The 61,747-nt window shown below is 30.8% G+C and overlaps 3 protein-coding genes and 3 long non-coding RNA genes across 19 annotated transcripts; 3 read left to right on the top strand and 3 right to left on the bottom strand.

The window, feature by feature from the left end:
• Nucleotides 1–6,592: 6,592 nt before the first annotated feature.
• LOC149987820 (uncharacterized) lies at nucleotides 6,593–11,121 on the bottom strand. Of its 7 annotated transcripts, XR_016506286.1 has the most exons (4): nucleotides 9,496–11,117; nucleotides 9,065–9,226; nucleotides 8,271–8,919; nucleotides 6,607–7,999 (listed from the first exon to the last, which is right to left on the bottom strand). It is a non-coding gene; the product is annotated as an uncharacterized LOC149987820 (long non-coding RNA). The 7 variants fall into 7 exon arrangements; XR_016506284.1 differs by having other exon boundaries at nucleotides 6,593–7,999; nucleotides 8,271–8,872; nucleotides 9,065–11,111; XR_016506283.1 differs by having other exon boundaries at nucleotides 6,598–7,999; nucleotides 9,065–11,106.
• A 2,608-nt stretch (nucleotides 11,122–13,729) lies between these two features.
• Nucleotides 13,730–15,557, top strand: LOC112291074 (uncharacterized). Of its 2 annotated transcripts, none has more exons than XR_012218904.2 (2): nucleotides 13,730–13,813; nucleotides 14,511–15,557. It is a non-coding gene; the product is annotated as an uncharacterized LOC112291074 (long non-coding RNA). The 2 variants fall into 2 exon arrangements; XR_002972336.3 differs by lacking the exon at nucleotides 13,730–13,813 and adding an exon at nucleotides 13,882–13,960.
• Nucleotides 15,558–16,592: 1,035 nt separating this feature from the next.
• Nucleotides 16,593–17,646, top strand: LOC112291003 (small ribosomal subunit protein uS14z/uS14y/uS14x). The gene is made up of 3 exons (XM_024537918.3): nucleotides 16,593–16,718; nucleotides 17,264–17,363; nucleotides 17,522–17,646. Exons 1-3 carry the CDS (start codon nucleotides 16,657–16,659, stop codon nucleotides 17,528–17,530), a joined length of 171 nt encoding a protein of 56 aa, XP_024393686.1. The 5' UTR covers nucleotides 16,593–16,656; the 3' UTR covers nucleotides 17,531–17,646.
• A 20,807-nt stretch (nucleotides 17,647–38,453) lies between these two features.
• Nucleotides 38,454–40,527, top strand: LOC112290929 (uncharacterized). 3 transcript variants are annotated; one of them, XM_090255736.1, is made up of 4 exons: nucleotides 38,454–38,582; nucleotides 38,863–39,080; nucleotides 39,264–39,377; nucleotides 39,776–40,527. In XM_090255736.1, exons 2-4 carry the CDS (start codon nucleotides 38,996–38,998, stop codon nucleotides 40,432–40,434), a joined length of 858 nt encoding a protein of 285 aa, XP_090111862.1. In that variant the 5' UTR covers nucleotides 38,454–38,582; nucleotides 38,863–38,995; the 3' UTR covers nucleotides 40,435–40,527. The 3 variants fall into 3 exon arrangements, with proteins under 3 accessions (XP_090111862.1, XP_024393539.1, XP_024393538.1); XM_024537771.3 differs by lacking the exon at nucleotides 38,863–39,080 and having other exon boundaries at nucleotides 38,454–38,549; XM_024537770.3 differs by lacking the exon at nucleotides 38,863–39,080.
• Nucleotides 40,528–42,323: 1,796 nt separating this feature from the next.
• LOC112291091 (uncharacterized) lies at nucleotides 42,324–46,859 on the bottom strand. 4 transcript variants are annotated; one of them, XR_002972340.3, is made up of 10 exons: nucleotides 46,625–46,859; nucleotides 45,800–45,916; nucleotides 45,376–45,518; nucleotides 44,921–45,123; nucleotides 44,519–44,794; nucleotides 44,301–44,359; nucleotides 43,977–44,178; nucleotides 43,496–43,788; nucleotides 43,247–43,352; nucleotides 42,324–43,080 (listed from the first exon to the last, which is right to left on the bottom strand). XR_002972340.3 is itself a non-coding variant. In XM_024538073.3 (10 exons), the coding sequence occupies exons 1-10, from the start codon at nucleotides 46,749–46,751 to the stop codon at nucleotides 42,797–42,799; spliced, it is 1,806 nt and encodes a 601-aa protein (XP_024393841.1). In that variant the 5' UTR covers nucleotides 46,752–46,849; the 3' UTR covers nucleotides 42,324–42,796. The 4 variants fall into 4 exon arrangements, 2 of the variants coding, with proteins under 2 accessions (XP_024393841.1, XP_024393844.1); XR_016506279.1 differs by having other exon boundaries at nucleotides 43,977–44,082; nucleotides 46,625–46,855; XM_024538073.3 differs by having other exon boundaries at nucleotides 43,500–43,788; nucleotides 46,625–46,849.
• Nucleotides 46,860–53,485: 6,626 nt separating this feature from the next.
• Nucleotides 53,486–55,073, bottom strand: LOC112291198 (uncharacterized). 2 transcript variants are annotated; one of them, XR_012218845.2, is made up of 4 exons: nucleotides 54,839–55,073; nucleotides 54,186–54,356; nucleotides 53,986–54,030; nucleotides 53,486–53,806 (listed from the first exon to the last, which is right to left on the bottom strand). It is a non-coding gene; the product is annotated as an uncharacterized LOC112291198 (long non-coding RNA). The 2 variants fall into 2 exon arrangements; XR_002972371.3 differs by lacking the exon at nucleotides 54,186–54,356 and having other exon boundaries at nucleotides 54,839–55,054.
• Between the last annotated feature and the right edge of the window lie 6,674 nt (nucleotides 55,074–61,747).

Here is a 61,747-nt window from a genome sequence, read left to right as displayed (position 1 = left end):
AATCTTCAAGATACATAATTTAAATTATAATACAATGTTTTTAATATTATTATTTTTATTTTTTATTATTAATGTAATTATTAGTTTCTGGATTATTCTATCAATGGTGTGCCATAGAATAGTAACAATGATATTAGGATGCATCCAAGACCTAATGACTTTCTTTGATACAATACTTCTTTGCAACATAACCAAGTTTACAATTACCATAGATTCAATGAACCAATGCTTACTCTTTTATTCATGTGAGTACAAAACATTACATTGTTTTACTTAATCAAAATACTTCTAAAAAGCAACAAACAAGCTCATTGTATTTACAATATTAATTGCTAAATATTTGAATTCAAAAGAAAAAAAGTCAATATGTATTCCTTCATTGGTTTCAATAATACATAAAAAGTTTCATAATCACTACTTCTATCATAAATTCACAATAGTGCTACAATTAGTTACGTCTTTACCATATCTTCTTATTGTATCTTCATTCTTCTATATTGCAACTTTTGCTAAAGATTGTTGATCTCATCTTTTGCACTGATATTTTTATCTTCATTGCAAGCTTACATTATGTCCCTAGATGTGTTGCAATATTCTTCCTTCTTACTTTCAAATATGTCTATCAATCAAAGAACAAGGTTTTTGAAACTTGGTGAATATTTTATTGAATATTGAAGGAACAATTGTCTTTTATACAATTTAGTGATGGTTTTGGCTACAATACAGTGTAAGTGAAATTTTTTGTCTTTGGTTTTTGTTGCATGTTTATACATATCAAAAATTATTTTTTCCATCACTTGGTTGCATACTAGACATTCCATCTCTGCCTTTGGAACTTCATACAAATAAGCGTAGTCCAGATTGGTTTAAAAGTATGCTAGAACCATATTGTTTGCAACTACTTGATCTGTAATCCCACTTTCCTTGTCACAGTAGTTGTCTTGAAATTCTTTATTTAATATCAGCAACTCCTTTTTGTGGTTGCTGATTTGATATGGCCAATGAAATCAAACTCCAATGCATAAACGGTTCAAGCAATAGAAATAAATGCAATGGAACCTTTCTTTGATATGCAAAATTTGTAGTAGACATTTGACATGCATGACAATGCTTGATGTATTGGTGTATGTCATTGTGTAGAATTGGCCACCAATATCTTGCTAAAAAGATTTTTCTGGATGATTGTTTATGGTCTTTGGTGCCCTCCTATCATATCCTTGTGTAGTTTGTCAATAAAATCTTGTTGTTGTTCTTGAGGAATACAAAGTTATACCACGTCATTTATACCATGTTTGAGAAGACATTGATTTATATAAGTATATAGTAAGGCTTGGCAAATGAAGTTAATATGGTCCATATTAATGAATTTTTTGGATGTCTATTTCATTGTAAGGTACATCATATACAAAGAACATCAATCATTATTAGTTGTTATAGGTTGGGCAATGGCTCTTTGAATATATAGATCATTGAAGATGTTATTAGTCCTTGTCAGTTCAGTGGTGGTTATATGCTAGAATAAATAGTCAGCAACTATATGGTGTTTGTGTAGAGTATGGATCATTTTAAAGTCATATTCCAAAAGAATCATAATCCACTATGCAACATAGCTAATGATTACCAACTAATTCACTAATAATAATAAATTGTTGTAATCCATAATGAATTGGAATTTATTGCCTAATAAATAATGATAAAATTTATTTAACCACATATATTATAATAAGTTTTTTTTGCTCAGTAATCAAATAATTATATTTTATATGATTCCAAAATCAATTTGTACATGCTATTGATTGATTGACCTTGCTAATGGAATTTTAGACAAACACAACTTCTATTGCAATATAAGATGCATTTCTATGAACTTGAAACCTTAAAGACCAATTGGAAGCTAATAGTATTGATACATTGGTATATGCCTTTTTTATTGCTTCAAAAGCTTATTGTACCACTGTGGTCCAATGAATGAGCTAGTGATAGTCAATACAATTTAGAGCACTAATGGATGCAATGATATGTGCAAAATATTTCATTTCAATTAAATTGAGCCATGCCAAAAAATTGTTATAACTTTTTTTAATGTTGTAGTGGCCGCATATTGAAGATTTTTTTGTTTTTGAGAGGATCAAATAACTTTCTTTGTTTACAAACAATATAACCCAATATAATTCCTGAAAAAAATAAAAACATACATTTATCCACATTGAGGCTAACATTGTAAGTATGACATGCTTGGAAAATATTTTGTAAGTAGTGGATGTCAAGTTATCCACTACTTAAAATTATTATATTTGCAACAAATGGAAAGACTAGTGTCTATAAAAAAAAAAATTGCAAATAATTTGATATAACTTATACAAATCAAGAAACATGCTTGTGTTATTGTATTAATGTATAGAAATTTTAGTATTATCATAAAGTACAAATATAATTTAAAATAACATTTTCAAATATTTTTTTAACAATAAATATTGTGTTTGTACACATACATACATACATATATGCATGTATAAATACAAATATGATTTTTATTCTTATATTTTTTAATTATTTTTTAATTTAATTAATAAATATTTATTTTTATTAAAGTATTAATTTTGATTGATTACAAGTATTATAAATTAACAAATAGATTGATGTATAAAACTTTTTTTAAAACCACCTCACTCTAGATAAATAGTTACTTAATTTTTCTCTAATTAAATAAATAATTAAAAAAACAAATCATTTATTATTTTATTTATAAAAAAATTAAATAAATACAATGATTAAATTTGAAAGATTTAAATTTAATGTTTAAAATAATGTATATTATGCTTCTTTAATATATTGATTGTATATTAGTTAATATCTAATAAGCATGTGAATGTTAAGTTTATTCATGCAAAAAAGTTTAATACACATTATTAAAATTTGTAATTATGTTATTCATATCTGTTATTACTTAACTGATAAAATAATTCATAATATTAAATTTAAATTATGAATTTAGTATTTTTATGTTAATTTTAACCATGTCAAGAACAAGAAATATTTTTCTATAATTTTAATAATCTTTAATATGTATTTGATTGAAAAATTTATTATGTATGTTCAAATAAGTGTTAAATATCATTGATGCTACTTTAGAAGATTTTAGTATCTATATAAATCTTAAATTAACTTGATTGATATTTTATAATTTTAATATCTAGAAGAATATTGAATATGTACTTGGCAGTATATTAATTTATTTTTGAAAAAAAAAAATTAAGTTAACATTAAATACTGATTGCAAACATTTCATTTTCTTAAAGAAAAATCCAATAAACAGTGCATGTCAATTACTTTAACTTTATAAAATAAAGCAATTACATATAGAATTTCTTCTTTTGTGTGAAAGTGATGTTCATTTTATATCACTTCAAATAGCTCTATAAATTTGCTCTACACCAAAACAATTAGTTGATTTTTGTAAAATCTTTCTAGATTAAATATAAAAAACTATCTTTCACTTATACTCTTACTAAAGCATTATATATATATATATATATATATATATTACATAATCTAAATTGAATATTTCTATTTATTTTAATCCTCATTTATCAATTATCTTTTATTAAATTTTTCATACACAAAAAAATATTACTAGGAATTGTATTAAATGGTAATACTTTATATTAAATTATGTCTTTATTATCATTCTTTATATATGTACTTATATTTATAAGTAAATATTTGAAATTCAAATTCAAATCATTTCTAATAGTAAAGAAATAAATTATATATATATATATATATATATGTATATTTAATAATTAGGTGTCTTTTTAAATTTTCTAATTTTTAAAAGATATTTTTGAATTATATTGATTTCATGTCTTTATTAAATATAAATTCTTATTAACATTTTCAAAAATTACTTTAATAATATTTATAATAGATTAATATATTATGAAAAACTCACTTTAACCTAATTAAATAACCAATGACAATATCAAAATTTAAAGATGGTATTAACTATAAGTATACAATATGTAAACAAATATTAGATTAGATTAACAGTGTTAAACTTTTCAGATATATATATATATATATATATATATAGATATATATTATATTGAATATATACTTTAACCCAATCTTTAATTTTGAGCTATATAGATATACATACATACATACATACATACATACATACATGCATATTTTTATCTTGTAAAACTTTTAAATAATAGATAAAACCATAGAATTTCTCTTGTTTGATTAAAACTAAAAAAAAATTGCTACATATTTACAAATCCTAATAACAAAATTGTGTATATATATATATATATATATATATATATATAATTCTTTTAATTACAAATTCCAAAAAAAATTGTATAATTTTGTAAAATAATTGGATCATTACTTTATTTGGCTTTAATATTAAGCATTATTTTTAATTGTATTTATCTTCGTTTGTATAACATTAGAATTATAAGTTGTTTTGGCTCTTTCATAATGTGTAAATTCATTGCTCAATACTCTCATATGCATCACATACCTAAATAAATAATGGCATAGAGGCTTTTGAATTTATGACTTACGACTTTCTTCTTTTTTTAAATTACCACAAACATAAAATTCTCACATGATAAGTTGTATACTAAACTCACAAGTTTTCTAGAATACAAGGGTTTATACCAAACAATCCAAAATCGTCTTAAAACTGAAATTGCACAAGATATCATTATTGAATATATAATAAATAAATGAAATTAAAAAATTAAATACCATATTATTCTATAATTATTTTTCAAATTATTGTAAAAAGTGTATAAAAATATATAATTTAAAATCATAATATCAAGTATGAAAAATTAGAAGCTTGTTTAAATAATTATATTCTTGGTAGATGTAAAAATAGATACAATTTTTCTAAAGTAGTGTTCATAATATTTGTCAACATTGGAAGGTTGATTCTCATTTGAAGGTCAAAATAATTTTGTTAAAAAATTTATTTTTAAGTGGACAATGTAAGTCGTTTTATAGAATTTAATACAATCATGGATCATTGCTAGTTTATCCAAGAACTAAATTGTAACAATATTTATGTTGTAATAGAAATATGTATATCCAGCACAATTACTAAAAACATCAAAATAAGCCATGTGTTATTCTAATTCACTGTGCTTGCATTCCATCAATGCTTGTTGATTTTAAATTCAAGAAGATCAACATTTAAGCAGATGCATTTATTACTACAATTTTTTGCATTTTTGTTATTTGGTACTTACATTGAATCTTGATATTAATTCAATTGATTATGGATGTGGATAAAAAAGATTCATTATATTTCAGAAAAACAAATGAATAAACAAGATTATGAGTTGTTTACATGTGTACATTTGTTTTAAATAATCTATGAGTTGAATTAATTTTTTATGAGTTAATAATGTTTTACTTCTATATCTAATTGGAATGTAAATAAAATAATAATTAAGAAGTTATTAAAAAAAATAGAAACTTGAACAATTTTTTTTAAGATAACTATTAATTAAAGATAACATGCACGATTATTATAGGATGTTAAACATTAGTTTTATAAAAGAATGTTAATTAAAATAAAAGGCAATATATTAGCAACTAAAATTATTATTGAAGTTATTGTGTTTATCATATTATAGATATCACATACACTTACATTTACTACTATATTTAAGGAATTGATAAAGCAACACTCTTTTGTTGTTAACACATCTTTTTGGATTTTTATAATTAGTTTAGTCTATCCTTTGTCTTTGCCTCCATTCTATATCTTTAATTCTCAATCTTCCTATCTAAGTTTCTTATTTCCAATCCCCCATTCTCAATCCTTGTCTCCCATTTCTTGTTTATGTTCTTATTTTATAAAAAATGATATAAAAAAATTTAAGAAATTTATGTTTCTTATTTAGAAAATCTATCTTCAACCATGAAGCCTTTATCTATGGATTTCATAAAATATGTCTATTTTTAAATATTAAAAATTTTAAAATTTCAACTAAAATATCTTAAATTCCTCAAGTACATAAATCACAATTAAGTAATCTAATAATATTTGATCCAAAACAATATCTATTTTCTTTTAATTACAATTAAAAGATTGCAATGTAATATCAATAATGTTTAAGTTAATACATATATATATATATATATATATATATATACATATATTATATTTAAAGCCATTGTTACTATTGACAATGAGAAAAAATAAGAACAAGAGTTAAACATTGAGAATAGAGATAAGAGAGTCAAGACTAAGGACATGAGTTAGAAATAACAATGGAGAGATTGAAATAAGGAGATAAGAGTTGAAAATGGAGTATTGAGAATAAAAAACATAAATGGAATGGTTGGAGATTAGAGACATAGAATTGAACTAGGGATAGAGACATGGGATGAAGATTTGAGATAGGAACAAGGAATAGACTAAATTAATTGTAATAACTAAAGAAGGTGAAGGAGAATGAATGCCATAGACATAATCAACACTAGTAATTATCTAAATAAGATAAATGAAAGAGACATAAGTAATAGTAGATTAATTATATATTATCTTGTAGATGCGGATTTAACTTTATATATGTCTTTAGGTTATTAGTAGAATAAAAACTTTGTTTAAAAGTTTGTTATGTGGCATACATATATGAAATTTGCATTGTAAGTTAGACATGTGTTTCACATGTTCAACATATGATGAATGCCTTATAAAATATTGCCACATAATTCTTAATTAGATAGTATGTATAGACTTAAGAGTCATGCCTTTTACACTCTTGTCAAGTCATTTCTTGATTCTAGTCTCATTTCAACAATTTATAACTTTCTTATCTTTGACAATAGTCATTACAATTTTTCCTTGAATATATATATATTATTTTTATTTTATTATATCATCTTTTTTTGAGATACATCTCACTTATTTAATGACATTCTTTAAGTTCTCATTCTTAACAAATTTTCATATATACTAGTACATCAACTTAAATAAATAGAATTAAGTATTAGTAAATAGAAGTAGTTTAAATTGTTGATATCGTAATGAGAAGTTTTTTAGAAATTTTGTAGACTTTACACATGTTGATAAGTAATTGGTAGGTTGACGATTTGGCCAACAAGTTCACCACATATAGTACATTTAGCCACTCATATTATTAATTGGCCATGTAGCTCAAATATCAAAAAATTGCCTTACAAATTAGACATGTGTCTCACAAGTTAGACACATGTAATATGGTATGCATGATATTGCCACATAGTTCTTTAGTAAATATTATATATTGATACAAAAGTGAGACTTTTCTTACTCTTATTAATATCTTTTTTCTATTTTATCTTGGTACAAGTCTTCCTAATCTTTTTGCATTTGGCAATACTTATTCTGATTTCAATTATACATCTTTCTTTTAATTGTCTAACTTCTTTCTGTTGGTGATATAAGAATGTATTGTCATTTTACAAATTTTGTTGTAATCCATATTCTTGACAATATTTGAACATGATATAATATAATTATATTTAATATAATTTAAAGTAATTCAATTCAATATGCATCATATATTTTATAAGATATCTTTTGAAAATAATTTAAAAATAAAATCATAGCAAAATCATTAAATCCAATCTCTTTGAAGTTGAAATAGAGTCTTAAGAAAGGATGCTAATGATAGAAACAAAACAATTACCAAAAAAAAAAAAAAAAAAATGACTTCAAACAATAAATTCAAGTATAAATAGTTTGTTAAAATAACTTTTGAATTTCAATACAGTTGTGTATAAATAAGTGATTTCTCAATTACAGTACCAATTGTAGGTTTATCAGCACAATTTTCCTAATAGAATAAACATATTAGTAAATACTAAAATCAGGAGAATGATATTTGTATAAGGGAAATGTTTGGAAGTTCTTTCAAGATCTTTTTGACTTTTTCCATAAATTTAAAATAAATTTCTCCAATATTGTGTAATACATTTGTCAACTCAAAATCTGTATAGATTTTAAAAAATCAAAAAACCAAAGAAATTGTGACTTTGACTAAAGTACAACTTTCTACCGGATATTATTATTACTTAAATTTTACTGTAATGTAAAAAATCATAAAAAGGTAGCAACAATAAAAATACAAAATACAAAACAAGGTTCACTCCTTTCGTGTGTTTGACGGATCAATATATAAGTGTGTGTGTGTATATATATATATATATATATATAAATATATAATATTACTCCAATACTTTAAGAGTTCATATAGACTTACTGATAGTATTGGATCAATGAAACAATTACTGTAAAAATTCTGTACTTGTACCATTTCCAATTATAAGTTGAAGATCACCCTCAAAATCTGCCAGCACACTTGATTTTGTACATGTTCTAACAAAGCAATTATACAAGTACTCTTGCATCATCAATTGTAAAACTCAATTATCATAGGTGGTGCTTCAAGAATTACAAGTGGGAATGCAGTATTTTCCTTGACTGCAATTCAGATTGAATAGGTGTAAAAAAAAATACATTAAATTTGTAGATAATCTACTGATGAGCAGCGAAGAAAAAATCAAACCGAGACATAAAAATTTATGCACGTGACTGTAATTTTCTGTGTGTATTGCTTTCATATGGTACATAGTTTATGATATATGTTGAAGGAAGTTTAACGAAAGCATTTGGTCAATTAATAAATGGACTGTGAGTGTGTTCATAAGAAAGAGAAAAATAAAACAGTAGCTTTCGCGTCTATTTGAAAAAAGAAGAGTGGTGGTTACAGTTTAAATATTCTGATCCTGAACAGCTCAAAAGTGTTGATGAATGGACCCTGTTATCGTTCCTCTTCTAGCTCTGGAATGTTTCGTTTATAATCTGCACACGTTGAAACAAACTTATACGGGCTTCACGCTGCAAAAAGCCTGGCAAACAATAAACATGAGATGGGAGTTACATACGAAAATGGGGATTTCTTGAAGAATCAGATCTACTCTTTCAAGACTAAAGAACCCATGACTGAACAAATAGGACTGGATTTAAGAGGTCAAATGATTTGGGTTCCTCTACCACATTGGTGATGTTGCACATTGCATTAGTAATAACAGCGCAAGATCCTGTAAATCGAACCCGCATGCTCATTCACTGAATGAATTGAAGGTGCTTAGATGATGAGGACAAGTGTTGATGCCGTATTTGCTGATCATTCCACATGAATTATCGCACACACGGCTGCATACAGAGATTAAAATCATGAGGTAGGTGGGAGACATGAAGCAAGTAGGTTAAGACCATTATCAAGAGAATCCCAAAATGCTGGTCTAATGTCCTGCCATGGGGCCCGTCGTCAGGCGACGATCAAGTGAGCAGTGCAATCAGGCACTTCGAACACAAAGGTTGTATACAAGATACTCGGCACATTGTATGGTAAGGGAGAAGTATTGTAAGAATGTCGTGAGAGCACTTTGGGATAAAGACTACCGAGAAAGTTTTGAACCCACGTTTTCTCAATTAACTTCATTCTGTGCCACTATGACTGGATTCGTCAAAGACAGAAACTTAGGGAATCATGGTTGAGGCGGGAAGCAAGCAAATAAGACTATCGAAATGGAGCTCAGATGATATTGTCAAGGTAGTAAGCAGGCAACTACGGATGGTCAGTGAAACGCTACACACACTAATAAGCGCACTAACAAACAACCCTCTAATACGAGGTTTCCTGAAGTGCGCAATCAGTGAGGTCACAAAAAGACTACTGAAGAACAGTTTTATCCTATCAGCAGAAAGCAAAGCTCTAAATCTCAACGAACGCATCCCAACGTGAACACTTCAATAATTAAGTACTACGCCCAGGGGAGGACGCGGAGTAAGAAGCGCAAGCAATCACAAGTTGTTCGTGCTCTGGAAAAGTCACCACGAATTAGTCTCGAATGCAGGCCACAAAACCAAACAAAAAAAAAAAAAAATCTATGTGACCTAGGATGAAACGTCGATGTAAGAGCCATCATTGTTTCCGCACACGATTTCCACGACTCAAAACTTAAAAAGAACAGACGCATGAAGACCTCATGCCATGCATCGAATGAAGAGGACCTCGCAAATGAAGCTGCCTCAGAAAGAGCTGTCGAGGCTATTGCAATGTCAAGCAGGGGAGCTTCCCTCAAATTTGGGTTAGGGCTTGGACTCACCATGTTGAACTCCAAGCCCTAATGATTCAAACCTCTGAATTTCTTACCATTTGGCCATGTTTAGTATACCTGACCTTCATATCCTTCATTTTGCTTCGTGGTAGGTTTGTTGTTTACATGAAATACCATTTGCATACTGTATCATGATTTTACCCACCAAAATTACATGCGCTGTAAATGATAAAGTTGTGTGTTTTATATCCCGAATTGTGTTTCAAAATAATCGCTTAAGCGAAGTAATTTGTGGTCTGAATTCTTCAACTTGAATATGATGTTTTTAATGAAGTGTAATCATGGCCAGTTAATTAAAAGCAAAGTAATAGAATGAATAATTTAGTTGGTTGTTAAATTTTTATTATGAAGAAAAAAATGTGTAGAAATGGATGCATTGTGTGATGCAAGAAGTCATTGTTGTTATCTGTGTGCTCATGAAGATGAATCACATGAGAAGTGCACAGCTTGCCATTATTTATATGCAGAAAATGTTATACGTGTAGAGTTGATTTGAAAACAAATCAATCAAAAATCAAAAAGAAAAATATTAACTGTTATTATAGTGTAAAAACAATTTCTCATGGGGCTAATTTTTGTAACATATTCATTGAAGAAAGCTCTTCATACAAAGAAATACAAAGTAAGTTGGAAAGATATTCATTAATGAAGTGATTACAAAACTATGAATTTTTGAGGCAAGTTGCACTGGAAGCAGGTCAAATGCTTTTGAGGGGAACACTCTGTCAAGTTATCTAAAAAAACTGATTCTTATTTTTACATGTGTTTCAGAATTATTGTATTGATCGCATGTGAATGACAAGCATGCCTTAATTCACAGATATAAAATGCAATTTGATTCACAAACTTACCATTTTATCTAAAAAAAGTTTACATTCAAGATAATATATGTGATGGATATAAAACTATATACTATAATTTAAAATGTCATATATATATATATATATATATCATAAGTTTTGATGTTAAAAAAACCATCTGTATTGTTTGGAAAAATACATCTCTATTCATGAAACTCGGTTTGTTTGTTTGTTTGTTTTTGTTCGTTTTTTTTTTTTTTTTTTTTTTTGTAAATATATGTATAAATCATTTATTGTGATTTCTTTCCTAATCTAAACACAGTTCTTTTTAAGATTGTATGTCCATTCAACAACTTTGAATGTGTAAATGGTATCAAGGTACTATTCAATTAGTAAATAGATACAGTATAGAACATGAAGTTTAGGATTGATGTAGAAGACTAAAGAAGTGCTAATTGAGATAGATCAATTCAAACATGTTAGTAATTAATATTTTTTGTTTGCCTGATATCATTTAATCCATGTAGACAATATTTCCATGTTCTCATTCTTTTCAATTATCAATTTTGAAATTCATAATACAAAAGTATAATGTTTACAGAAAACCATTTAACTTGTAATACATTTATTTTCTTTTTAATCAAATTATATTACCTTTAAATTTGAGTATAAGTTATTGCAATAAACTATCGATAAGAAATCTTCACTACCATATTTGATTCAGGATTTTAGTTTTAAAATACAACAAGCATAAAGAAGATTTTACATAATTGACAGATTCATATTGTGCTCATTGTTTACATCAGAAATAAAAACAATAATGTGGAAATTTGCCAAACAGATTACCACTTGAAAGTTTAAATATAAATTCCATATTTGTGCTTTGTGCACAATTTTATTTTGGAAATAAGTTTTAACCATGCATTACGAGGTCTGCTTAAGAGAAAGATAATAATTCTACTAGATTCAACAAACACAAATCATATTTTGAAGTAATAACAATAACCACTACCACCACAAAAAAATGACAAAACCAAAATAAAAAACATTGGGCCTGGAAATACTTATTGAGCAGAGGTCATCACAAAGAATACATTCATTTAAAATAAAATAATGCCTGATCTCCTCATGAAAATACACAAAAAAAAAATTGATATATTTTCATTCAACCACATATTAAACAATTGGGTCCACACACATGTATACATAAACACCCTCATTTTATCATAACACAAGAGTGATAGATAGCTTTCACATACTCATGAGAATATGCAATTCACCACCCCCTTCACAATCAACAATAAAGTGAAAAAATAAATAAATTAGTATGGGTCATATGAGAAGCACCTTTTGAGATAATTTTTGGGATGTAGGCCCCACTTGTGGGCTTTCTCCACCAATCTCAAATGGTGGTAATAGGGACGTGATTTTATGCGAGCATTTGGTTAGATTTGAAAATAATTTATATTCAATACTGCTACGCTTTTTATGCGAAATGAATTAGAATATGGGGTACTATAATGGTGAGCTATAATTGTAACATCATGAGAGGTGGGAGAGAATATGGAATGGGGTCCCTCTATTATTGCCTTGAAGAATTGATCCCCCCCCCCATTGCCGTTCTTTTCTATACCACCCCCATTGCCGTTCTTTTCTATACCACCCCCATATTCCTTGCGTTCCCCATTCCTCACGTTTCCATGCTTTTGGTTGTTCCCCAAGTTCCCCTTCTGTAAACTTCATGTGAACACATTTCTCTGCATTAATGTTTTTGTACACTTGCGGAAGGTAAATATTTGCTATGGAAATTCTATGGGAAGCAATATAAAATGAAGATCTTTCTTTGAAAAAAATGTTGCTAGTTACTGTCTTGTTGTTGCTGTTGTTGTTGTTGTTTTTTTTTTAATACTCTCAAACGTTGATATTGTATTTGTTTACTTCGAATAATCTAAAAAAAACATTTGGGAAGAGTGCATTGTTTCATCATTTCTTAGTTGTATATATAGATATGTCTTGCACTGGCAATTGTGAACACAATTTACATTGATAAAGGATTAATATATATATGTATAGATGTATGTAAATGAAAGTTTTCAAATTTTATTTACTGAACATTTGAGTAGATTCATTTACTTATTCTTAGTGGGTTGTATGTCCTACAGTGCTCCTCTTTAACATTTTAGAGTTGATACAATCTAATTAATTAGGATAGAAACCAGTGGCTGCAAATTCAGGTGTTTTAAATGTGGTTTTAGATTTTATTTTATTTTATCTTCTTTTTAAAAATACGAGTTTGTTGTAGAAAATGTGTTTTGTGAAGAGTTGAGTAATAATGTGGATTAACAAAAATGTAAAGATTGATCTAGTTCAACACATGAAATAACAAGAGATTTAAGCTTCCTCAGTACTAGCAAACATATACCAAAACCATCGCATTCCAAATCTCAACATCTGCATAAAGAATAAAAAGATACTCATAACACACGAACAACGAATACCAACAAAGAGGGAGTAGTTGAAGTTCCATGAGATGGGTATCCCTAAGTATGAGCACACGGGCATGGGTGCGGTGACGGAGTCACGGCGATGGATGACCGTGATGTGCAGACAGGGGAGGGTGGGCTGCTCCGCCCTGCCCTGCCCGCGGAGGTTTTTCTGGGCTGCCCAATCCCTGCCCGCTCCCTGATTGCTGCTGCCCGGGTTCGTGGGCTCTGAGGGCCAGGTTGTTGGAATCCACAAGCCCTCTCGTCCGCATGGCGACTCTCTCGTTTGTGTCTCGGCTCCTTTTTGTCCGTGTCCTCCGCGCTGCAAGCAAGCAAGTAAGCACTGCCCTCTTGCGATCTGTTTATAAGCTCTCTCTCCCCTGCTCACGTTGTTGCGCACCTTCCTCTTTAGCTGCGATCTGTTTCGCTCTCGCTTCTTGCATGCCACCTCGTCCGCGAAGGATCTCGTTTCCACGCTACCAGGTACGTTCCTTGCTGTGACCAGGGGGTGGCGATCTGCCGCGTGTGCGAGGTTTCCGCTTGTGCAGGATTTCGAGTAGTCTGGGCGAGATCATTGTAATTTGGCGTTGCGTCCTCGGGTAAATCGATATGTGGCATATCGGAGAGCTTTTCTAAAAAGTTTTCGTGTTAGCTTTTGGAACTTGCTGCGGTTTTTGCTTGGGGCTTGTGATTTGCGTTTATTGGAGTGGTTACTCTGCGCATGTATTTATAGAGCAGATCTGTGATCGAAATTCTTTCCCTCTTTCTCGACTTGTGTAGAAATGTACACGCTCTGGTGCGGTTTCTCTCTTCGCTCCAATTCTTTCGCTCTTCGGGTGTAGATCAATGAAAATGCCACACTGCTTTAGAAACTATCTGCATTGCAGTGATGTTTCTTCGTTAGTTTCCAGCAGATATGAGGGGGTTTGAAAGCAATGGAGAATTTGTGCGAATGTTTTATTGAAGCGCTTCGAACTTTTCGTTCCATTTAATAAGTCTTGTATGTACATTGTGCTCTTTTTTTCGTTGGCAGATTGAGCTCGCTGTCTTCACCCGCTGTTGATTTGTGCACGGTTCCGTCCGCTTGAGGTCCATTCTCGTGCATACATTCTACGAATATGACTACGTATGAAAGACAGGATTCGAACGGTTGGGCAGATCAATGGGATAAGAACTTCGATGAGGATGCCAAGGGTAGCCAGGGCAGGCGAAAGAGTAGCAAGATGGCGAAGGTGAAGGCCGCAGCAACTAATAGTGTAGAAAGGACAAAGAGCGCAGCTTCCGTGAGCGCTCAAAAAGTGATGTTGGGCACTTCAACTAGTCTACGTTGGATCAAGGACAAAGTTCAGCGGAAGAAGTAATTTCTGTAATATACTTAAAATGTGGTTGTCGTGTTAGAGTCACTTTGTTTCGAGCACCAATCTTTCGGGCATTAGAGATGGTGAAAGTGCACGGATCTTCGTATGTATCTCTGCATTTCTCATCTATCCTCTGCTCCTCACCTCGATTCCCGGGGGAACGGAGGCTAATTGATACAGTTTCTGCGGTGTGATCGCTCCTCCAGTGCTTACACTGCCATCGTCGAGGAATAGAGTGAAGAGCTTCTGCGTCAGTTTGCAAGGGCAGGGGACAAACGGCAACTTCTACGCAGATCTAGCAAACAATATGGGTAGCTGGTTTTCGGGGTGGAACAGATTGATTGGCACTGACTAGCAGATTGTTTTTCATCGCTCCTTGCAATTTAAGTGCATGATCGGCCTACGAGTCATTCCTTTCTTAAATATAGATACGAACTTCACTGCTGCAGTGCTGGTTCTCATCAGCTAATCTGCAGCATGTTTTTAACATGCTACATTTCTCTGCTTCGAAGGCCGATTTTTGTGGCACTGGTTGGTTTTCAAACTCTGTAATGTAGATTATTTTTTCCATACATTTTCATTGAAGCTTCTATTAAACTATGCTTCTTCAAGCTGAGTGTGTGGATCTCCAGTGTACGTAAATCGTATCTTTCTTCCTTTAAGTTTACTTTTGTTGTTATTGCAATATTTTTGTAAATATAAATAAAATTCAAATTTTTAAATGAGTACCCACTTCAATGATGAGTCTCATGGTAATGCCGTAGTTTACAACATACGTCCAAGTGTGCACATGCAGGACATACATTAGAATTAACTCCCGACCAATACCTACAATTTATTATTTGACATTGAATGTAATTAATCTAATTGTAATGTATCACTTACATGTTTCTGTTCTGTTGGGTGCAAAATTTTATACGTGTTCAAAATTAATAAAGTTTGTAATTTTGTTATTTAGTGGTACTTATTAGTGTTATCTTCCTACCATTTAATACTTGTAGTCATCCAGTAACTTTACACAATGACTTTAATGTAATAGTGACTATTTCAGAAATAAAATTGCCATTGAACTTTAACAGTAATCATCACTAAAAATGTAAGCCTTTGGTTTTAGTCCATTTTGTTTTGTATTCCTTTGGAATTTCTTTCAGACATTTCATAAGTATACAACATGTGACATCATGTAGAGTTTTTGGGAAGGGGCACATTGGTTATATTTATTCAAGAATTGTCTATGATACAAAAAGGGCTAGAATGACTCTAAATGATTGGTTGGAACTCTTGACTTTTTTTATAAAGACATGCGATAAGATGACATTCCTTGACCTGTAAAGACACAAACTAACTCTTTATTTCATTTCATTTCAAGATATGAAATAATTTATGAAAACATATGTTCATTTCCTTGTAGATTAGACAAAATGAAAGTACATATTATTTCTTATAAGATTATTTCAAACCATTTCACAACCTTCTGAATAAAACCAGAATGAAGCGGTCTTTCTAAAATCAGACCGTGATAAGGAATGAGATTAATTTGTAAGTGTATTAGTGCTAAATAGTGTGATAGACGGAATCGAGAACCGACACAGGTGCGCAAGTTGCATGTACCCGCCTATGCTCTGGGTACAGACCAGGAGACACAGGGTAACACACCAGGTCAGGGCATCAAATTCTTAGCCCTAACATCCAGGTCGCACGCTGGGACGAGTCTTTTAAGAAGCGGAACCCCGCCCCATCCCTTTCTCTTTCGCCTTTGATATTCACTCGCGACCTGCTTTGCCTTCGCCTCGCCGTTTGCTACCGCCTTGTCTGCCCAGCATGGGTCACGAGGCTGTCTGGAATTCTCACCCTAAGGGCTACGGTCCAGGCTCCCGCACCTGGTATTACTCATCCTCACTCGCCTTCACTCGCCTTTTCTTTTTATTGCGGTTCGTTTCTTTGGCCGTTGGGGTCCAGTCTTGAATGGCATGGGCTAGGGTTTTGTGTTGTGACATATTCTGAGGGAGAAATGGATTGGATCTTGATAGTTGGCTCGCGGGCATGTGATGTTTTCGTTTCGTTGTGGTGGTCTACTGCTACTAGTCCTTACCGCTGCCTTACTCTGTTGTAAAGCTCAATTTAGGTATTTTGGTTGGTCCGATGTTCAAGGATGCTGGAATGTCTATTAGTATGTCCATAGCTTGACTTAGGAAACTTTGCGGGTATGGGCAAGATGGAGTGATGTGTGTGGCTTTCGCTGTCGTGGATTTTTTTCTCGATGTTAGTCTGAATTTGTCTTCAACGCACCGGATGGTTTGTCGATGTTTAACATAAATGAGTGGGATGTTCGAGTTGTATTCTTCTTATTTGGAGAGTATTTTTTCTTTCGATTGTCACTACAATAGTTTCTGAAACGAATAAGTTTATTTATTTATTTGTCGAGCAGTCGGGTTTGCGGAAACTCATGCGGAATGATCCGAAAGTACGGCATCAACACTTGCCGTCAGTGCTTTCGCATCTACTCCAAGGATATTGGCTTTGTGAAGGTATTATTTCAACTAGCTATCTATGGCAATCAGTTACTGTTATAAGTATCGTACGTAGCATGACAGTCATTTTTTTTGCGCTGTTTTCCTTTTCTTCTTTTCTGTTGCGATTTGTTCACTTTGTTGACTGAAGCTCTCGTTTTCTTTCTGTGATTCAGTACCGCTAAATGGACGACGGAGGTTTTTTTTCGAGGGTTATTACTAGTGTTTCGGAGGTCTCTGTGTGCCTGTAAAACTCTTTACATAAAGCAGTTTGCGGTTTTGTGGCCTTAACTATTTTGAAGTACTGTGTACGTTGTGCTTGTGCGGTGGAATTTTAGTATTCAAACTTTTTTTTGTGTAGGTATGTAATGATTCTTGCTGTACACTGATATTGGTAACGAACAGGTTTTATTGGTACTCCATCATGTTTAATTGCTGGATCTATCAACTAGTCGAAACTTGCATCTTGTAATTTGATAACTTTTTTTAAGTTTGTAATTTTGATAGCTTTTTTTTAAAAAAGTATTTTTTCTTTTGATCACCATTGCTGCCTCTCTGCGTGTTCCAACTGAGTCCTGCAAGAGCGGAGGTTTGTCAGTTTCACGTGCGTCCTGGTACGTTGGATCCATGTTAGCTGTACCATCTCTCGTTCTGAACTTTTTTTAGATATTCTCGTTCATTTGCGTCAATTGCTTTGTAATCTGGGATCAACTTGGAAAAATGTGAGCAAACCGAGAGGAGTTTTTTTGGCATTAGTCAGATACTTAATTCCTCGGTCGGCACACTTCCGCAACAGTCTGTTATCAACAGTAAGCTGCTTCTAAATTCTGATTTCTAAATTCTCACGATAACGTAAGACTCTGTATGATGCATGATTCTAAAGACGACTGGGTCGAGACAGTTCGTCAATTCAGACTGAAAGCAAGCGATCGATATAATTGCATGATGATTCAAGAAGTGAGTTTCACTACAAAAACATCTCCCTCAAATCTTTTATCGTGTCACAAGTACGAAATGTGTACGCTTTCGAGCTCAACTGCGTGTTGTAGAGGTGAGTGACAATTCACTGCGTTTGAGTGCTGATGCGTTTTGAAATTTATTATAGAAACACAATCCAATATACTCTCTAATCTGTTGTTCATCTGTATAAAAACGACGTATGCGATGAACTATCAAGACATGCCCCAGACATTTCATTCATCGTATACATTTTGTACGCATTAACAGACACTGTTGCAACATCAATTGCCACATGTCATTGCCATGTTAATACATGGAAGTGAAGACAATTTTCTTGGAAACGAATTATAGAAGTAGCTTAGAGACCATACTCGTATATTTCAGCAACAAGTCAATGAGAACCTTGTTTGTTACCTCAGAGAATCCATGCATGGCTTCAAATAATCACAAAGTGCAAATAACAACAATTTGACACATTTTTTTTATTATTATGAATGAAGATTCTCTATAAGAAAGGATATTAATTGTTTATGTGTGTAATAATCAGAGATCTAGTTTGTAATTTTCCATCTTTGAAAAATCTACTGTTTCGGCATACATCATAGAGCAGATGGATTGTACAGAGACTAAATTTTAGAACTATGAGACAATTTATTTAGAAAGATAAATATTGTTTTGAAATTGAATTTATGCTAATGACTCTGTCACAACTATTTTGGAGTAGCACATTGAAAAGATGCTAAAACACTTCCATATAGAAGTGTAAAAATCTTTTGGAACTCTACTCAAAGATTTGAAAGTCGTGAAACTTTTAGAAAAACAATTTGTTAAAGGTGAAGACAAAATATAAGGTGTTTTTATAAAAATAGTGATAAAAGTACTTATGTATGCAATAGTACCTATATAATTTGAACTTGTATTTGCAATAATTATTATGAATCCATGTTTTTAAAAGGTTGGTTCTATGTATTGGACAACAATGTCAAGAATCATGAAGTACTTAAAACTTGTTGGACTTTAATTCTATATAAGTAATAATGATATTAATTTCTGTTTTTTAGATACCATTTTTTTTATGAAGATTAGGCTGCAAATACAAATTATTAAAGATCTAGTGTTAGGTGTAATATCTTTGTTCAAATAGATTGAACATCTTAGAATTGTAAGAAATAACCTACAATTGTTTTAATGTGTTATAGAAATAAAACATGTGATAAAAAAAATCATCGTACAATGAAATTAATTTTGCTTAGTCAATATTTTAAAAACATTAGATTTATATGATTGAAGGCAATTTAAATAATGAATAAAAATTATAAATGTCTTATATTTACAAAGATTTAAAAGCAATATTATGTCAAAAACATAATCTATACTATTAATTATTTAAATAAGATAAGCTATGTAGAAGTAAGTAAAAATGAGTAAATTTGATAAAATCTTGTAGAGAAGCTTTATAGACATGGATTTGACTTTATACATATCTATTAGTGATTGGTAGATTGAAAACTTGGCCAACAAGTTGGCCACATGGTGCATATATTGTTAACTTGCTTTGTAAGTTAGACAAAGTTTTATAAGAGCTTTGTAATAGTTACACACTTGTTTTGTATTTTGATTTAATGTTAGTAATAGTTTACTAGTATTTAGTGTAGAGAAATTCTTTATTGTTGATTTATTGAACATCACTAAATGGTTAGCTCTATTTATTAATACACATGCAAAGAAATAACTATTAAAAAAGTATTCTAGAATATTTATATTTGATTGATTTTTGAGAATGTTTAAATTATTTTTTGTTTTGTTTTGTTTTGTTTTTTGTTTTTTATTTTTCTATAACGTTTTCTCTGGCTTGAAGTGTAATACATTAATTTAAAAAATATAAAATAATATGTTGTCTCATTGATTCTAGAAGGGTCTCTTTAGCCACAAAGTTTATTTGGCATCTATTCCAAATGTGAGCCCATCATCGAATATGCTTAATTGTTTACACATTAATTAAAAAAAATTCATCAAGTCAAAAAAATATGTAGGGTATGTGTTTTTATTTTATTTTATTTTATTTACTTTATCTTCTTCTGGACTCAATTTTTAGCCTATTACTCATTATTTTATTTATTTTCTTTCTTAGATTATGCAATAGGTAGTGGGTTGGATTGAAACAACATTGAACATCTGCTCATGTGTGTCATGTGTTTCATAAAAACATACATCTTTTTTTTTTTTTTTTTTTAAAGAAATTTGAAAAAGTAAAGAACTCTGACATTAGAAGTAGTATCTCATTGTGAAAAGAAAAGAAAAAATAGATTATGTGGGTTTGTATGCCTAGATGTGAATATGAAGCATTAAATCTTATTAATTTATTTTTGAGGGTACAATATTAAATGTATGTATTTTATATCAAATAACATTGACCATGACTTTGATACTACTAAAAAATTAGATAAGTTTTCAAATTGACAATGGTCAAAGTAAAGGAGATATGAGGTAGTCGAAGTCAAAAACAACTTATTATATTTTAAGAATAATTTAAGCATAAGATTTTGAAATTGCTTCAAGTAACTTTATTATTAAAAATATTTTTCTAGAACATTATGTAAAGGCAAAGATTAAAATATTTGATATCATTAATGAAATTATAAGAAAAAAAGAGAATATTTGGAAAATTGGCATAAGATTTGGCATAAGATTCTTACAAAATCTGACATAAGATTTGGCAATATTCACTTTTTACTTTCAATTTGCATTTCAACAATTTTTTTCTAGTGATAATATCCACCACTTTAATATTGGGTAGTATGACTTCAAATTCATGTAATGTGCTGATCATGATATGGAGTTTGAAAAATATTTGATTTAAACAATTGTTATTATTATTGTATGAATATATATATATATATATATATATATATATAAGTTTTTTGAAAAGTAAGCCAACTTATTAACTACAATACAAAAAATGATTATTGCTACTACAACTACTACTCTAATGAAGAATACAATAGAAGATTATTGAAAGAATCCTTTTTAAAGAATAAAAGAGCAAGCCATATATTTTCTCCTTAGAAAATATGTCATTGTAGATTTTTGAGTATAAAAAGGGACAATTGTACTAAAATAGGCTTCCTCCCATAAAAACAAAATATCTTTTAAAATCTTTCATTGTTAACTATAAATGGATTTTCAACTGCACCAAGAGAATTTAAATTTGCTGCAATTGAATTAGACCACATAGCTTTTCTTAATAATCTTTTTTGCTCCCTTCTATGTCAAATCTGCATAGGTGTCTGTTGTGCACAAATCTTTTTGTAGGAGCTATCAAATATTGCCAACCCTGATAATTGAGTGTTTCTTTGATAAAGTTTGATTGTTTGAACATGTCGATGGTATAGTCAGCCTCTTAGAATCTGGTTGAAGTAGATAATAGAATTGGTGAGATATCTGAGAAGAATTTAGGATTTGAAATAATGTGGAATCGAGTCTCAATTTGAGCTTTGGCACAATTGATCTTGAAGTTGATCAAATAGCAACACTAGGATTGTCTTCGTTGTTGGATAAAAAGATGTACAGTTCATTGCATGTCTGATTGACACTTCTTATTAGTGATCTCAGAGCTTCCATTGTATGAGTTGATTTATGATTTTTTTATGTTTCTTTTGTAATTTCTTTCAAAATTCTTTTGAATTTGATTAGGATCTGTTTAGGATTATTAAGTTTTAGTTGAAACTTTATTAGACTTTTTAGGACCTTGTTGTTACAATTTTCTATTTATCTTCCACAATTAGGTGCTCGATGCATTTTCAAGAAAGAATTTATATAATATAATATTAGCATAGTCAATCATACTCAATTGTAGCACATTATGTCTAAATAAATTGAAGACAAAGATCTAATTATGGCATGCTATGAATTTCTATTTATAAGCCAAATTTTGATAAAATATTTTAGAATTGTGATTCTTTCTTACTTAATCCATTTGATTGCTAGTCCTATATTGTGATCAATTTTGTGCATTACTTAGGTACATTCAATCAAAAAATCTACTCTATATGCACTAAATTTTTTACCATGCCTTCCATGCAATAATACAACTTATAATGCAATATCTTCTGTAATTAATTAATTGATCACCACTTATTACCAATAGCCAAATTAACAACAAGGTAACAATAGAAGTGAGAATTTATAAGCTCATTAGAGGTTTATAGGACAATTACTAAGAAAAATTATATTTCTATATTTAATACATTTTTTTTCTTAATTCTTGGATTTTCTATACTAATTCATTTAAATTCATGCTTTTTGACTTTATAAGTGTATCTTTTTGTATTAAGACCAAAAATGTATTAATATGATGGATTATAATTTTCTATGTATTTTCATGGTTTTTAAGATGGATGTCTAAATAATAAGTCATTAAAAGATCTATTAATAGAAATTATACTAGTTATAATAACTACAGTCTATTAAAGGATTTTTCACTGAAATGTTTTTTTTTTTTTTTTTTTTTTTTTTTATAAAAAATAAAGTCATGAATTAGCATTTAGTTTTATTTAAGAGTCATAATTTTAGAAATTATTCTAAATAAATATTTTATTTTACAATTAAAAAAATAATAAAAAATAGAATCTTGTAAAAAAAGATTATATTTTAAATATCAATTATCTTTATATCTATGGCAATATGTATTTTCAAGAAATTAATAGTAGTTTGAAGATGCTAGTTATTATTGATTATTTGTAGAAATTACTAATAAAAAATATCATATATTGTGGACATTTGTTAAGTAGAATTAAAGCATCGATCATACAAAAGATGTTTTAGAGGTCCTATAGATGTTTATTTATCTTCATCAAGTTCTTGTCCTTGATAAATGGTGATGCTCACGTTTCAAATGAAAAGTCATCATATTTGCTTGTTTTTTTTGTAACATAGGCCATTGAATAAAATGAAAAAGAGTCTAGAGTTTTTTACACCTAAATTTTATATTAATATGGCCGAGGTAGATGACATCACCAAAAAAAATTAGTATTACATTACAAGTAGACAAGATAGTGCAAATGCCCAGAAGATAGTAATTAACAAAGGCCCTCTATTTTCTAAGAAATTTTTTACTACTAAAAATTTTAAGTATATAATTGAAGATGCATCTATAAAGAGATACAAGTATTTTTTTATATTTGTTGAAGAATTCAAATCAAGACACTATTCATTAAAAATATATTTATTAATTTATTTTTTAAGTCATTTACTATTTAAATAATAATTTTTGGTGATTCATTTAATAAATCTTATTAAGATATATTTTTAGGTAAATACCTACAATTCTAGGAATTACAAAGATGGTGGATAAGTTGGTGTGGGATATAGCTTTAGTTACATTTGTATGTGCTCCAATCAATAAGTTCCAACCTTTAAGTTTGAATAATTTTTTGATTTTATATTTTGTATTAGATTTAGCTAGAACACCAAAAATAATTCTATGATTAAATTTTCAGATTCTTTGAAAAAAAAGTGACTTTGCTATTGTCTATTACAACACAAGCTAAATATTTTTCAAACTTGACTTAGGAGTGGTAAGATAAAGACAAGTCCAACTTTAATTTTCAGATGGTTGAGATAAATTTGATTAATCAGTTAATTTTTATTTATTTATTATTATTATTATTAATTTTTATATTTGATGATGAAAAGGTTTTTCTTAATTTTGGTAGAAGCATATTCTTTATACTTTTGAAACTAATATGCACATCTTACAATCTTCTTCTATTATTTGATAACATTCTTTTATCATGGGTCTTTAGATAATATATATTCTATAATATCTTTTATATAATTTTACGAATGTCACAACATTATAAATAACTTTTTTATATAATATTTATGTAACATAAATTTTTCATTTAGAGGGTTCTATTTTCTAAAAAGAGAGCATAATAAAGAAGACAAAGAAGTAACATATTGTTTTTAGAAGAACTTCTTTATTACTTCTTTATTACTTCTTTGTATTTAAAATAACTTATTTATCACATAACATATTGTATTTAGAAGAAATTATTTATTTTTGACTTGCCTAATTTAATTGATTTGAAAGTTCTTAGAAGTCATTATATAATCTTTCAAATAAAATAAAAATAATTAATCTTGATGTTGAGCTTTTATTACTAAAGAGCCGTCTCACTACATCAAGGAATCTCTCTATGGCTTTGGAGGTTGAACTATAAAGCATCTTTGTAACACCCTTAGAAAATTCATTTGCTAAAGAAAATGAGAAAAAATTAATAAAAAACAACAAGAAAGAAAAAAAGAAAAAAATAAGACTAAAGAAAAAAATAATGTTGTAAGAGATATAACCAAACAACAACAAAAGAAAAAAAAACTAATAAAGCAATAGAAAAATAAGGATAAGGTACTAAGGCAAAAATTGATGAAGATGAAGAAGCTATCAAGATAATATGGAAAAAAGAAGTGACAATCAAAGCTAAAAATAAAAAATAATTACCTATAATCAAAAATTTAAAAATAGTTAATATTTAAAGGATGAATACGTCATCAAGATTCAGAAAAAAGATGAACATATTATAAAATGGGACAAGGAAAAGAGATTGTAAAGCATATATTTGATCTATTGAAGAAGAACCAACATCTAATAGTGCAAAATTTGAAGAAGCAAATGTTGTAGAGACGGTCAATGATAATTCAAGATGTGGCTCTCAAGCTCAAATGATTAAAGATTAAAGACTAAAAATTATACTCTATTATAAAAATTATCTTAAATTTTTTAATTTACATTTATATGAACTATCATTTTTTTATTCTTTTATTGAATATAATAAAATTAAAGAATATTTATAAATTCATTTATATAAATAAAATTTAATAAAATAAAAGCTTATTATCTTTCAAATATAGTAAAATATTTAAAAATTTAATATATCTCTAAGTATCTTTAAAATGGTCTAATTATTTTAGTTTACTTTGTTTCTATGTTTTTTCCACAATAATATAGTTTTTATAATCAAATATATGTGAATATAATTAATAGCTTCAATGGTTAGTAATAATTACTTTTGTGATTTTTAACATATTTTTATTAATTTTAATATTAAATTGTTTAATTAATTCTTTATTCTTTGTGATAGATTTATCTAACTTAGTGATTTTAATCACTCTCTAAAGTTTTAAAAAAAAATCAAAAGCATATAAATTCAAGGTCAAATTACAATTGGAATTTTGATTGCTAAGAGTTCAAGCTTAAGGGAGTTTAAATTAAAGAATGGTGATCATGATGGCCTTGATGGCAAGAACCCTTACTAATCTCCTAAGAAGGCTAATTAGAATTAAAATTATAGTTGAAGTTTACAACTAAATTAGCAAATTAATTGGTATTAATGATTTAGAACTTGGATTTGGACTTGTGAATAGTCAATCATAGGATAAAAATGTGTTTAGGATACATTAGTGGCGTTAGTTTTTCCAAAAGGCATTAGTTTTTGAGTTATAGATATTTCTAGCATTGAAATTGGGTTCAGGCCTAGAATTATTGTAGACCTTTGATTTTATTTAGGAATTTCAAGTTTTTGATGGTGGAGATGTGGTTGCCACCTAAAGGCCTCCTTCTACTTGGTTAAAGGGGCGTTGGACAGCCACTCTCCATTTTTTTTTTTTTTTTTTTTTTTTGTTTTTTTTGTAGAGCGAAGCTATGCCAATTGCTTCTAATTCAATAAAAATTCCCTCTATTTTGTAACTGCTTGGATTTCCGCCTCCCAATTGCTTCAGTTTTTTTTTGGTCTTTTGCAATATTTTGTGATCACCTTTTCATAGTTACTAGATTTCTAAGAAAACCAAGAAAGCATTATTTTGAGATCTAATGAATTATTGGTGAATTTTCAAGTAAAGAAGGGTGCACTACCTTGGCCATGGGAAATTACCAACTTCAAATGGAGGCATTTTGAGGTCTAGTTCCATTTATTTTTAAACTGGAATTTATAAAGCTTTTATGAATTATTAGTGAATTTTTAAGTACAAGAGGGCTAGCCGCCTTAGCAGTTCCAAGAGCCCAACTTTGAAAAATCACATCTTAACTATAGCATACTAGAATATTGCAAAAAATTGGGAGATGGGAGCTCATTCAAGTGAAGGTTTAGCACAAACAAAATAAAAAATAAAAAAAATAGAAGAAAAAAATCTCATATACATAGAAGCTAAAGAAGATTTTGACAGATTTTCAATTGGTAAGGAGTTGCTACCTCAATTTTTCATTATGAAGATAAGTTTTTCTTTCCTAATCACTTCCTAATTATACTTTTTAGTGCATAAATTTCTATATTAAGTCTTTATCTATCTTATTACATTTAATTAAATCTATATTAAGTAAACCTTTTATCTTATTTTATTAATTATTTGTTAATTTTAAACTTCCAATTACCTTTCTACATTCAATTTTTAATCTTAAGTTATTTCAATTTTTACTTCACTTTTAACTTTAAATTTATCTTTTTATTTTTAACTTTTAATTATTATATTATTTCATTTTTTAAATTAACTTTTACTTTGATTTTATTTTTTTACCTTCAACTTTTAATCCTTATATTATATCATATTTAATTTAATTTTTAACTATTATCTTTATCTTTATTGTTGATTTTAAACTTTTAACATTATTTTATCATTTTAGAAATAAGTCAATTAGATGTTTGGACTTAAAAGACAAAAAAATAATGCATGTTTATTTATCATTCAAATTAAGAAATTTAATTCAATTAACTCATGAGAGAAATTTAAGCCACTCCATCTAGGGGGGTTTTTTTTAGCTCACATTTTTGGTACATTTGCCGGGCGGTGGCAATTGTGAATTTTCTTCAAGTATAACTCTTATCTTTTTAAAATACATAAAAATTTCTTTTTCATGTTTTGTGCTTGTATACTTGATTTTTGATAATATGTTGCTTTTCATTAGAATGAATATTTTCATTTCTTGCATTGCCTTATAAATTGAGGTCACCCATTTGTATGATTTGCTTAGGAGACTTATGAACAAGTTTTTTCTATGAATCACAATGGAATAGAGAATATTATCATAATAATAATTTTTTACTGTATAGATTATTTGTGAATTCTAATAGACATTGCATCTTATCATATCAAAGAAGATCTATCTTACATGGTTGAATTGATTGTTGATTATTCTTGATGTGTTGTTTATTGAATTTCATAGTTGTTTTATAGATTTTGATTTCAAACTTCATCACAAATCTAAGTTATTATCTTATTTGGTTTTTCACAATGCTAAGAGATATAGTATATTCATGGTATTAATTCCTCAAAGCATCTACCTTTAAGACATGGAACCATCTACAAACTACATTTTTACAAAAATTTCAATGTGAGATTAGACAACAACAAGCTTTAGCAACTCTTATGGAATTTTATCAAGGACCTTTGGAAGACATTACTTCTTATTTTCAGAGGTTTTGTATAGTGTGTAATTGTTATGTTGGGACACTTCTTAATGACAATACAATTCGATATTATTTCATTTAACACTTTGAAAGAATATCCACTATTTGAGAGATTTTGACTAATAAGCCAAAAAAAATTAGAATCAATAATTATTAGATATAGAAGCCATTGATAAAGAGAATGAAAAGATGGTAAGGTACGAAAAAGAACTAATTCCAACTTTCATTCTAATCTATTATTAACCAAACAATCTATATTAATATAATCCCATGAAGCATAATCTAAGGCCATCATATCCAATATTTTAGCCACCACCATTGGCTACTCAAGAACCAACCCTTCTATTGGCATCTACTCACTATAATTTTGATTTGGATCAAATCCGAACAAAAGTAAAAAAAGTCATTGATGGATTGAAAGAAGAAATGTTGGAGACGATGCAAGTCCTCAAAAAACAAATGGCTTATTCAAATGGCTCAAAACCAAATCCCACAACAACCAATTTATCACAAATTGTGAGCTCTCAATTATACTCTAAAATTTAAATTATTATTATTTTTTTATTTTATGATAATTAAACATGTTAGATTAGGATTTATATAAGTTGAATTTAGTTTTATAGAATTTTTAGGATTACAACCCTTGATGGTATAAATAATAGCCTAATTCCTTGAATTAGATTAGTTAGGACTAAAGTGATAAAAGTTAAAAGATTAGAATAGCAACTTAGTTAGTTTAATAATTTAGAGGTTTTTAGTCATTACTATAAGGATTGATTAAAAGCCTATGAGTGCATCTATAATCATTCACATAATTTAGGAGTTGGAATTATAATTCTCTAAAAGATTTAGAAGAGTTAGCAATGATAATTTTGGATTTTCCTCCAAATTTGATAAATTTAAGTGGCATGGTGGTTCTTCTACTTAATGGGAGTCTTTTTAATTCAATGGTGGCACCGGATATACCTCGTGGAGTGAAGAAAACAAGATCAGCAACCTCTCCTTCAAAATACAAGAGAAGCAATGAAATTCTCATTTTGAAGAATTTCACAAAAATTGCCAAGATCTTTGTAAGTAAAAACTTCCATGAAAATTATAATTGAGCATGGATTGAGGCATGTGAGTAGTCGATCTTAGCTTAAAAAGGTGTTTTGAACACAATAGTGAAGTTAGATTTATAAAAAAAATGCTTTCTTGACTACTTACAAGAGCCATCAGCCTTGATAACGAGATTGGCTCTTGGATGAATGAAGGCCATAGATCTAGATTAGGGATCTTAAGAATTAAGGGTGGAGATATAGCCACCCTTCTACGAGCCTCCACTCAATTGTATAAGAGAGGCTTGGTTTTCCAAGCCCTCTCTCTCTCCTCATTTGGATGAAAGGCGGAACCATGCCAAAATTTGGCCGAAATCCTAATCTTAATTTTATTTAGATTTTAATTCTCATTGTGAATCTTGTGATTGTGTATGTATGGATTTTGCATTATGAAGGATGGTCATTAAGTTTTAAAATATGTTTCATTGATGTAGATATCTCCTCGGCCTTTCAAATATCCCAAGGGTTTCAAGGGTCTTGGATTTTCTTCATTCAGTCATTCAATTTCTATTTTTTCAATGTGAGATTCTGAATAGTTGTATCTTTTGTTGTTGTATTTCCAACAAGATAAGATTTGCTTGATTTGGAGTAAGAAGGAATTTTTGGTGAATTTTTGAGTTTGAGGGAGTCGACTGCCTCTTCAGTTTGAGTCAATTGAGTTTGGAAATTCATTTCTCAGTGCCTGGTAATTAGATTTATTTGAAATTTTGGAAGCATTAATATTTATAAGCTTAGCTCTGAAAGGTACAAGGTTTGTTGAATTTGAAGAAAATCTGAATTTTTAGTGAATTTCTGAGTGAAGAGGATTGGTCACCGCAGCAGTTTGGATCACTCAACTTCAAAGGAGAAATTCTCACGACTGGATTATTAGATTGCAATGAGGGTTATTGGATCAAAAGCGCCTTTAAGTTAGCCTTGTAATAAGATAAGAATCATTCAAATTGGAGCCAATTACAAATTTTGGCAAATTTTGGAATAGAAGGGGGTCGCTGCCCTCAATCCTTACGTGTTGTCAAGGTACCTTCGCTTTTATCTCTCTCACTTTATTTTTACTATCGTCTTCACAATGACTTGTAAGCTCCACATTTCACTTTTTGGCTAATAAATTTTAAGTTTAATTTTTAACCTTTAATATTTTCACTTTAATTTTAAACTTTAACTTTAAACTAAACTTTTAATTTTAACTTTTCACTTAACCTTTAATCTTAACTTTTAACTTATTTTTTTTACTTAAACTTTTAATTTTAACTTTTAACTTAACCTTTTAATGTTTATTTTTAATTTTAATTTTAATTTTAATTTTTTTAAACTTAACTTTTAACTTAGCTTTCAATTCAAACGTAAGTTTTTATTTTTATGGTCAATTAATAGTAATAATTTAGTTAATTATTTTTATTATGTTGCATAGTAAATTTCAATTAACATGTTAATTTAGTGTTGGTATCCATTGCTTGGAATTCCTAAAACTAATTGAATTTTTAATATAAAGATTTAAATTAATCTAACAATTACACAATCGATAGCTCTCCAACTCCACCTCTTGGACTTATTGTGTGGCATAGGTTTCATCAAGTGGTGAAATTTGGCCTCACACAAATCCAAAGCATATATAATATATCATTGGTACTTTAGGTATAGACAATAAAGGCATTTAGCACAATTTTATCTATCATTGTATTTGGCTAGTCAATTGCAGCAACCAACTCAATATCAACATCAAACACAACAACAACCAATTCAACCATATAGGCCTCTTTACCAAGATGTTCAAGGAAGATCAAGGTCTAATTAGAGGTAACAACATCTTCTATGTATTACTTGTAGAAGAAGACATGTACTAAGAACTTGTTAGGTGGAAAATAACATTGTATATTCTAATTGTGGTGGTCATGATCTAGTGGAGAGATGTCACAAACTTGATAAGGTGATTCTATTGAATCCATCTCTAGATGTCTATTCTAAGTAAGTATTTGAGAATTTGAAAGATGCTAAACAACTAGAACTTCAACCATAGGCAAGACTGTCTAATTTATACTATGATTGTGACAATTAGAGCCAAATTGAAGCAGTTCTTGCTACTCTTTAGACTAATCAAGATATGATTCTAATTCCAAATAATCAAGGTTCTCATGATGTGAGGTACATAGATGCATACCAAATATCACCTAGCTTATCTTTAAATTTGAGGCATTCAAATATAGTCATTTGTGAGCCATCTAGTTAGAAGACTTTTATATCAAAGTTCTCTGCCTTGGTAGTCACTCCTAGTAGAGGAAGAATTGGACCTATAGATCTTAAAGAAGAAAAAAAAGTGGTTGAATCTCCAACATCTTCAAGTAATTTTTCAAATTTTATACATCTTAATATTGCTTCTAAAAAAATAACCAAAGAAGTCAAATTTGATGATGAGTCTTGAATCCATGAAGAACTCAATGAAGATGAGTATTAATTTATAAATGAAGAATCTTCATTTCTATTATCAATGCTTGGAGCAAAGGTTTGAAAGTCTAAGGTTAATAATCCAACAAATTCATATAACTTGTGAGAGGATCTTGCTAAGATCAAGGCAAACATATCTTTTGGCCAATTGATTCAATTGACACCATCTTTGTGTAGAAAAATAAGAGAGGGAGCCATCATTATTAAGCAACCTTGAATAATCATGCAAATCAAACAAATAGAAGAAGATGAATTCATGGATTTGATGAATTTGAAAGAAGATTACAATCCTATTGAAATTGATGTAGAAATTATGGATAAGATTATTTTATATACTATCATTGTTAATGATAGTAACGTGAATATTATGCCATTATCTATAATAGAGAAATTGAGGCTTCAAATCACAAACTTATTTAAAGATATAATTTGTACATTAGATCAAGTTCCATGCCAATTAATGGGCTAAATTTGAGATGTTAAGGTGTAAGTTGGAGATGTAGATTACAACTTAAGATTTGAAGTGATTTGGTTGAAGAATGAAGAAGATGTATATTCCCTTTTATTTGGACGTAGGTTCTTACAAAATTGTGGTGGAATAATTGATTGACTTATCAAGAAGCTTATTTTTATATTTGGTCTTAAGTCAAATTAATCAAGAGTTTATATTGAACCTAAGCTTCTTCAATTAAGAAAATACCATGGCCTTGCAAAAGAAAAGATAGCTACAATATTAATTGCCAAATCAATGATAGACTTGGATCCAATTAAATACATTGGCCTTGAATTCTATGACTATACAAATGATGGCACGTTTGCCTAATACATAGAGGTGCTTCAATGGAGATAAAAAATAAAAAATAAAAAATAAATCTCAAATATTGAAGCTAAGAATGTAGGTGATGTTGCAAGATGCTTACAAAATAGAATTTCTAGCCAAATTTGATGCTCTCTATACTAGACCATAGATTATTGATGAAGTTTATGCCAACAACTCCCTCCAATTGAATAATCTTAATGGCTCAAAATTTCCTACTTATACCAATGGTAGTTGGTGCAAAGAATATGAAGTGTGAGCAATACGAGCATGTAAGCTTTTAAGCTCTTATCAACCTAGCTAATTTACTTCATTATTTTCAAATCTTTTAATCATATGAAGAAGTTGTAAATTGAAGCTAATGGACATCTTCTAGCAATAGCTATAAGTTTCCATAATAGCTATAAGTTTTTCAAATCTTTTTATTGGTAGTTTATAGAACATCTTATTTTCTATTAAATCTATTTCATTTTTATTTTATTTATTTTATTTTTAAGCCGAAGACATAGTGTGGCGGAAGATAATAAGGCTTAATTTTTTTCACTTCTTCTTTGTTTTTCAATATATTCTTATAATTTCCAAATAGATAAATTCTAGATCAAATTAATAAGAGGAGGGCATTATTTTTAATTTTGAGATCATTATCTTTTCATAATATTTTTCAATTGCAATCTCTTTTATAGTCCAAATTCAATCCATTGGAAGAAAAAAGATGGATTTTTCATATTTTTGGCTATAGATCCAAACTTATTCTAAAAAAAGAGGATTGATTTTTATCTTCTTTTATTCTACCTCTCTACTAGTTCAAATCAACTTTGCCAGAGAAAAAGGTTGGATTTATATAGGTATTATTTATTGGTCCGAATCAACTCAATTTGAAGAGTACAAGGGAGTAGTATAGCAATTTTTATAAGTAGCTGACTATTAAATTTTTGTATTGATTATATGTGCTTTGACAAGATATTAGCTTCACTAAGAGAAATTTAAGGATCTATTCTATTTGCATGACAAATAGTCCACAGATAACATATCACATGTAAGCTATCAATTATACTCCATACTTTAAATTTTTGTTATTTCTTTATTTTATGATAATTGAGCATGTTAGATTAAGATTTATATAAATAGAACTTAGTTTTATAGAATTTTTAGAATTGTGATCTTTGATGGTATAAATCATAGCCTAATTCCTTGAGTTAGATTAATTAGGACCAAAGTGATAAGAATTAAAAAATTAGAGTAGCAATTTAATTAGTTTTAATAATTTAAAGATTGTTAGTTATTACTATTACAGTTGACTAAGAGCATATGAGTTCACCTAAAATCATTTCATATAATTTAGAGTGAATTAGAATTAGAATTTTTTAAAAGATCTAGTGAAGTTTAGCAATGACAATTTTAAAGATTTTCTCCAAATTCAACAAATCCAAGTGACAAAGTCATTCCTCTAATTAATGAAAGCCTTTCAAATGCAATGGTAGCATTGGATTCACCATATGAAGTAAAGAAAACAAGATTAGCACCTTCTCCTTCAGAATACAAGTCGAGTAATGAAATTCTCATTTTTGAAGAATTTTACAAAAATTGCCAAAATCCTTGTCAATAAAAATCTTCATATAAATTACAAATGATCATGGATTGAGGCTCATGAATAATCAATTTTACCATAAAAGATGTTTTGAACACAATGGTGAAGTTAGATTTACTAAAAAGTGTTTTTATGATCACTTAGAAGAGCCATTAGCCTTAATAACGAAATTAGCTCTTGGATGAATGAAGGTTGTAGATCTACATTAGGGATCTTAGAAATCAAGGGTGAAGATGTAGCCACCCTTTTACAAGCCACCACTCAATTGTATAAGAATAGCTTGGTTTTTCAAGCCTTCTCTTTCTCCTCTTTGATGAAAGGTGAAGCGAGGCCAAATTTTGGCCTTAAATCCTAATCTTAATCTTATTTTGGATTTTAAATTTCATTGTGAACTTTGTGGGTGAATGTGTATGGATTTTGAGTAAAAATGATGGTCATTGGATTTTAAAACATACTTCATTGTGATAGAAAGCTCCCTCGGCCTCCCAAATACTTCAAGGATTTCAAGATCGTCGGATTTCCTTCAATCAATCATTCAATTTTTTAAGTTTCAATATGAATTTTTTTAGATTATGGATTTTGGAGTGAAATTTCTAAAAAGATAATATTTACTTGATTTGAAGTAAGGAATTTTTTTTGGTGAAATTTTGAGTACAAGAGGTTGGCTGCCTTGGCAGTTTAGATCACCCTTTTTTGAAAAGAGAATTCTCAATGCCTCCTAATTGGATTATTGTGTAATTTTGAAAGTAAGTGTATTTTCAAGCTGAACTTTCAATGGCACAAATTTCATTGAATGCAAAGACTAATTGAATTTTTGGTGAATTTCCAAGTGGAAGGAGGTTGTTTGCTATGGCAGTCCTTGTCATTCAATATTGAAGGAGCATTTCTCTCGGTTTAGATATTAGATTGAATTGAAAATTATTAGAGTAGTAGTGCCTTTAAGTTAAATTAGAAAAAAACTAAAAATTATTCAATTTTGAACTAATAAAAATTTTTGGAAAATTTTGGAAAATTATGAAATAGAAGGTTACTGCCTTCAATTCTTGGGAGTTGTCAAGGTATCTTTGCTTTCATCTCTCTTTAGTTCGAATTTTACTTTTATTTTTACAGTAACTCACAACTTTTATATTTCAATTTTGGATTTTTAATTTTAAACTTTTAACCTTTAATTTTCTCTCTTTTATTTTAAAATTTAACTTTAAGATTTTACTTTTATTATAGATTAATGATATGAACTTAATTAATTACTTTTACCATTAATTATTAAAGAAGTATTTATTTATAAATTTCAATTAATTATTTAATTATTTATTCAAATTAATTATAATTTTTTAATTATACAAAATTTAATAGAGACCATGTGAATGGTCTTAAAAGGTTTGTGAATGATCAAGTAGAAACCATATGAATGGTTTGAACAATCTAATGGCATTTGAGTAGACACCATGTGAATGGTATTAAAAGAAAAAACGTAGTCAAGTAGAGGTCATGAAAATAAACTTAAATTATACGAATTGAATCCTAAAACATCCAACTTCCTTCTAATTAATTTTGTTCCATCTTCATAATTTGTCTCTTTTGTTTTTTTCTTATTGAGAGGTATTGTGAGGCTCTCATAAGTTTTATTTATCTTCTTCTTCTTTGTTGTCATTGAAAAATTAAATTATAAGTCTAACAAATAAGAGATTTAAGTAGAGATCTTATAAATATCTTGAAAGAACATATGCCATTTAAGTAAAGATCATGCAAATAGTCTTGAAAGATTATAGTGAATTTCATTAAATCTTTTTATTTAATATTTAACCATTGCTTGAAAGACATTAAGTTAATTGAACTATAAATATCAAGATTTAAATTATCTTAGCAATTATATAATTGGAAGTTCCTCCATTTTATGTCTCTTGAATTTGTTTTGTGGCATCAATTTTATCAAGTAGTGAAATTTGGGCTCACAATGTACTTGGATCTTTAATTAATCAATATAGACTCTTCTTTATCATTATCAAGATTAGATTTTATTAATTAATAACCTATTATAGATATAAATTCTAAGTAAGATGATGTTATTATTGTTGATGTAATGTTATAAGATATTTAAAAGCATCAAGGATCAATTGTAGAAGGATTGCTATTGTCAAACCAAAAGACTATTAAAATTATAGAAGTTTACTTCAAGTCAATTTTTATAATAATTTATTAGAAGTAGTCAAATAAGTTTAATACCACCATAAAAATAATTTGATTGGCTAATTTAATATCACTAGTAGCAATGAAGATAGATAATGTCATTCATGTAGATGACAACATTTTCATTAGTTTAAGTAGAGAAATCACTTAATGGTATTTAGCTTTTATCTTTTTATTGACTACAATTTAATTTTTTTATTCCCTTAAATTTTTAGATTATTTATATTTTATTTTCTTATTTTTTCTATGCAAAAAATAGTAGGTTTATATATCATTCAATGATTTTTTAGATGTAATCACTAGAAGTGTCTACATTAGAGGATTCTCTAATTTAACAATTTTTCTAGTAAAGTCACCAAAAGAAATTCCAACTAATGATCTTTTTTTGCAAAGTAATTACAATTGCAATCACTAATAGATCTTTATCAAAGGATCTTTTGATCTTGTATCCTAAGCAATTTATTTTAAAACATGGTTATAAGAATATGATTTTTTTTTCATTGATGTTCTCTAATTGTAGCTTTAAAAACTTTTTCTATCAAACCAAGTGATTTTAGTATATGTAAAGATCAATCCATTGCTATAAAAAAATAAAATGTAAATAAAAAACCAAATTAGCCTAAAATATAATAGGAGATATCAAAATTTAGATTTTTTAAATCTCTTTTTTAATTTCTTTCATATAAATATTGGAAGCGCTTCCAATAAGGCTTCTATGTAATAAAATGATTCTACTTTTTATCCTTTTATTAGGTTCAACTTTGTTTTTTTGCTTTAAGAGGTAAATACTATAATTATTCTTTTTAAAATTTTATTTTCTAATATTTGTCTTTTTTAGCTCATAGAAACAAACAAAAAAAAGAGATAGGACTAACTTCAAGAAAATTAGTCTTATCAATAAATAGTGTATTGTGTTTTGAGTAATATAAAAATTATTTATTGCCTCCTTTTGATAGTAAAAAAAAAACCAAAGTACAACTAAGACTTGAATAATTTATTTCTACTTGTTTAAATATTATCATATAAGAATATAGTCTTCTATAGTTCCAAGTTGCTTAAAAAAGATCATCAAGTTCATTCTTCTTAAGGCCATATAAAAATTGATATTTGTAAATAAACAAAATAAGTGCATTCAATCACAAAGTTATTATTTTCTCTTTAAAAACCTTGAAGTCTTTTTTTTTCCAACTTAATGCAAGATATTATTATATATCAATTACATTCTTATCCTAGAAACCATAGATATCAAAATGTATTGAATGGAGATTTATCATGTTACTTTTTATATTTACAACTTAATAAGTTTGTATTGTAAAATCAACAAAATATCATTTCTAATATTTATACAACTTTATTACTTTTTTTTTACTAGGCCTTCTATATTACAACTACTTAAGATCATTTCATGAAAAAAATAATAGAGATGGTAAATTTAGATGCAAGTTTTGTAAACTTTGGCTCATAAGCATATTAGTATTGAGCTCAAGCATTTAGTAGGGTTCATATGTTAAATAAGAGCATACATTTCATAAAATGGTTGTACATATTTTAAGTGGTTGTGGTGCATATTTGCACTATTATTTAGATAAATAAAAGTTATTATTTAGCTCATTTTTAAAAAATCGGATATATATATTATGCATTTGTTAAGTCAATTATATCATACTTATTGTTTGGTTATAATAGCAAATTTGCAAACACTTATATGAAGAGCCATCTTAAAAGGACACCTTTATTGAAGGTACCTTCATAGATTCTTCAAGGAAGGATGTTACTACATTAAAGGCTCTAAAACTCTTTTTTCTTACCTTCAAAAACCTAAAGAGTTGTCCATTGATTTTTTTTTTGAAACTCCAAAATTATAACTTTAAAATTAAAACATTTTTCTAGAAGTAATTAAAGGTGACATGAAAAAATGTTTTTAAGATTTTTTTTGTTTTGTTTTGTTTTTTGTTTTGTTTTTTTTTTTTACTTTTTTTTGGCACAAAAATGGGATTTACCAAATTTATTGATAGAATGAAAACAAGGTACATAACTACAACTCAATCCCTGGTTCTAATTAGGCTAAATTAACCATGTAAAATGATGATTTTATTATTATTTTCTATTAATCTACCTTTTCTTGTATTATTACACTACATTGTGATATTTTAGAGTTTCATTTAATTACCTTGTGTATTCTAGACCAATCTAATGACTCTTTGACCTAAATAAAAATCTCCTAAAAGTAAATGAGTACACATCTAAATTATTTTCTCTTTTTCTACTATTATTAATCTAAACCACTGGATAAACCCAGTTTTGAGCCAAAAATAAAAAATAAAAATTAAATAAAACAGTTAAAAAATCAATAGTCATTACTGTCATCATCCACGTCCTACGTGGCATGCCGGAAAGGACCCCCTGGTTTGAAGAGGAACCAAAGTCAGCACATCCGCGGTGTGAAAAGGACCAATGGGGAGGAAAAAAATCTCCTTTGGGCGTCGTCTTCCTCGTCTGAGAAGGGGCTCCCCCTTTAAATAGCAACTGTTCCTTTGATCCTACGTATTGTTGCTCGTTTCTATCTGTTCTGAGCCCTCTCGCCCCATTTCATTCTACCGTTTGAATCGTCTGCACCTCACAAGACAACTCGCTTTTGTTGCTGGCTACGAGTTGGTGAGAATTTTTTTCACAGATTTGGTTTCAAGGGTACGTTATTATACCCAGTAGATTGCGGATGTGGGTACCGAGAGAATTTCGGCATCACCTATCTAGATTGGTTTAGAATTCGCGGAGAGGCAGTCGAGTTTCTACATTTCGTTTTCCTCGATGGAAGCGGGTGGTTGTTTTTTTTTTTTTAGTTTTTTTTTAGTTTTTTCTTTTTTTTCTTTTTCTTTTCGGAATTGAATGTTGTCGTGTATTGTGTTGTTTGATCCCACCTGGTTTACTATTGCCTTATTACAAGAGATGGGGTGTGTATGTGTCCCAGCTATGAATGTTCTCCTCGACTCCTGCATTGGGTCTGGTCTATCGGTGTCCTAAAGGGTGCTCAACCGTGGCCTGAGTCTTGAGAAGACCCGCTGTGTGCTTCTCACGTTTTGTTTTTAGTTGTTTCGATTGGGATGGTTGCGAGAGTTTCGCTATGGGTGGTCACTTGGGTTGGTGTCATGGTGGCGGTCTCCTGCGCGCATATCCCTGAAACCTGCGGTTAGGTTTCCACATTCTCGTCAGTGACTCCAAGTTTACATGTCAATTGATCTCAAGCCCAATTGCGAAATGCTTTGAATTGAGTTGCAAGATTCGGATCAAGTGTTGAATATGGGGTTGATTGTGGGGTTTTTCCAATGGCGCTCTCACAATTCGAGATCTTGCACTGTTGCATACGTGCAGACGACGCGCAATTGAAGGGGTTAGGGTTTTGTGGCGTGAAGGAGAGAGGAGCACTTATGACAACAGAACACTCATCAACGCCGACCATGTCCGCTTTCATTATCGGCGGCACTGGTACATTCTCCATAAAATCATTATACTTCAATGTAGAATATCTAGCCGTTGCTAAATTTTTCTCCAGCCCATCAACATTGGATTTATAAGGTGGCTGTTTCCTGGTGCCTGCGTAGCCTCTGTGCTTTCTAAACTAGCTGATGAGAAGTGTATCAATATGCTTTCTTCGGCAGCCGTTGATATTTGATAATATATTTGTCAAGCAAACTCAAAAGGAAAACGTACGTTCGTAATACTTACATATTCCCTACCTTTTCAGTGCTTTTCATCATTTAAAGGTTGATCTGTTAGCACCTCTTGGGCAAACGCAAGAAAGATGGTGCAAGTCTGACCTTCGCATCAACATCTTCAAGCATGTTTCACTTTGTTAACACGGGATGGGATTGATTGGACTTCAGGGATGGTGGGTAGGAAGCTTGTTGCGGAACTCTCGCAATCCGACCACTTCAGTCGAATTGTGACGCTTGGACGGCGAGTGGTAGCGTACGATGGCCCTGGTAAAGAGAAGCTGGATCAGCACGTGGTGGACTTTGGCAAGATTGAAGAGCACAAAGCGCTTCTCGAGAATCTTGACGTGGGGTTCAACACCTTGGGAACAACACGAGCGGACGCTGGGAGCGATGAGCAGTTTATCAAGATAGATCATGACATCCCGCTCCATGTTGCTCGTCTGTTCAAGGAGGCAAACCCATCGAAGCCCCTCCATTTCTGCCTTCTGTCGAGCTCAGGTGCTTCCGCGAGCTCTTCATTGCTGTACCCCAAAACCAAGGGTCTAATCGAGCAACACATCTCTGAGCTAGGTTTTGCGAAGTTGTCAATCTTCCAACCTGGTATTCTTGTCTATGATGGTGAAAAGCGGGAGAAAACGAGATTTGCCGAGTCAATTGCGGTCTCCTTGCACAAGCCTCTTAATTTTCTTACTGGTGGAAGAGCAGCCAGTGGTGTTACCTCGGTTGCGAAGGCGATCAGAATGGTTGCTGAGAAAGGGATCACACCGGGGTCTCCAGTGGATTTCTATGATAACAAAAGCATTGGGAAGCTTGCCAGTGGAAACTAGAGGTCCCAATACTGTCGACACTTTAAAAATCTTCATCTGTATGATTAAGACTTGTTCTCTATTTGTAATACAAAAGTTCTGTTAGTTGAGGTAGTGACGTTGTGGCGTGCAGAAGAACATGCGTGGATGGTGATAACTGTACTTTTTACATTACTTATTGTTTGCATGTATTATCAGTTAATGGCGAACCGTGAATTGGTTGTATATGTACATTCAAGTAAAGAGCGAATTTAAACTAAGTTGCATTGTTACATGCTGGTTCCTGAAGCTTGTATAGTTTAATTTGAGCTGGTGAGAAAAGCTGACACATGAAATCTCCATGCTAATAATATTGATGCACTCACATGCCAACTATAGCACACCATCAGAAATTTTGTTGACACTGTCTTTTCACTTTAGCCCTAATTTATTTAAATCATCCATGGTGTGACTCTTGTCTCTGCTTACACCATGACATGATTTGCGGAGGTACATTTAACGCGTGACTATTTCAATGTGACCGCAAATGGTTCATTGTGAAAGTATCAGTTGTAAATGCTGATCTTTGTTACTGGTCTCACATGGACTACTTAGGGACATCATCCTGGTCAGTGAAGACCTGGGATTTGGTGCTATTGTTTATTACATTTGAGCAATTGCAAAGAAGTTTTGTGATCGATCGGGTTCTGGTATTGCAGAGTACTGCCTTCTGCGTGTGGATACCCCAAATTGAAGAATTTCATAATTCGGAAACATCTGTTTCTTTGTGAAATCAGAAAGGCGTTTTACCAAATGTCGTTATTCCATAGGATGCCGTCTCTGGTGTCGACGCCCTTCAACATTAACAAGGACCCACCTCGGGCATGTCGTGATGCTCACCAAGATTGGCTTTCTGATTCAACTCTTCCACTCTCTGGTGGTGGCCACGTTGTCGAGCTTTTAGATTTGCCTTCTAATCGTAGCATCCATTTATTCCTTACTTTCCGCAGGCGTGCTGTGGTCCGCAGACGGAGCTTGTTGCTTCACACTCCCCTCTGCGCCTTCATCCTGATTCCCTCCAACTCAGCCAGAGACGCTGGAACAACTCGACGCGACCTTCCGATGTTGAATCACCGAATCCCAGGCTCCCGCTTACGCCAGCGGCAACATCAACCTCAACCAGCTCATCAAAACTACAAGCTGGGTTCTAAAATACCAAATCCTGGAATCCTGGACAGAAACGAAACAGAGAAGCCAAACAACTCGCAATCACAGAACTGACGAAACGAAACAAACAAAATACAAAGAAGACGGAGAAGAAGAAGAAGTAGAAACAACCAAAAACACTAACAATCCAATGACCATCGACAAGCTGAATCGGAGAGGAAGACCCGCACCACGTCATTGTGTGAGGAAACATACATCGATCTACCAAGAGCTAGCGGCACTGGTGAGTCCTGGAGGCATGGTAGCATATTATGGGTATCCTTTTGAAATCTATTCAACGATCTACCACAATTGTGTAAAACCTTTTCAAGGGTTAGAGGTACGAGTCTTACTCATGCCAAGAAAGAGAGCAGGTGCTTCACTCCATCTTCAAAATTTTGAATTTCTTCATAAAAATTAGGCTTGTATGGATTTTGATTTTGGTGGTTCGTACCCCACAAATATATATATATATATATATATATATGACTGTCATTCAATCATTGAAATAAAAATTCAAATTAAAGTATGTTGACAAAAAAATCAGTTTTTTTCACATACATCACCATAAATAATTGTTAATGTATTATTTACATTAATGCAAAGCAACCACAGTTTCTTTTGATAGTATTGTTGCTTCATCATCTTCGCCAAAATGTTGACTTCCCAAACGGAGGCTTCCTTTACATGCAATGAGCAAAACCTTGGGTGGGAATGATGTAATGTAACCTTGAATAAAATCACAGTATTTGTCAATTCTAATTTTTGAATTAATTAATACATTTTGATTTGTCACACACTTTGAAAAGTTAACAACTAAGCTGCCATTAAGGCCTTGGGTTGTCTCAACTTTCAAAGGCACCATCTTCTAATATATTCCGTACGATCCTCTAGTCCTGCAGCAAAAGGCAAATTTCGGCGTCCCATGAGATGTTGAAAAACGCCGTATCAGACTTGGAGGAGCTTCCCAGGAGGAATGGTGGATGCATGTGGACCCGATGGATTAACCAGGTTTAGCACCTCCCAGCATTCTCGATGTTGGGAGTGGCACGCTCGAGCGATGCAAGTTTCGATGAGCTCTTTTCGCCTGAATTTGAAGCAGCATATATGGGAAGAGTTCTAAGTCTAGAGAGAGACTTGGATAGAGGATGATACAGTTGCAAGGGTTTGTTGAGAATCGACATAAAACTGGCGCAGTTCACCTCTGGACGGATGACCTTGACGGTGGTGGTGGTGGAGACTGGTGAGGTGCGACGCTGTTAAGGTGGCGTTGCTCCGAGTTCTGGTGGTTGGCTAGGCACCAGGAGATAATGAGCAAGACCAGGGTGGATGACACCACTGCGAATGCGATCCAGACCCGGTTGATGGCTATCTTCGCAGGGTCGCAGCGCACGTTCACGACAGTTTTGATTGGGTTCAGCACAAGGGAGCAGTTGGTGAGTCCCTCCATCAGTGGGAAGGCGTCCAAGATACTTTGCAAAGCTGCACTCAGAGGATCAACAAATTATTATAAACATGCAACGATTGATGGCCAAGTTTTCGCGTAAGCTCAATGGCAAACGAGCGACCGATGAAAACAGGAAAAGAAAATTGCGTACTATCCCTCAACCAGACTGGAAAAACAATGAGGTCCGAAGTTGGAACTCGCCTCGTGTCAATGCAGAAATTGCATCATAAGTAGACTGGTTGACAAAGAATGGGTAATCCTCCAAGCACTCAATTTGATTGCCGTTGCACACGAAAGGCTTGACAAGCTTCAAACAACATGGATCAACTTTGAGTGTCAACGAGATGTATCAATCTCTGCAGATTGGTGTTCGCTAGCTTCAATAATCAAACGAAAAAAACAATAAAACAAAATGATAAGCAATAGATGATTGTATGAAAATCGTTCTACTTGCATTAGACAATTCGCCGACCGGTAGTGTGTCGTTGGCACAAACGTCAGTGAACTCGAACTTCGGAGCGGGACCAATCGGATCACAAACTCCTGTCAAGTCAGTGGATCCATTGGTATAGAACAGAAATTGATCAGTCGTCTCCCCAATTACGTATTTCATGGCCTTCCGCATTTGCAAGAACTGCACATCCGATGAAGCCAAATTTGCACACGGAAGCAAATCATCAATGGTTGTGTCCTGCGGGTGTTGAAGATATTCCTTGAAAGCTAAGCAGGTGTCGTCTGCAATACTGGCATCAATCAAAAAAGTTCCTTATTAAAGAACCATGTCTGATTGTATTGAAGTCAACATTCATGTTCTCAAGACCTGCAAGCTCCCAAGACTTCAAATGCATCAAAACGCAACGTGCAGCAGACACAGGAGTCAATACTGAGCAAGATCTACAACTACACTGAACAACACAAGTGAGCTACTTACTAATGAACTGTGAGAAAAAATCCGAACATAATCCATGTCAAGGCCGTTAACGTCCACGTGACCACGATAATGTGGAAAAAGCACCTCCACTTCAGAAACGTCGATGCTGTGCCCCTCAAGTCATCAAATTTCTCCAGATCATTAGTTAGCCTTCTGTATCTCAACCTTTTGGGACACCGTGGAGACTCATTTTCCTTGAACACTGTGATTTACATTAAACTCAATCCTCAGACAATGTGATGCCAATTCTAAACTCACACCCCTTATCGACTTATATTGAAATACTGCAGCCATACAGCAAGAGAACGGCGCTAGGCAACATACCGAATCCAAGAAGGATGAGCAGAAGATCTAATGATGCCACCACAAGTAACACAACTTCACTGTGCAACGCCGCAAAAACACCGGCAGTGAGGTTAGGATGTAGTTATTTCAAGAAACTGTATGGAGTTTATGAACACCCCTTGAGGCTCTTGTGCAGGAATTGAGCTGGTGGACTAGAACATAGAAAAGCGGAAAATCTGGGAAGCAGCGGAACTGACACAATTGTAAGCACTTTCTGGTAAATCTTCTTGGTGACAAAAGTCTTCTCGTTTACAGCAACGGCGATGCTGTCTAGCTTCGTCGCCGTTGAGTTGAGGGTCTGGTATAACTGTCTGTCATAATGCAACACACTGTGCTTCACTTCGTGGAGTGTGCCAGTAATGCTGTGAATATCGTTCGTGGCGTCTAGAGCGGCCTTTACCAGTACGTCCTCCACATTGGAAGCCTGCGAGGTGAACTTTTGGCATGCTACAAACAAAACCACGCAGCCGGCACTGCAAACATATCACACGGCCAACAAACTGGTCAATCAACTTTATCCTCACAATTTACGTGTAAGACGGGGTTCTACGGACGAGTTCAAAAATCACCTGCAGGGTTTGAGGTGCAGGTACACTTACACTGAAATGGTAGAGAGGAGGGAGAGAATAGTTCGAGGTGCACAGTAGTGAGCTCTTGAGCGTAACCACTTCGAAGCTTTGGATGACATCCATCCCCAGAGACATCTGCAGCAGCAGCAGCGAAGAGCAAGGAGGTCGAGTAGCCCTAACACCAGCCACGCCGCTGCAATGGCGTATCCAGGGATTCCTGTAAAAGCTACAGACTACCATCCCCACACCCCCCCTTGTTCTTCTCTGGTGAGTAATCTAGCAATTCACCAGTCTTCACAAACAAGCACTACGCAATGTGATCAACTTAGTCGGCCTTCATCCTCAAAACTGGATGCGTTGGCCTGCCTTTTTCTTGAGGTTGCGCAGAATTTTGTATGGACAAAGTGATGATTTGGCGCAGGTATTGCACACCAACAATTTTTGCACGGAATTCAACACTGGGGAGCTGGTTGTGTGTTACTTACTCCCCAGTAGTGCTTGCTCTTGATGTCGTATCCCCCGCGATAATGGTTGAAATAATCAAACGGGTCCAGGCGATCGTCTCTCGGTGCCAGCGACCTGAAATTCGCCAAAGGTGTGTTTGCTGCCGCTAATTCTCTTCTGTAGACTGCGACGAATCAATCAGAGGTCAAAATTTTCCAATGCTCATCTGGCCAATCAACCGCAGTTGTTGAAGGATGTGTCTGGCAATTTTATAATTTAACTGAATTGACAAGCGTTTTTACAGCCTCTCATCGTGTCTCAAACCTAGTGACACATCTTGTTGTGTTAGATAATAGAATAAACATCACCTGTCATATTGGCCCATCTGTCGCAGAAAACGCAGGATGCCGGGAAACTCCACTTGTAACATTCAACTGAGGAGACAAACGGGTGTTGAAAGCTTACCAAGCTGCCGTTCGCTAGCGCTGTCATCGGATGCGATTGGGAAGTGCGTTTGAAACGGTGCTCCTAATCTCCTCCGCAAGCCCACACAAGAGCTTCGCACATATTGGGGCTGGGAACCTAAGTACAGGAGACACACTAGCAGCATCCCTTTTAAACTCATTCTGGTTTTCAGGGATGCACGAATTCTAATTTTATGCGATAGAAAACATCCAGCGATTTCTCAATGCTCCTGCTGGTTCACACTCCCTAGAATCATGACATGACACCATTGGCTCGAGGTCACTGGAAATCGAGCCCACATCTGATCGTCCTTCTGTCTAGCAAGGAGTTCTCTCAATGGAGAGGCGGCATGTAATTGGTCACAGACCACATAGATCACAGTGGATGATCCCACTGGCATGTTAAGAAATTGCTACAGCCCTCTGGTTATCTGCAACAAGGCCCAACGTCTTGCAATACTCATAAAGGATGTCTGTATAATCCGCGTTAGATTCAGAATGACTTCACTGAACCTACCTTGTGTCGCAGTTGTCGTAACGCAGAGGTGATCACCTCCGATCGTGTCAGATTGACCCAATGACTTTGTTACGGGCTAAAAGGCAAGCTAGATGAATCCCCACAACGTCTAACAACAACCTCACTGAATGACATCGAGCAATCCAACTTCCACCGCCTCGCTAACATACACGGTTCACCCGTTGCTTCCCTGTCGACACAATGTTCACCAAAGCAACCATCTACGCCTTCAATACCAAGCACCCTTGTCACCCGCAACGCTTCAAACAACCTGGAGCACGAACAGGGACAAGGAAAGAGAAAACCCACCTGAACCGGATCGAATAACGCCAAAGCAACGAAGTAATTCAGGGGACCACAGTAGCATGACGTGATTCCAAGTGCAATGCTGCAGGCCAACCAAGTGACAGCTCTGCGCACGAAAAGACGATTCCATGGATCGTTATCTTTTCACGGAACCGTCGACGGAGCTCCAAAGTGGTCAGCTGACCATCACTCCATGGACTCTCCAGGGTCTCGATCAGCGGCACCAGCTTCAGTGCGCACTTTTTGTGAGTTTTTTTGTTGTTGCTTTCGTCGAGAGGGTGGATCTGCAGCGATTGCTTCAGGTTGGATGTGGAGATTGAGTCTCAGGTCTCCGAAACCCCACGCTATCGAGTGGGACGATGCAGCTTTTCACATGAGATCTCTTGCTTTTGCTGATCAGTGTGGCCGAGGATTGACTGCTGCTTTGTGTCTGGACCGGTGTCTTTAGTCTTTTGGCTTTGGCGACGTGGACCCAGTTCTGCCTTTTCGCAGCATCGTGTTTCTCAATCTTTTCCTTCGGTCCTCTACACATGCGTAACAATCCCTTGACTGCATGTTTAGTCATGTAGATATAAAAACTATCTGGTTTGGTTTCATGTGTGTGGACTTCATTCTCTACAAGTGTTCTACATGAATCTTAAATTTTATGAGTGTGTATCTGTCTGTTTGTGTGTGTGTATATGTATATATATATATACTTCTACAGGAATCTTAGCTTTTGAATGTATGTGTCTGTATATGTACATAATTCTTTTGTTCAAAAGTGATTAGAGGGCAGTGCGGTATACAATGGATTTTCAATTTCAAGAATCCATGTATGGATCAAGAAAGAGGTAAAATCGTGATTTTTGCAAAAAGTGCGGGATGATAATTCGGTGGAGAAGCTTAAACTTTATGTTTGTTCATGGTGGTTCATAGAGCAAATTAAATCTAATTTCCTCATCATGTTTTCAATTTGGAGTTTGATGTGATTTTCTTTATAGATACCACTAAAATGTTGCATTAATTCAAAAAGTTCATTTGACTATTGTTGAATTATTTTTACTCCTTTTTCTTATTAATTAGGTGTGCTAATGTAATCATTTTTTTTATTTTTTATTTTTAAAGTAACACGTTTTAGTTTGGCTGTTATGTATTAAAACATAATGTATTTAAAGTTTAAATTTTATACTATTTTTTTAATAGCTTAACATTTTTTTTCTTGGCTATTTAGTAAAGAATACAATATCAAAAATTAGTTGGAGTAGGTCGGTTTATTACACAGCCTCATGAAGATGATGTTCATTAATGGCTACTTTACAGAACATTGTAACACTCTATGGTGTTTGTTGTGTCTTTCTTCAAAAAAAATCATAAAAAAATGAAAAGTACAAAATTACCTCGTGCTCTTTACAACTCATAATTCATACCTCTAAACTTGGATACAATAACCAAAATTATATTCACTTTATATCTATATATATATATATATATATACACATATATACACAAAATGATTTTTAAAATTTTGAAGATTTTTTAAAATAATTTAACTTATCAAATCATAATATTTTCTGAATTTTTTATTTAAAATTAAATATTTAATATATATATATATATATATATATATATATATATATAAACTATTTTAAAATTAAATAGATTTAATTAATAAGTGTTTAATACATTTTAAATCACATATAAATGGAATATCTAATAAGATTTTACTTACAGCCAATGGCTTAAACTTAAAATAAAATGAAAAATAATTGTGACTTTAAAGAATGAAAAAAGTATATTAATAACTTGGGCTTTAACCATATGTTGAACTGAATGCTTTTTGTTCCTTTTCATTGCATGTTTCTCTATCTTCATAGATTCCTGTCTAAAGGTATTTTGCACTTTATGTTGGTTGTTGCAATATTCAAATTTAAAGTAGCTCCATTCAGCATGACACGTTTTTTTGAATAAAACAAAAAATATTATATCCAAGTAGCCAACTTCAAAGAATCATTATGATCTTTTCAAATAATTTTAATTTAATTTTAATTTTCGGTATATTTAAAAATTTTAATTTTTTTGGGTAATATTATAAATAAATTTCATTTTAAAATTTTATATTAAAACCATATATATTATAGAAGTGTGTATATATATATATATATATATATATATATTTAATGCAATAATATAAGACAAAAATCTGAAAATTTATACACAACATGTTTTCATACACAAAAATTAAAGTTAATATATATATCATTTAAATTTTATAATGAAATAATTTAATTATATCTTATCTTATTACCAAAACAATTCTTAGAGGAATTGTACTTAAATACGATTTTTTTTAATAAAAATATAAAAAAGGTGGAGTAAAGGAATCACCTTTTTTTTTTTTTTTTTTTTTTTTTTATCAATTTAATAATTTTAATAAGTTCTCATTATTTGAAGTAGATAATATATGACTTTTGCAGAATACTTGATATAATCTAGTCAACAGAAATATCATTATTATGACGTTTTGTTTAAGAATAAAATCATACTGGTTATTTGAAAGTTTCAAAAATTATGTTTCAATATTATTAAAGAACTAAAATAATTTTACGTATATGTATCTAAAATTAGAAAATAAAAACATTAATTTATCCAGAAAAGGTATAAAAATCTATTTTTTTTGGTTATTATTAAATTTAATTATTTTACAAAGTAAAGATTCATTCAAAAAATTAAGGACTAGAATCTTCTGAAAACCTCTTTTTTGAATTCCTGTAAAGTTTTTTAAATTAGATTTTCACACATCAATATTTCAATTACAAAAGTATAATAGTATTTGGTCTTATTGAAAAATTTATAAAAGCTTAAATATAATATTATACTTTTGTAATATAAAATTTTAACTCAAAGTATATATATATATATATATATATATATATTTATATATAATTCTTTAAAAATATTTTTAGATTAATTTAGTTTAAAAAATAAATTAAATATTTTTATTTTAATTAAAATTTAGTAGATAATTTTACAAAAATCATGAATTTTTTAGTGAGATTTATAAAATAAATAGTTTATAAATATGAAAGACAATTTATGATACAATTTAGTTATGTCAATAGACACTAGAGATTGTACTGATTGGAATTCTTATGACTATATAGATGAGTATTTATCAATTAAAAGTTAAAACATGAATTAATGATACAAGAGCTTGTTGTAATATTTTATGAGTTTGATGTCACTAAAATTTGATGATGATTTGTAATGTCATTGTAGTTGATACATTGAATAAAGTTTTAAATTTGTCCAAAAGTCCTCTAATAAGAATTTAGTAAAGATATTAGTTTTCTTTTCAAAATTCTAAAAATAGATAAAATTGACTTTACTTCTTAAAATATTTTCTTTGCTATTATCAAAATAGATAGCTATATGCTTAGTTTTAGGATTTATTTTTGAATTCACACCTATTTTGATGTTTGCTTTGTTATCATATATGATTGATCATGGCTTAAGTTTGAATATAATTAAAGCCATGAAAACTCCCTTATAGTTGATATTCCTATGTACTTTGTTTTTGAAGATAATACCACTAAAGACTATTTCTTTGATAGTCAAATAATAGGTTTGTTTCCAAGTCAAAAAATAAATAAAATCCATAGTTAATCAATCTCTTTCAATTCCACTTATCCAATTTGTGTTTTTATATTCTATAATTAGTAAATTTGAGTCTTTTTAATCAAAGGTTCTTAAATCTTGTATTCTTGCAATATAATGCAATATCTATTTTATTACTTATAGGTTAAGAACTTGTAGTCTAGACATGTATTTGCTAACTATTTCTATCAAGTATAAAATGTTAGATGGTATATAAGCAAGATTAATTAGTTTTTTCACCATAGACATGTAAGTAGTTAGATAGACAAATTCTAAATTTATGTCAATAGTCATTTTAGTCTTGAGGTTATAAGAATTGAAGATACTTGGCATTTAATCATTCGAAATAATTTGAGTGTTTGAATCACATATCTCCTTTACAAAAGAAATTTGTCTTCTAGTATTCTTATACACTTTGCCTTTAGAAATAAAGTCATGTTTATTTCTTCAATTTATAATATTTCATAATGTACTTTTAACTATGCCTTGAATCACTTAATCTAATTATTATAGTTTCTTGTAAATAACAAATCATCTTCATAAAGTATAAGTAAAAAAATATTTTTTCTAAGTTTTATTGTCTATAGATTATAATTACCTTCTTTCTTAATAAAGACTTGTTATTTGAAGAAGAAAACAATCTTTGTATACCATGTGTTTGGAGCTTGTTTAAGGCCATATAGCTCTTTTACTTCAAAGCCTTTGAATTGAGTTATAAATACTTCTTCTTCCAAATCTCTATCTAAAAAAACAATATACACATTTATATGATATAATTTCTACTTGTGTTTGGCCGCAAAAGCAAGTATTAATTTAATTTTTTTTCATTTTATAACATGATCAAACATATATGCATAGGCTAATCCTTCCCATTGCTTAAAGCCACTACCAATCAAGCAAGCTTTTTTCTTATAAATTATGTCTTTAGACTTTAATCTGATTTTGCAAATTCATTTTTTCAAAACCACAACAAGTTGGTTGGCAATAGAAATAATAGTGCATGTAATAGTTGGCTATTAGCTTGAAATGGTATTTTTAATAGTATAGGAGTGATTTATGATGTATTAATGGATAGTGATTAATGGATTCTAAATGGTTGAGTGGATGAAGATATTTATGGTATACCAAAAATATTATCATTGCTATAGTAATTTAAGTGTAATGGTTGTAGTAGTAGCAATAGTAATGATTTATTTAAGAAGGTAACTTCTTTGTTTGTACTTGTATGGAACTTGGTTTCATCAAATTTTACATCTTGTGTAATTTAAATTTTTTTAAAAGATCGAAGGTAGATCAGGTATCCTTTTGTTTTTTAAACTAAACTAAGTTGTTTTAGTAGAATCAATTAAAAGCTAAGTTTTTCATGATTGGCCTTGTTAAAATGAAAAAAACAATATATCTAAAAGTTCTAATTGTACTAAGTTTTGGCTATTTTATTGAGAATTTTTCTTTACAAATAATTCTTTAATTAATAACTACTGGTGCATTATTTATCAATGTAATTACAAAATTAGTTACATTGGACCTAAGAAATTTGAAAATCCTACCTCCAATTAATATGATTCTAATTTGAAAATTCAATAATTGCAAAGTTTAGTTGTTTTTTTTTAATTTACAAGTGAAAAATTTGAGGTAATATACAAAAATGTGATAATCTTAAGGTAAGAATTGTAATTAATTTGCTATGTCTTCTATAATTTAAATGTTTTAGTTTGCTATACTATAGTTGCAACATATGAGTATATATGATGCTTTCCATGGTTACTACCAGTTATACTTAAAAGATGGTGCTAACAATTAGGTTGATGTGCTCAAGTCCTTAGCTATAAAGATTTGTTAATTTATATAGGTCATTTGATATCTATATATGGATTCTATAAATCTATAAATCTATAAGGTTTTATTTTGACTATAATTACACATGTCTATTTATCAAAGATAGCCAAATAATCCAAATCAATGATTTTCTCAATTAAATAAATGTTTCTAAATTGCCCTAGTACACAATATCCTTAAAAATCTATATATGTTCAAAGGATAAAAAAAGCTTTACCATGCTTTCTTTCAATTACATGAGATTTTCCTTCCTTCTAAGGTTAGGGATTGAATCTTAGCAAAATCTAAATGAGAACAAATTTATGTTTTTAAAATAAGTTAAAATCCCAAATCAAGTATCCACTCATTTCTTCACTTTAAACTAAAAACATCAAAGGCTCCTTCTAAGACATGTGGTCAAGATTATTGCACATGCAATCAATTAACTCTTTACAGGGAGGCCTAAACATATGTGCAACTTCAAGATTCAGGACGTACTAACATCACTTGCTTTGACACTACAAAGTCTAGGGTACCTATGAGTATTCTAATAAATATTATTATAAGAGTTTTCTAGATACAATGCTAGATACAATGATCAATAAAAAGAACTATGATAAAGATATCATATGTAGTATGACATAAGTAGATAGGCAAGAGTGCAGTCTGGAAGGTCCAAGGAGTACAGGTTGCTGAGTGGCGGTAGCGATTGTATTAAGGTCACATGGTAGTCTTCAGAATCTCGTGGCATGTAAGACAACATGAAAGAGTAGATTCAAGGATCGCATCGAGTTGGGCAAGTTTGGAGAAATAATCGATAGAGTAAGCTTCAAGGAATAATTCTGGAGTTTTACAGCCGGCAAAGGCTCTCAGTATAGGAAGGACCTTCGAACTGTACCAATTTTACAAAAAAAGTAAGCGCAGCAGTGTTATATGGGCAGGTGGCATTTTAGCGTCACATTCAAGATCTCCGTCACAAACGCAGGCACGTTCAGGTTCAACATATTCTGGACTCAATGGCTCGAGAAATATCAGCCAGAATACAAGCCCCCCGTGTTTGAGGGGCCAGCACAGAAGCAGAGCCGGAACTGCTCAACTGAAGCACTTCAGGTCCTCCACTTCCAGTTCCGGCTCAACTACGGAAGATTTGTGGTTGACTTGTTTGATTTCTGTCAGAGAACGTAAAGGACTGGCAGTTGCTCAACTTCAGGTGATTTCATATTGATTGGAAAGGGTACATGCACATGATTTTGGCATGAATTGGCACGATTGAAAAACTTACATCAGCAATACATGCATCCTGATGCTGTGTACAGTTATTTTCATCATACAGTGTAGTTCGTCGTCGTGTAACTGTTGTCTGCAGTTATCTAAACTGTCGTCGAGCAGTATTTGAGAAAAGATAGAAAACTATTAAGCTACGAAAAAATCTTCAACTCTTATTTATTCACAAAGTTAAGTAAACGAAACACAAATTTGTTCAAAAGCTCGTTTCAATACTTTGATGTCATAAGATTTTACAACTAAGACATCCACAACACTCCTCAACACTCAAAGCCACAAATGCACCATTTACTTGCCCATTTATGTACAAAGCCCAAGAGAATCTAATCCTCTCATGAGGGGTCCAGCGTTAGGACATGCCGGATCGATCTCATTTACTTATGACAGTCGCAGTCGCAGGTGTCGCACTTGCAATCCGGCCCGCACTTGCACCCATTCTCAGTATTGTAGCTGCCAATACCAATGTCAGACTATTACCAGCCAAGTCGAGACATACAATAAAATAAAATAAAATAAAATTGTTTCAATACTGCTTCGAATTTCAACATTATATAACGACCAAGAAGGATCGCAAAGCCATCTCGAAACATGCTTACTCCAATGGCAGGGCGATAATGAGGTTCACTTACTTGCGAAATCCACCAAAAACAGGTTCGGCCATTTTATTTCCACACCTGCAAGAACAAACAGAAACCAGTTATCGAATAGTCGCATAAGCCGCGCTGGTTATAATATAATAATAGTCGAAATCTGGTTTGCATCAACCTGATAACTATCACGTTGTGCGTAAACTTCAAACACGTAGGAGACGAGCAAGGAATCAACGGACCTCCCCTCGTAGAAGAATCCAACTCATATACCCATTAACATCTCATGCTTTAAAATGCGTCCAAGAATCACATATCCTGCAGAGCTTTCACACCTAACTGCGCTGTATGCTACTCTACTCTCGGAAAGCTCACGAAAACTAAAATCGCTGGTGGAAAATATACTGCCTCGTCTGCATGCAGCGGAGGCTGTAAGAGCAAAGATTTAGCAAAAAGATTCAAGTACACAACTTAGTCAATCGATGACCCATATCCGTTACGATGAAAATTAATCCGTATTCCTTACTAACAGACTATGAAATCCGCAAAAATCTCATCAGATCGAGTACCTAAAGCTACTTACAGGAGGAGTGACCACATTAAAGTATGCGAAGCACAAGGAGCACAGTAAAACTGCGATGTGCACAAATACTAGCCAGAATGTATGTACACGATTAAGATCAACAAGGCGAGGAGAGAATTCCAATGTCTGTAATTATTCTAGTAACCCACAATTGTATCCGAACATGACTCACATTATCTCGTAAACAACAGCCGGAAACACACACATTTCACATAACTTCTGACAAACGATTCAAATACAACATGGACCTGCAGAGAAACCATGCACACTCCACAGCTCCAACGGCAAGCGTCATCAGAGTACAGAACTTACGAGCAGGTGGTGCAAGTGCAAGATGGACCACACTTGCAATTGGCGTTGCCGCACCCAGACATGATGACCCTCGAAGCAAAAACAAAAGAAAAACAAAACAAAACCTGAAGGATTAAGTTCAAATACTGTATTTATCTCAGACACAGGCAGCGAGAAGATGAGAGGTACGAACTGATATCAACACCGCCATTCGCATCACCACCCTCTTTATAATGTACAGCAGAAGAAGGGCTGGGTCCACGTCGGTGATGCGGGCCATGCTTTCCGTATCTGGAGTTTCTCTGTTCGTTGCTTTTGTACTGGAGTTCTCCTGCGGCGGAGAAAACATGACGGCTCCGCGTGCCATCTTGGATTCCAAGTTGCTAATTTGAACTTCAAATCCGACGTGGAAGGACCAAGTGTTGGGAGGGTATGACCTCGTTCTTAACGCCGGGTACACTACACTGGGACTTAATATTTGTTTATGTGAGAAAAATAATAAGAAAAATTGCAATGAGGAAAAATATACACATATATATATATATATATATATATATATAAAATAATCCAAAAGAAATATCCAAACATTTCCAAAACATTCATGTGGGTGGTGGCAAAATGAAATCCATTATTAAAAAGGAGGAAAATGAATATTCTTGGGGAGGAATCGTAGTTAGCATCCTGGTAGAGGCGGCAAAAGCGAAGGGGTTAGAATGATGGATTAGGTGATGTATTTTTAGAAGTCTGTATGATTGAATTAGAAGCTAACAGATTCGTGGAACCATGTTGCGGTGCATAGTGTTGTTATATGTAAGGAAATTTTATGTTGATTGGTTGAGGATTCCAACTGAATAGTAATAATGTAGTCTTTTTTTGTTAGATCTGAACTGTACATTTGAAGGGAATCAGCATCCATGGCTGAACCTTAAAATTGTGATCAAATTACTCTGGGATGGTGCTGTCCTCTGCAAAATTGTAACCATTTGTGAACATGATTAATGGTCTGTTAAAAAATTGCAGGTATTGTCCATTTTTGTTTGGTAAAATAATAATAGTTGTTATTCACAAGAATTCAAGGCTGTGTGTGCTGAGAAATTTTAGTACAATGTAGGTACATAATAAATAAAAATATATATATGAAAAAGAGTTTTTTGTTATTTACTTCTAGAATCACCACAATCATTTTATTTATTTTTTAAACTTTTTTGAAAAACTAAACACCGAAAATCCAAAAACCAAATAACTACTTCACTTTGTATATTCACTAGATATTATTCATTTATTTGTCTTTGCATATGTTGGAATATACAAATATATATATATATATATATATATATATAGAGAGAGAGAGAGATACAAATATATGGAATTTAACAAGAGGTAAATGGATTTTTATACAAATATTTAGAATTATATTTAAGTTGTCAATTTTATTTTATTTTATCTTATTTAAATTATTATTTTTTAAAATATATTTTAGATTTTTTATACTATTCAAAGAATTTGAATATGAGTGTAGAATATTATAATAGACTAATATTAAAGTAATAATTGTAGCTACTTTAAAATCAAAATTTTTAATAATAAAAACTTGTATTTAAAAATAATCAAGTAATATACATATATATCTATATATTAAGATTGCTCAAAGAGATAAGTGGTGGCTCTCCTTCACTGCATGTATCTCTCTTGGTTTTCATCATTCGAATAGTGGTTCTCATTTATTGCATGGATTGGTCTTTGTTTTCACCAAAAAAGTTTATGTTCTTTGGAGTTCATAATTTGTGTTCATTATTGTGATTGACATTGTGGTTGTCTTTGTTATACTTTTCCAATGGCATGATTGCAGATGTGGCAATTGGCTAAAAATTATGCTTCATTTGGAGTATATGGATGCTCTGTAAGTCACATTTTGTAATTACAACTGGATAGTTTTATAGTTGTGTGTTTGACCTCTAACAAGATTGAAGTGCCACTAGCAAGATCAAACTCCAAAGGTCCAATCTAGGAATGCTTCATAAGACACCTTCTTTGCACCTCTAATCTTTTTTATTTTTGTGTTTATTTTTATTAGATTTTATTGTTTTCTTATATTGTTTTTTTAAAGAATATTTGATAGGCATGTATACTTCCATAGTGTGCTATTGATGTCACATACATATTGCATGTAATACTTTTGGAGCTTTTGGAAGCTTCATAGCCCTTCATTGACCTCCTCATGTGGTTTCTATAGATATCTTTATTTTTCTATAATTATCAATCTACATCATTTAAAGAAGCTTCATCATTTTTTTTGTATCTTCTATTATTTTATATCAATCTAATATATATTATTTTATTATTTTAATTAAATTATTTTATTTAAATAAGTTTTTACTATTTGTAACATCTTTTGTATTTCATATTGTAACAACAATGCTCAAAAGCTCAATTGTGCTTTGATCCAAATTTGAAATAGTTTTCTAAGTGCGTCTTTGAACAACTTCACATGTGTCATAATAGATAGCTTATATGACATGTTTTAGTGTAATTTGTGTTGCCAACCACTTACTTCTTTGATAGGTTTAATTATTCTTTCAATAAAAGTCACATTCAAAGCTTGACTAAGACAAGAAACAACCCTAACAATGTAGCATGTGGTTTTGGCAACTAAGACAATAATGGCAAGTCCGTTGTAACCTTACAAGAAGTGTTGGATTGTAAGACATTAGATCATTTTATGATTGTGAATCAAACTAAGGCCTTAAATACATCTTCCATTATGGATCCTAATACGATATGTTGGATAATAGTTGGGCAAAGAAAAGATTGCAATTCCAAGGATAGGAAGAGGATTTCATGTTAAGACGTATCTTAGAAGCATAGTGTCTGATTGACCTTGACAAAACATTGGATTGCAAAAGGAGCTCCTTGCTTTGATCATTGATTAAGACCAATGCCTTGTTTTCATACTGATTGTTATGATACTTGGCCAAAATGTAGTATATACTTGACTCACAACTTGAAGCATGCATAAGATTTTTGATATATAGGATAGACATTGATTAAAACTTATTGAAGCTTTTATTATGTAAGATGAAGGGTTGAAGTTGATTGAGGTACTTGCATAGAAGAAGACAAAGTCACTCCACTATTTTTAAAGAGTGTATTATTTACTTTTAAAAAGGTAGATATAGCATCTTTTTGAAGTAACCTATATCATAAATTTTTTTAAAATGCATCGTATTTTTAGGCTTTTTTTTTGTAGATTTCTATCTCTACCATTTTTTAAATATTTTTTTCTATTTTTGAAAGGCTTTTTTTAGATGATACTTTTAGATTTTTGGATTTTGGACATCAAGTTTTGAAGCTCAAACAAGATTCTTTAATACAATATAGTCTATTTGATTGTCTTGCAGTAAGGATTACTTTCAATAAATTTCAAGAAGTATTGAAGTGGAAGTTTCAAAAGATATAAAAAAACCAAGTTAAATTTGCTGCAAAGGAATATTTAAAAGAAAAAGCAATAAAAGCAGGCAGAGAAGAAGAAAGTAAAGCTTAACTTTGCAACTTTGAAACTATTGTGTGCAAATAACTCTTGCTATGCCTCCAATGATGTTTCTTTGAAGGTGTCGACCCTGAATGCTCATTTTAATTATCTTTCTAGGAAGAAGAAGGCCAAGCTTATGAAGAAGTAGAAATAAGGATATAAAGAGGCTCTTCAGTTAAGAGTAGAAAAATATAGCTTTTGTTATTGACATCGGGGTGGTTATGGCATAAATTAATTTAAATTAATTCTTTAGTGCACAAGACTACAATGATAAAAATTCATTAAGCATAGTAATTGAAATTCATTTATTATGATTGATTGACTTCAATATTCATTTTAATACTTAAATTTATTTTATTGCAAAAAAAAACTCTTTAATTTATAAAATAATTCATCATCAAACACTCAAATTTGGATTTTTTTTTTATTACAATCAATATCAAGTTTTATTATGAATTGGATATTTTGAGCCAACTTTTTTTAGAGTAAGCAAATGAATTCATTTGCAATATTTTTTTTACAATCAAAGTTCACTTACTCTAGCTACATTAGATTTATTTTTATTCATGTCAAAATTATACTTTATAAATAACAAGCTATTGGTAATAGAAAGGTTAATTAAATTATAAAATTGATTGGGAGGAAAATTCAAGAAATTATTATTTTCTAGTACTCTAAAGTATAGGTATTAAAAAACTAAAAATGATAACTTTTTGTATGCCACCATATATAAAAGAATTTTTTATTTAATTTTTTTGATTCTACACTGTATGCATTTTACATCCTTTGGCTACCATCTTTCTTTCTTCTGTAATGGAAGTTAGGATACTATTGTTAAATACATATTTATATAGAAATTTCAAAGTCATTTTATTATTTTATAATTTTATATTAATAGTTCTTATCTTTATAATTAATTTTTTATATTTTTTTTATTTTTATAATTATATTTATAGTTTTTATAGTTTTTATATTATATTTATTATATAATATTTTATATTTTATCTTCATTTTCTACAAAATTCTTGAACAACAAAGTTTTATTGAAATTTTAGGAATATTAACAACTATACAACAAGAATTGCTGTACTAAAATTAAATTGTAAGAATTTCATTTCTTACTCTAATATAAAAAAATTATATTAAATTATATATATATATATATATATATATATATATATATATAAATAAAATAATAAATAATGATATTTTTTAATAAAAAATTAAATATTTATTATTTTATTTATTCATTTAGATTTATAAAATGTAATATTTTAAAAAAAATGATCTTTTGTTATAACAAGTTCTTATAAAAATATATATAATTGGAATTAATAGGGATGCATAAATGTAAAATATATTTGTTAAAGCATTATGGCATTATAATTTGACTAATTAAGTTGTTATCATGGACATATATATTTATTCTAATATTTATTTATATGATTAAATAAAAGTAAATAAAATTAAATTTATTTTATAATATTTTCTAGAAAAACTTCCTAATAGCTTTATAGATGTTGCTTTGACTTCACATGTGTTTGTAATTGATTAGTAGATTAAAAACTTCGTCAATAAATTAACGACGTCTTATTAGCTTATGAAATAAGCTAATTATGTGGCGCACATATAAAAAACTTGTCTTACAAGTTGAGATATGTAGCTTACAAAGTCAACACATTTTAGAGGTCCTATAAGTCATTACCAGATAGCTCTTAATTAAGAGTATATATGGAGGCAAGAGTAAAGCTTTCTTTACTCTTATCAATGCTTTTCTAGTCCTTAGACTTGTTTCAAGACTTTCTAGTCTTCTTATCTTTGGTAATAGTCATTCTAGTTAAATATTATATCATCTTTGAGTGATTTTTTAGTCTTTTCAAGTGACACAAGAATATATTGAATTTTTTTTCTTGAAGATTTATGCCCTTAATAGTTTAATAAGATTACTAATTTATTATTCTTATCTTATTTTAGAAGTGAGTGAATCATCACTTCTATTGTTGTATTTTGAAAGTTATAAAATACCTATCTTTAAATAAATAAACTTATTTTTCAACATTAATTTTTTTCTTCAAGAAAGTGAATCACACTTCTCTATAGAAGTTTTCATTTAATATTAGAGATTGTAGATTATCCTCCTTTAATTTAATTTTTTTAATTCATTTAAATTATCTATAGAAAAAAAGATTATAGATGCTACTCTCAATAGAAGTCAAAATAGATTTATAATTATTGCAGATCTTCATGAGCTTGTCAACACTTTAAGAATCAAAATTTTACATACTTCTAATATGAATCATAAAACTACTATTCCTTATGCCTATAGAAAAAATTTAAAGTCTGTGTCAAAAAGTTGTATAATTAAAAGAAGCAAGTAGATCGACCTTACAACCAAATCAAAGAAGTTTTGCTTCTATAAGTACGACAGAGACAAGGATTATTATGCCTAAGAAGTTTGATGGAATAAGATCAAAATTTCAAGGATTTTTACATCAAGTCAAGCTCTATCTAAGATTGTATATCTTCCAATATTCTAATGGATTTATTCAAGTTGAGTTCATAGGTGCACTTCCATCTAGAAGTGCTCTCTTTTGGTTTATTCTTTTAATAAAAAAAGAAATTACAACTCCTTTATGATTTAAATTCATTCTTAGAAGTATTTATGGCAACATTTAGAGAAAGTGGTCAAGAAAAAATAGCAAAGACCAAGTTCTTATTTTTATGATAAAGTTCATGGTCAACTACCATATATGGTGTTGAATTCTAAAACATCACTTGCAACGTAGACTAAAATGACAAAATGTACATCAATCAATTTTCATATGGGTTAAAAATTAATGTCAAAGATTTGTTATTGACAATACCAAAAGTAAAATCTTTAAAATAATTTGTTGAAGATTAGCAAGATCTTGTATAGTTGCCACTATATAGAATTAAATTATAGTAAATTACTAATAATCAAAAGATTACAAAGGATTAAAATTAATTACTATAGTGGCGGCTAGGTTAAAAAGAATCTAAGATTTAATTGGATGTAGGAAAGAAGAATGAAAATGATTGTAGATAAACTTCATCTACAATTGATGTAAACTCTAGCTATAAATAAAGAGTGTTGGAAGTAAAAGTCATCTTATTCTACACTTCACTTTGTGTACAACCTTGCTAATGCTAAGTGTTGTGGCTTCTAACTTCTCTTTTTTCAATAAATTATGGACTTACTTACATTTTCTTGTGAGTTTCTTTGAAGTTATATGAAGTCTTTGTTGTTGTATAGAATAAATCATATTATTGTTGTTGATGTTAGGATTTTGAAACTCCTAACTTTTACATTCAGATTTAGATCTAGATCTTTATTTATTCTTACTTATTCTTAAATGCATCTTGAATTTAGGATTTAATTT

This window comes from Physcomitrium patens, chromosome 14 (genome assembly GCF_059467195.1).
Source record: "Physcomitrium patens ecotype Gransden chromosome 14, ASM5946719v1, whole genome shotgun sequence".
Classification (NCBI taxonomy): Eukaryota; Viridiplantae; Streptophyta; class Bryopsida; order Funariales; family Funariaceae; genus Physcomitrium; species Physcomitrium patens.
This window is presented reverse-complemented; position numbering and strand designations above follow the sequence as displayed.

What these genes read in the sequence shown, in the direction of transcription:
- LOC112291003 (XM_024537918.3), top strand. Translation starts at nt 16,657, where the DNA reads ATGGGTCACGAGGCTGTCTGGAATTCTCACCCTAAGGGCTACGGTCCA. An exon ending in GGTCCAGGCTCCCGCACCTG is followed by an intron (nt 16,719 to 17,263) that starts GTATTACTCATC and finishes TTTGTCGAGCAG; the next exon opens with TCGGGTTTGCGGAAACTCAT.
- LOC112290929 (XM_090255736.1), top strand. Translation starts at nt 38,996, where the DNA reads ATGGTTGCGAGAGTTTCGCTATGGGTGGTCACTTGGGTTGGTGTCATG. An exon ending in GCATATCCCTGAAACCTGCG is followed by an intron (nt 39,081 to 39,263) that starts GTTAGGTTTCCA and finishes GCATACGTGCAG; the next exon opens with ACGACGCGCAATTGAAGGGG. An exon ending in TTTCATTATCGGCGGCACTG is followed by an intron (nt 39,378 to 39,775) that starts GTACATTCTCCA and finishes ATTGGACTTCAG; the next exon opens with GGATGGTGGGTAGGAAGCTT.
- LOC112291091 (XM_024538073.3), bottom strand. Translation starts at nt 46,751, where the DNA reads ATGGAATCGTCTTTTCGTGCGCAGAGCTGTCACTTGGTTGGCCTGCAG. An exon ending in AGAGCAAGCACTACTGGGGA is followed by an intron (nt 45,124 to 45,375) that starts GTAAGTAACACA and finishes TGGGGATGGTAG; the next exon opens with TCTGTAGCTTTTACAGGAAT. An exon ending in GCTCATCCTTCTTGGATTCG is followed by an intron (nt 44,179 to 44,300) that starts GTATGTTGCCTA and finishes TGTAAATCACAG; the next exon opens with TGTTCAAGGAAAATGAGTCT.